This window comes from Budorcas taxicolor, chromosome 9, assembly GCF_023091745.1.
Source record: "Budorcas taxicolor isolate Tak-1 chromosome 9, Takin1.1, whole genome shotgun sequence".
NCBI lineage: Eukaryota > Metazoa > Chordata > Mammalia > Artiodactyla > Bovidae > Budorcas > Budorcas taxicolor.
In genome coordinates this window covers 84,143,685-84,215,773 of record NC_068918.1, presented here as the reverse complement: position 1 = coordinate 84,215,773, position 72,089 = coordinate 84,143,685, and the positions used below count along the sequence as shown (strand labels likewise).

At 41.2% G+C, this 72,089-nt stretch overlaps 1 pseudogene; it reads right to left on the bottom strand.

Moving 5' to 3' along the window:
- Positions 1 to 14,080: 14,080 nt before the first annotated feature.
- Positions 14,081 to 68,728, bottom strand: LOC128053178 (hydroxyacyl-coenzyme A dehydrogenase, mitochondrial-like; annotated as a pseudogene).
- Between the last annotated feature and the right edge of the window lie 3,361 nt (positions 68,729 to 72,089).

The following is a 72,089-nucleotide window of genomic DNA, read 5'->3' as shown; positions in this document are numbered from 1 at the left end:
ATTTGTGACAGTAATTCAGCAAAAACTCATTTTTTTCCATCTCTCTTCTTCAAAAAATGTATTTTCTGGGTTTAAAGCCCCTTCTAGTTTTAATATAGAATAATATTCAGTATCATATGGATATTTAGCTTTGTAAAATCATAGATCTCTTCATATTGAGTGATCTGAATAAATGTTTGTTGAAATGATCTGAATTGGCTTATTCACTCTTTAAATAATAGAACCTATAATTATGGATGCTAAGATTCCTGTCTCAGATATCTATTCAACCTCACTACTCTCATACCCATGAATTTTCCAGAGCTTATTTGCAGAATTAAAATTCTATGGAGATAGCAATATTTCCAGATTGAGTTTAATAATGATATATTGAAAGCAAGATTTTAATAAAATCAGTTAAAGGATCAATTCACTTTCTCTTTGTTCTGTGAATGTTGTTGTTGCTAAGTTGTCTCCAACTCTTTTGTGATCCCATGCTCCTCTGTTCATGGGATTTTCCAGGCAAGACTACTGGAGTGGGTTGCCATTTTCTTCTCTAGGGTATCTTCCTGATCCAGGGATAGAACCCAAGTCTCCTACATTGGCGGGCAGATGCTTTACCACTAAGCCAACCAGGGAAGCCTGTAAGTGTTACTAGTTTCAGCTTAGTCTAGGAGTGGGTTGATCAGACACTCTTGGCATGGTCCTTCCTATGCTAATTTCACTCTTACGTTGGAAGTAGTTGCATTGGAGGCCCGGTCACAATGCCAGCACTGCAGATCATATTGACAAGGGCAGTTTACTTGCTGAATTACTTGCTGAACGACTGAATACAGGGCTTATGAACAGATCTCATTCTCTACTCATTTTCAGTTCTCTCATAATTCCCTTCTTTCAGAGGAAGAAAAACAAATTACAGTATGAAAATTCCCAGTACAGCAAATACAAGTTTCTAATCTTGGTACAGGAAGAAAGAAGTATTTTTAAGTAGATACTGGAGGTATTCTGAATTTTGAATTTGATGACCACCTTCTTCCACTGAGGTTGTATCAAGTAGCATTTAGTGCACTCCTGGAGCAGATCAAAATGCTCTATTTGGTAGAAGAACTTTGCAGGACTGATGCCTTTAAAACACTGTATCCCCTCTCACTGAAATTTGAAATATTCAAAAATATTTCTGTGAGAATTTATACTTAAAATTTTTTAAATGTATTTTTGAAATTAAAAATTACCTGTATCTCTTGCATCTCACTGCATTGGTAGACAGATTTTCTTTTTACTACTAGCGCCACCTGGGAAGCCCTTAAAAAAATTGCTCTTGGGTCATTTTAATTCCTGGCATTGCTTTTTCTTGATTCTTTTATTTTTCTTTGCTACTTCATTATTTTTTGTATAGCTTCTATGCTGATTCTTTTTTTTTTTTTTTATTGTGCCTAACTCTTTGTAAGAAATTATGGTGACTCAGAAATTAAGAATCTGCCTGCAATGCAGGAGACCCAGGTTTGATCCCTGGGTTGGGAAGATACACTGCAGAGGAGAATAGCTACCCACTCCAGTATTCTGGCCTGGAGAATCCCATGGACAGAGGAGCCTGGCTGTCTACAGTCTATGGGATCACAGAGTAAAAGACACGACTAAAGAGGTGAATCAAGTGAAGAGGTCAGAATCATGTTTATTAGGAATTCTCATTTCATAAGGTCGTGTGTGAGAGGAGATTCTTTTACTCCTTACTTCTCTTCAGCTAGCAGAATTTGGTAATCATAAGCCTGTTTACAATCTGACTTTCTCCATCATCGTATCATTTTGACAGATTGCTTCCTGCAAATATGGCTTGTTTGTGTAATTCTTTGTTCAGACTCAGCTATTCTGCACCTGATAGAATGATACTGGAGAGGAAAACTCCAACAACAGGAAGCCAGCATGCAATTGGTGGTGAAGAGGGATGGATTAGAGGGAGGCATTCAAAAATACAGTACTCACATAACTTGGACCTAATTATACTTAGACTCTAAAGATAATTCTCCAAATTAGTTTAAGCAGTATTTCTTAGTTCCCCAATATTGAGACTTCATCAGAGTAGTCACTACATAAAAAAGGGACTGACAGTTCCAGAAATTCCTTTTGTCCTTTCATCACTCACCCTATGAAAACAGAGGTGACATTAGGCAATAAGAAGGCTGCAGGTAAAGGGAAATCAAATGCAAGTCACTAAGTCGTGTCTGACTCTTTGTGACCCCATGGACTGTGGCCTACCAGGCTGCTCTGTCCATGGGATTTCCCAGGCAAGAATACGGGAATGGGTTACCATTCCCTTCTCCAGCGGATCTTCCTGACCCAGGGATCGAACTGGGTCTCCTACATTGCAGGCAGATTCTTTACCATCTGAGCCACCAGGGAACCCCAGGTTAGGGGAAATTGCAAAGTCAATAAACTAAACCCTAGTTGAGTTTTAAAAATGGACAGGTGTTATAGTCAGGAAATTTGAACCAAAAAATATGAGGGCAATTGAGATAATGCGTGAATCTTGGAATTAAAGAGTTGCAGATCATTCTTGTTATTCTGGTCTTAGTTTTGCTGTAGTCTTGAGTAAAAATCTCTTCTTATCCTTCTTAACATATATACCTTGGTTTTTAGAGCCAGATGTTTCCCCCTCTAAAAACAATATATTGCTCTTGGTTCATGTGATAAACATGTAATAAAGTAGTTCTAGAGATTTCAAAAATCGAGAGTCCTAAATATCCATCATAAAATATATATATTGAAAAACTATGTTAGGTAATGATCTCAAATGTTCAGAAAAGAAGAACAGTAGGCAGTGGATGTTCAGAAATCGCAAATAAATTTCCTCAGCCAGGCTTGTTAACTTCCTCCTAGTTTGCTGAGCTCTCTTTTTTTTTTCCCACAGACTGAGAGAGAGAAAGACAAGCAGATAAAATCATTTTGCAATACAGAAGCAATCACACCAACATTGTGCCAGATAATAGCCCTGTTTAAGTCTGCAGGTGGGTCACTTTATTGACTGTAAACTCCTAGAACCTACGCACAAATATTGGCAGGCAGGTAACCAGCTAACAGCTGGAAAAGGTAGGCAAATAGATGAAGTAGAATCAGTCTGAAAAAAAGATCTTCACTGTTACAGCCACGTAAGCGGAGGATATTTTTGCTTATTCCTCTGCTTCGACCTTACTCCTTGGTCATCTTTCTTGAGTGATGACTTCTGGGCACACCTTTGGTCTACACCAGTGGTTTTCAATCCTGGCTGCATGTAAGCCTCACTTCGGAGGTTTTGAAAAATACTGACATTGGGTTGGCACCTTGGTAGAGTCTGACTTCTTTGGTCTGGAGTGGGGCCCAGGACTGGGTGGGTTTTAAAGTTACCCAGGTGATTCTAATGTGTGGTCCATTCTGAGTGGCACTGGTCCCATCTGTTTCCTGGCAGTGTAGCAGTTCTTGGGTCTAGAGAAGTGACTCTTAACCTTGGCTGCAGATTAGAATCACCTGCACCAGCTTCTTAACATGCCAGTGTCTAGGGCATGCCTCTGACCAATTAATTCAGACCCTCTGGAGTTGAAATCCAGGAATCATTATTTTTTAAAACTCCATGATTCAGTTGTGCAGCCAAGGTTAAGAACTGCTGAAGCAGAATGCTGTGGGGGCCACGCAGGAGAGCAGTCCAGGTGTGCGCGTACCTGTTTGTGGAGAGTTGTGCTTTGAGGGGATGACTGGCTCTGTCCGGAGGCAAGGAAAAACCCCCGACACCTAACAGAAAATGGAGAACTGAATTGGCTTCCATAGTCTGTCCTTTAGGAAGCTGGGATTTTAAGGACTTTAAGAGGGCACCTGAGCTCCACGGGGAGGATGATGGAGGAGGACAATGGGGGATGAGGAGAGAGAATCTAGCAGGTGTGGTTTCCCTGGGGGCTGCACCGGAGAGGCTGGGGGAGGCTGGGGGTCTCTGAACCCGAGGGCTGCGAGCATTCATTGCTCCCGCACCCTCACTGCTTCTCATTCCATGCAGCACCCTTCTCCTCATTCCAGATGTATGGCTGCCCCCAATTCCCAAATGACCCTTGTCACAAATGTGTCTCTAGAATACCCAGGTACCTAGATCAAAGCTATGGCAAGCCCTGTAGATGCATATTCATTAAAGAGTAAACAACCACGACCTCTCAACAAAAGAGCTTCCAAAGTCTGTGTGTCAACATAGGAATTCCTCACAAGCTGGTCTGACTTGTGGCTTCCTGGCTGCCCTTCTTGTGGATCCACTCAGCCCATCTGCAAGGGCCCAGGATCTGCGTCTTGCAGTGGGCATCCAGGCTATCCCAATGGCCTCGGTTCTCCAACCTCAAGCAGAGAAAGTGTAGCAGCACCTGTGGGTCTTTGACTTTTAGGGGAAATGGCTGATCACTCACGAAGATCTGCAAGTTGTTCTCTTATACCACATTCAACTTTATTTTTAACATCTAGCTGTTTCTGCAGGACAGGGTTTGAGCCCATATCTGTTGTGTATTTCTATAACATTTGTGGTTGTCTTGAGTCATAAGCTGTGTATCATGTGAGTGTAAAACAAGTCCTTGTCCCCAACCCCCCCCGCCCCCGATTCCTTAATGATGAGCCTCTCTTCAAAAGCATGGTTGGACAAACTGTACAGAGGCCTCACTAAAATTCTTGTGAAACACAAAAGTGGGGCAATAATGTAATTTTCTCAATAGTATGGTTCTCCCATACTATAGATGGATGGTTACATAGCATCACCAACTCAATGGACATGAACTTGAGCAAACTCTGGGATATAGTGGAGGACAGGGAAGCCTAGTGTGCTGCAGCCCATGGGGTCACAAACAGTTGGACACAACTCAAAAAGATCAACAAATGGTTCTCCCAGGCATGGTGAGGGGATGCCTAACAGAACTGACTCCCATGCTGGTCCTTGGACTGACTACCATGAGTGACATCACTGGTCCTTTATGTGTAGATCTCAAAGATGTTTAGGCTTGAGAACATGGGCTGGGCTTTTCTTTGATGCGTGATCTTAGCCCCCTTCAGTCCATGCTAAACTTCTGTATATCTGAGGTTGGGTTTTCTTTAGCATGACTGGGGTCCGAGAAAATTGAGTGAAACTTGAGACTTTTTTTTTTTTACAGTCAAGTATATTAATATGAGGACTCTAAATCAGTATCACCAATTTTGGAGTGCCTGCTTTTTACAGTCAAGTGTATTAGTATGAGGGCTCTAAATCAGTATCACCAATTTTGGAGTGCCTGCTGTTGACCAGCCTTTGTAACAGAGGGATTTCAAGTTCATGTCTTGTCTACTCAACAACTCAGGATTACTCTAGTTTATTCATGAGAAAATGGAAGTGCAAACAGGAAAGTAACCAGTTCAGTGTCAGGTAGATGACAAGTGGTCAAGTCATGATTCAAATCCAGATCTACCTGCACACAAGCCTGTGTTCTCTTTCTACTACCCTGTTTCTCTGCAAACTGCCCTGAATGAATGGAGAGTGGAAGTCTTGTTGTTTTTCAGTCTCTAAGTCTTGTCTGACTCTTTGCGGCCCCATGGGCTGCAGCACACCAAGCTTCCCTGTCCTTCACTATCTCCTGGAGTTTGCTCAAATTCATGTCCATTGAGTCAGTAATGCTATCTAACCATGTAGAATCTGAAGTCTACTCTAGACCGATGGAATTAAAATCTTCATGTTAAAAAGATTCCCATGAAATCTGCACACATGTCAAAGTTTGAGATTTCTTGCTCTTAAGTAACATTTACTGGAAAAAGACTGGAATGTAGAATCAGAAACCTCAGATAGAACAAGAGAGTGGTAGATTTGTCTTAGATATCAGATTGTCCCACAAAACCAAATGAATTTTACGGTGTAAAGCTTAACAATACCAAGGATAGAATTTACCTTCCAGTGAAGTCCCCCTCCTTTCCTCCTCTGCTTCCATCATCCTAATCCATAGGCAGAGACTTTCTGGAATGACCAGATAGGTTGTTGTGATGTGGAACTCAATGTTGCGATATAAGGGTGGCTCAGTGAGGAAGATGAGATGTTTGGGACTGGCTAGGGCAAGGGGTGGAGAAGGCAATGGCAACCCACTTCAGCACTCTTGCCTGGAAAATCCCATGGATGGAGGAACCTGGTAGGCTGCAGTCCATGGGGTTGCTAAGAGTCAGACATGACTGAGCGACTTCACTTTCACTTTTCACTTTCATGCATTGGAGAAAGAAATGGCAACCCACTCCAGTGTTCTTGCCTGGAGAATCTCAGTGACGGGGGAGCCTGGTGGGCTGCCATCTATGGGGTTGCACAGAGTCGGACACGACTAAAGCGACTTAGCAGCAGCAGCAGCAACAGGGCAAGGGAACAGGGTATCACCCTGGCTGTCAGTCACTTTTCAGTGTCTGAACAGCAAACCCAGGTGGAATCTGGTCTGAACCTGCAAAAAGCCTGGCTGCTTTGTTAGCAATAAATCATCACAAAGAAGGCAGGCCCTTAATACCTGCAGCTGAGTGGAACTGAGGCCGGCCAGGCTGACTCTAGTCATTGGTGAGCATTAGTCAAGAGCTCACATGGCTGGTGTGGGAAGAATGAGTCAAACTAGTCGCTGTAACAGACACTCCCTCTTGTCAAGGTTTAAACTAATGGAAGTTTACTTCTTGCTTGGGTCCCAGCCTACCGTGGGTCAGGTGGCTAGCCCAGACTTCACACTGGGGACCAGGACTGTTTCCTCTCTGTGGCTGTGCCATTTCCTGGCTTCAGGCTTCTTGACCTCATTCAGAACTCAAGACAGGATTGTGTGGGATGCTTTCATGAATCAGACCTGAATTGGCATCTGTGGCTGCAACCTACACATCATCCAGTTTGGTCATCTGGTTCTACAAAACTACAGGAGAGCCTGGGGAAATGGCAGAGAGCAACTTGGCTTGGTGGCCATCCAGCAGAAATCTGCCTTTGTCTGAATTCATAGAGGAACCAGGACTGTCTCACTCATCGGGAAAGTGATGAAAAAAGTCCCCTCCTCTCCCTGTGTTTGTTCAGGTGAAACCCATTTGTCTGAGATAATATGTATTTTTCTGCCTGTGTTCTATATAAATTAGTGTGGGGAATACAAATTTGACAGTGTCCTACAACTGATGGATAAAGATTACATCCTGGGAAATTCATCCAAAGACCTGAAGGAAGAGAGAGGGACCCAGTTAGAGTCCTTCATGCCCTTTGACATGTCCTTTAAAATCAAGAGGCCCCACACTGCGTGGGCCTTCTTTAAGAAGATCATCTATGTGTTTCAGTAGTCAGAGGAGGGCAGGAGGCACAGGAGGAAAGGAGGAAGGTGGGGAGGAACGACTTCCAACAAGCTGGCTGGTCCAGCATGCTGCCCAGGAGAATCCCCGTGGCTGAATCAGGCTGGCCAGTCTTTGGCTCCTGGTTCTTTCTGGTTGTCGAGCACGGCCTTGGTCCTGTGCTTGCTGTCTGCCTGTCTGCTGTGTCTCACACAAAGCACCAGACATACTTTCTGCCCCAGCTCTGTACTGCCCTTAGCTCCTTTTCTTCTCCTGGATCTCACCCTGAATTTCTCGTTTTCACACGTGGACTAGTTTAATGGCAGAAAGAAGGAAACCAGTCCTCACTGAGCACCTGTCATGTTCTGGCTCTGTGAAACTGGCATCGTCATACCATCAGTCTTTGACATGGGTGTTAATACTCCCATTCAGAGGAAAATAGGGAAAAAAAACACACCAAAATCCTGACCCAGATGAAGGTTAAATTGTTTTTCTATGTCACCCTTCTAGTGAGGGCTGGAGTTAAACTTTGCGCCAGATGTTTGACTCCAGACACTGCCCTTTTCTATCCCAGTTCGGATCAGCCTGCCATGAACCCTCATTACCCCATCACCCCCACCCTGGAATTTGTCTTTATCAGTATCACCTTTGAAGCTCGGTTTTGATAGCCAGCTTTCTCAGCTGACAACAATAGAGGCAGAGTCTGGCCTAGACCAGGGCAAACACTCTAATGCTGCTGGAGACTCAGAAAAGAAGAGATGAAAAATCAGGCTAGAAGGAAGAGGCCAGAGCCTTTATCTTTTGCTTCTTCTCATCTTCACTTGATTTTCTGTGGGAAGCACTCAATAAATTGTTGTTCAGTGAATGGACCCAAATCCCTGTGATGTTAGCCGTGGGGCTGACCAGAGGTGAATACTGGGATTTCCTGTCTGGGGCTTTGTTAGTGACTGACAACCAGCACTGCAGCTGTGGTGATTGGGGACCCAGAAAATCCTGACAAAGTCATTGCTTTCGGGAAGCCCTTCTGTGTGCTGCCCGGGGCAGCGGAGCCTAGCAGAGGAGCAGCGTGGTGAGAGGAAGCACACGGGTCTGCAGAAAGACAGATGGGTTTGAGTCTCGGCCTGACTCCTTGCTGAAAGTGTGGCTTTGGGTAAGTCACAGAACAGGTGTGAGCCTCTGTTCCCTTATGTTAAAATTTTAATTAAGTAACAACTGTATTGAAAAGGCTATTGTATGGAGTGTGTGTGTGTGTGTTGGCAAACAGCAAGCTCTCAATAAATTGTAGCTATTATCTTTTTTCCAAGCAGATGCAGCCTCTGCCCTGTGGAAGTGTGTTCTCTGAACCAGCTAATATTTATTCTGATTCCTTACTGAAATGATAAATGGCAGTGATCGGGAAAGGTCCACTTTATGTGCAATAGGAGCTGGTGTCATCTAAGGCTTTGCTACTCAAAATTTGGTCCATGGATCAGCAGCAGAAACATCACCCCAGAGCTTGTAAAGGCTTCAGACTCCCAGGCCCCACCCCCGGCCTCTGACCCGGAAGCTGCCTTGTAACAAGAACTGCATGTCATTTATAAACATATTAAAAACCCTGGCAGCATCTGCAGGCTTAGACCCCTATCTTTAAACTGCAGAAAGGACAATGCTTAATTCATAGCACAAGGAAGAAATGTTGGCATTTTTCTTATTTTCTCCTTGGGGCACAGATTTGCTGTGTAGCCGAGCAACATCTGATGGGTTCTCTCCCACCACATGGAAGAGGTATCCACCCTGTGTGCAGTGCTCAATCTCGGTGTGGTAGAGTTACAGGGAAAGAAGCTTCTCGCCTACATTGACTCCGGGCCTCAATCTGACTGATAGCTTTTGGCGGCGCGTGGCTGGGATGCGTGGCCTCCGATGCTGAGTCAGGGCGTGCTGAGGAGGGGAGAAAGGCTTGGGTCTGCTGGTGGTGGCATCTGCAGTGGTGACCCGTGGCCTCCACGGAGCACAGTGCAATGGTTGCCATGGTAATGGCTGTGCATGGCCAGGGGTGACTAACTGAGCCGCAGGAGCTGGACCAATGGCCCCGCTGTCGCTGACACAGCAGTGTGAGTGCGGCTTGGGCTCCGCCCACAGGGGAATTTGACAGAGAGGCACATTGGAGCCTTCTTGTTCCTTGTTTGCTGTATGTCCTTCATTCTGGGGAAAACCCAGAGATCTAAAAAAACTGAAATGAAAACAATATGAAATTGAAAGTATTCTGTGCTAAGCATGATGAACACAGAGCACATAATGGGGGTAGGAACTGAAGGCACAGAGGGAGGGGCAAGCCTGGCACCCCTGCTTCAGAGCTAATCAAGCTGAAAGCTCCCTGGGAGCTACTGGGACCGCCTCCTCACCCCTCATTCTACAGATGACAAGTCTGAAGCCCAGAAAGGGTCAGCGATTTGCTCAACATCACACAGCAGTGGGTAAAATAAATAAAGGCACCTTATGGACGGAGGAGCCTGGTAGGCTGCAGTCCATGGGGTCGCGAAGAGTCAGACACGACTGAGCGACTTCACTTTGACTTTTCACTTTCATGCATTGGAGAAGGAAATGGCAACCCATTCCAGTATTCTTGCCTAAAGAATCCCAGGGATGGGGGTGCCTGGTGGGCTGCCGTCTATGGGGTCGCACAGAGTCGGATACGACTGAAGCGACTTAGCAGCAGCAGCAGCAGCGGCACCATGGTCTTTAGAGGGCTTCCCTGTGGCTCAGCTGGTAAAAAATCCGCCTGCAATGCAGGAGACCTGGGTTTGATCCCTGGGTTGGGAAGATCTCCTGGAGAAGGGAATATTCCAGTATTCTGGCTTAGAGAATTCCATGGACTGTATAGGCCATGGGCTTGCAGAGTTGGACATGACTGAGTGACTTTCACTTTCATGGTCTTTAGAAGCTTTTGGTTTTGAGAAGCTTAAGAGAAGGGCCGATTCTAGAGCTCAGGGGTCCTTACTCCTAGTGCAGTGCTCTTTCCAAGGTAACACACTGCCTTTTTTTATTATGATTTATGTTTTTTGGATCTCAGTGTTTCCCAGGCAGAAAAGAATAATGTCACCTGGATCTGCTTTTTGGTGGTGTGGGCCAGAGGAGTGTAGGCCTGTAGTTGTGCTAACTTGGATTCTAGCCATGGGTGTGTTACCTACTAACAGTGACTTTGAATCAAGTTATCTTCCTCCTCGCGAGTCTTTAGGTATACAGTGGAAATAACCAAAACGAGAACATCTCACTCCTAGGGGTGTGAAGATCATATATGTAAAGTGGCTGACGTAGTCAGTGTTCGGTAAATGTTAGTTTTCATTCCTGACCTAACCTTGAGATGGAAGGGGCTTCCCCTTTGTGTACCTGACCTAATGACTAGGGAAAATTTGCAATATTGAGCGGAGTGCATATTAAATGTGTATCATTAGTGTGTGATTTCAGAAATGATGAAGTGAAAGGCAAACAGTAAATGGGTGATAACCTCTAAACCTACAACAGTCCGTGGTTCCTATGTGACAATAGCTAGTACTTGAAACCACGATGATAAAGCCATACAGAAACTTACCAACAGCTTTCAGAGGTGTGAATAGAGTGTATTGAATTTGAGTCAAAGGGAATTCTTCTACCATTATGTAAAAGGACTAGCGGAGTCTCATTTAGAATATCATTTTCAATTCTTATCACTTTGGTGTAAAAAGGATGTTGTATTGAAGGAGAAGGTGAAGAAAAAGCAATGAAAATGATTCAGGGACAAGAGGAACCTGGTCAGATGGAAAAGTCAGAGAATCCAGGCTTATGTTGAAACTAAGGTGATGTCAGAGAGGTGTAGGCAACCCTTTTGCGATCGTGATGAATCACCAATGCACAGATACTGCATTTGTGCTCCTGAGAGAAGGGATCATGCAGGGGGCAGAAATTAAGTTTTGTGCTACATCTAAGCAAATTCCCAATGATTCTAGGGTTTATATGCATGGTATTAAATGCATTAGTTTCCTAAGGCTGTTTGAACAAAATGCCACAAACGGAAGACTGAAAACAATAGAAATTTATTATCTCATAGTTCTGGAGGCTAGAAGTCCAAAGTCAAGGTGTTGGGAGGACCAAGGTCTTTCTGGAGGATCTAAGAGAGAAACTCCCTTGTCTCTGCCAGCTTCTGGTGGTTGCCGGGAATTCTTGGCGTCCCTGTGCTTGCATCTGCATCCCCCAGTCTTTGCTTCCATCTTCACATGGCCTTCTTCCCTGTGTGTGTCTGTGCGTCTCCTCTTCGTATAAGCATGCCACTCATATAGGCTTAAGGGCCCACTCTATTCCATTATGATTTCTTTTAACTAATTGTATCTCTGATGTCTCTATTTCCAAGTCAGATCACATTCAGAGGTCCCAGGACTTGAACATATATTTTTTGGGGACACAGTTCAACCTGTAATACATAGAGATCATTCACTGAATAGTCCACTGAAAATTACTGTCTGCTCCCATGAAGGTGACCATGGAGATTTCTGAACACAAGATTTTTTTTTTTACTTGAAAAACTTTTTATATTTTAAAAATTGTGGCAGAAAACACAGAACAGAAATTTTACCATCTCAACTGTTTTGAAGTGTACAGTACAGTAGCATTACTACATGTAAGACCACAGGGTGTCTGGGGGCCAAGTGGTGGGCCAATGGGAGAAGACTCTGAGATGTGCCAGAGTCCAGCGCAGAAAGCATGGACAAAAAACCCCACCAACTATAGCACCGGGCAGCGCAACTTCACTTTTGAGTGAAAGTTGCAGAGTGGGCAAGAAAACACACTCATCTGGAGATTAAAAGGAAAGAGCTGGCAAAAACAACAGCTGAAATTCATTGAATGGGGAGTAGAGGTGGGTTGTTCGGCTGTGATCCCAAAGCAGAATGGAAGCTGAGAGCAGCGGGGGCTGGAGTCACTGGTTTCTTGGCTCCAGAAAGTTTCCCTCCCTGGGCATTCCCACATCCAGAGGACGTGTGGCGCGCCACCAAGGAAGACAAGGGGCTTCCCGATGGTAAAGAATCTGCCTGCAATGTGGGAGACCCAGGCTCGATCCCTGGGTAGGGAAGATCCCCTGGAGGAGGAAATGGCCACCCGCTCTAGTATTCTTGCCTGGAGAATTCATGGACAGAGGAGGGCCCTCCATGGGGTCACAGAGAGTCAAACACGACTGAGAAACAGACACACATACACACACACCCAAGGAAGGCAGGGGGAGGGAATGGAATCCTCCAAGATCCATACCAGCTTCTGAACTTCCTGCTGTGGTTTGGTGGGGACGACAGGGAGGAACAGCAGGCAAGGATCCCCCGGCAGAGAAGCCCCTCCTCTCCTTGACTGGAAGTGGGGGGCAGGAGTGAGGACCACAGAGGGCGACCAAGACTAGGACTGCGTCCTCCATCTGCTTGTCCCCGCTCTGCTCTCCTTCCCTCTAAATCAGAAGCCTGCCATCCTTTTCCAGGGAGAGGGGGAGAGAAACAGGAGTCTGTCCCACCACCTCTTTCCCTTCCTTTATTATAACTGGGTTGCAGGAGGCAACCCTCATTATCTCATGAGCTGGCTTGAAGGCTGTCTGAAGAGGAGGCAGGCACTCTGCTGTGTGTTGGAAGGCGAGGGTGCCTAGCACCCCTTCAGAGGGGTGTTAGGGACAGAAGGTGCAGGTCTGAATGGGAGAGGGCCCGGTGCTGGGAGCCCCGAGGGTGTATGTCCATCTGGTGGATGAGGCAGGGGCCCGAGTTGTGAGCAGGAGTACCCAGGTGAAGGAGGAGGCAGGGGTCGTCCCGTGTGAAGGGACAGCGTGTGTGTTCAGTGCGTGGAGTGTGGGGTGTGGGGGCAGTGGGCAGCCCCTGAGGCTGGAGGAGGAGGCCTGGGTGGCATCCGGGTGATGAAGGTCCACTTCTGTCAAGAGGGCAATGGTGAGAGATATCAGATGACTTAGATTACAGGCAAAAAGCAAGACTGTTCCAGTATATTGTCTAATGGCAGGCAAACTCTTAACAGGGTATTATGGACTGAATGTAGTATCCCCTCAAAATTCATATTTTGAAGCCTTAACCTCTGATGTGATGATATTCGGAGATGGGGCCTTTGGGGATAGTTAGGTTTGGATGAGGTGAGGCTGGAGGTCAGTGTTCTAGAAGAAGCACCCTCTCTCTCTCTCCCTCTCTCATATGAGGATAGGGGGAGAGCAGCTGTCTGCAAGCCAGGAGGAGGGCTGTCACCAGGAACCGTGTCTGCCTGCACCTTGACCTTGGACCCCTCAGCCTCCAGCCTGGTGAGAGGTAAATGTCTGTTAACACATTTTGTTACTGATCCCCCGAGTGGTTTGTGAATTGGGTCTAATGCAGAGCTCAGACTGTAATGGAGAATGCCCAGATCTGTCTGAATGGGCAGAGAGAAGAAGCCCCTGGAGTGTCCCCAGTGCTGAAACCCTGTGGCTTTGAACCTCATCTAAACAGTTCCCAGTCGAACTGCCCCCCACCCTGTACTGCGAGCTTCTGCATCTTTGCTCTGTGTGTCCGGAGTCAGACCTGCCTTTCCCGGTCAGCGGGTCGGTAGCATCCGCTCCTCGCCCACCGCGGCCACAGTGCGTGGGAGGCCAGGTCGAGCCTTTAATGCACATGGCGTGGAGCCCTTCCATAGACTCAGATGAGATGGCTCCCTCCCGCTCCTCCTCTCTCTGCCTCTCTCCCTTTTCTTCAGTTCTGCGGTCTCGCTGGTCTGAACTCCTCACTGACCTACCAAGGACACCTCCCTCCCTGCGCTCATCTCGAAGCTTCATGCCCAAGGTGCTGGCACTGCCTTTTCAAACCCTAAGCAGAGAACGGGTGCCGGCCTGGTAAACAAGCCTTTCCTGCAGCGTGGAGGAGAGAGCTCGCCTCGCTTCCAGAGGCAGCCGAAAGCCAGCATCGCTGGGCTGCCCGGAGCCCTGATTTCCTGGTGTGTTGTTGACAGTGAACACATGAGTGCCCAGCGCTTGCTGACATCGGGAGCTGTAAACGTGCCCGGAAAGGGGAGAGGGCAGGCCGGCTGGGGAGCTGGGAGCCGGGCGGATAATACTGCAGCGTCGTGAATTATTTTTACGTGGATAATTAATATTGGAGAAACAATGCGGCGACACAGAGCCTCCCACGAGAGAACACTGTCAGTCTCCGTATTCATTTATTCTTTTCTAACCAAATTGATGGGCCAGTCGACCACCTTTCTAGATCCACGCGGATGATGAAACTGCAAACAAGTTTCATTTAAATAATGGGCAAATCTTCCAATTAGTCAAAGCCTAATCCTCATGCCTTAAAAATGACAAACTGCTCTTACCACGGTTTCTGTTTGTTGAAAAGGTAGAAAAAAAAGGTGTGTGTGTGTGTGTGTGGGGAACCCAAATGAAAACATTGATTGAAAAAAAAATTTAGATGCACAGATTCTATTGCACATTAATCTAGGGGGAGCTTTATAAAGTCAATAATTGTCATAAAGATTCATTGGTCAACATTTAGGGCCTAATTAAAAAATATATATTTTGATGGTTTTATTCCTTGAGCATCTGCCTTTTTTAAACTATTGGGATATTTTAATTTCCTTGTAAAACCATAGAGTTTTCAGTACAGGAGCATGTGTAACTGATATAAATAAGTAGCTTTTAAAAATAAGTACCTTAAAGTGAATTAATTTACTATCTATATGTTGAAAGTTTTCTGCTGCTGATAAAGATAAAATGAATCCTTTACCAGATAACTGCTTCAGTTCTGGTTTAGAAATCATTCCTAAATATATAAGAACAAATACCCTTCAACATGTTCATCACTCCTCATCTACTCAGCAGGCATCTCTGAAACACCTAGTAAGTCACAGGCCCTCCTAAGAAACTTAGCAAAACCAACTGCCTGTCTTCTAGGAGACTGATAGGTAAATAAGCAATTGCTGTACCTTTAAGTTGGCCAGTCCCCTGACTTGTAGTGCTTGGCAAACCTTAATGAGAATAGGGATCACTTGAGGTCTTGTTGAAATGCAGCTTCCAAGGTAGTTGGTCTGGAGTAAGACCCAAGATTCCACACTCCTAACAGAATCCCTGGAGATGCCAGGGACCACTCTTGGAGAACACGGTCCCCAAAGAGGCACAGGGGGTTGTAGGATAATGGAGAGGAGGGCACTTCAGCATGTGGGTTGGGGCTTGGCCATGGCAGTGCTCAGGAAATGGCCTCCTGGAAGAGTATACAAGTGAACTGAGAGGTGAAGGAAGGAGGGGGCAGGCCTAGTTGGGGAGCTCTTGGGAAGAGGGTATGTCCTCACATTCTAGCCTCAGTTTCAGAGGTCAGAAAACCCCTGTGTTTGGAAAATCCCAATTAGCTTGACATGGCTGGAATACAACCGAGTTAACCAGTTGCATCTGCCAAGGAATTCGTATCTCTAAATATATAAGCTTCATCAATATAAATTTGCCCTGGATAGGTTGATTTTCAAAGTGTGACCCTTGGGACTCCCCAAGACTGTTTTGGGAAGTCTGTGGGGTCAAAACTGTTTTCGTAATAACATTAGATATCATTTGCTTTTTCTCACTGTTACAATGTTTGCAATAATGGTGCCAAAGCAATGATGAGACAGACTGTTGGTGCCTAACGGTTGAATCAAGGCAGTGGCCCCAAAGTGTGCTGGTATTCGTCCCATTCCTCACCACCAAACACTCAATGCCAAAAATTAAAAACAAATCTAGAGAACCAAAGAAATCCCAGTTCCATGTGAAAACATCTTGTGGATTCTTTGCCGTCTGAGCCACCAGGGAGGCCACTAATATGGCATTAAAAAATTACTAACTTTATTAAAGTTTGGCCCTCGGTACACATCTCTTTAGTGTTATGTGTGACAAAGCTGGAAGTGCACATAAAGCACTTCCATTACACCGCGGAGCCCCAGGGTTGTCTATAGGAAAAGCAGTTGTGTGATTGAGTTCTGGGCTGAACTAGCTGCTTTGTTCCTGAAACACTGTTACTTGAAAATGTCTGACAGACAAACTGGTTATTCAGACTTGGATATTTGGCAGACGTTTTCTTTCAAAAATGAATGAAGGGAGCCTGTCACTTCTAGGAAAATAACTAACAGTATTTGTTGCCAATGATAAAATCTGAGCTTTCAAGTGAAAATTAGAATTTTGGGAAACTTGAATCTGCCTTCATGAGTTTGACAGCTTCCCGATGCTTATAGACATTTTTGGTGAGGTTCATGGTGATATTAATGAAGTTTTAAAAATATTTATTTATTGAAGTATAGTTGCTATACAATATTATATAAATCCGACTCTTTGCAACCCCATGAACTATAGTCCACCAGGCTCCTCTGTCCCTGGGGATTCTCCAGGCAAGAATACGGGAGTGGGTTACCATGCCCTCCTTGAGGGGAATCTTCCCAACTCAGGGATCAAACCCAGGTCTCCCACATTGCAGGCGGATTCTTTACTGTCTGAGCCACCAGCGAAGCCCATTATTTACAGGTGTACAATATAGTGATTCACAATTTTTAAAGGTTATACTCCATTTTATTTTGTTGTTGTTCAGTTGCTAAAGTCATGTCTGATTCTTTGCAACCCCATGGACTGTAACCCACCAGGCTCCTCTGTCTTCCACTATCTCCCGGGTTTGCTCAAATTCATGTCCATTGAGTGGGTGATGCTATCTAACCATCTCGTCCTCTGCCACCCCCTTCTCCTTTTGTCTTCAATCTTTCCTAGCATCAAGGTCTTTTCCAGTGAGTTGGCTCTTTGAATCAGATGGCCAAAGTATTGGAGCTTCAGCTTCAGCATAGTCTTTCCAATGAATATTCAGGTTTGATTTCCTTTAGGATTGATAGATTTGATCTCCTTGCTGTACAAGGGACTCTCAAGAGCCTTCTCCAACACCACAGTTTGAAAGCATCAATTCTTTGATGCTCAGCCTTCCTGATGGTCCAGCTTTCACATCGGTACATGACTACTGGAAAAGCCATAGCTTTGACTAGATGGATCTTTGTCAGCAAAGTGATGTCTCTGCTTTTTAATACACTATCTAGGTTTGTGATAGCTTTCTTTCCAGGGAGCAAGCATCTTTTAATTTCACTCCATTTATAGTTATTATAAAATATTGGCTACACTCCTCATGGTGTACAGTATATCCTGGTAGCTTATTTCATGTCTGATAGTTTGTACCTCTTAGTCCCCTACCCTATACTACCTCTCCCTCCTTTCATCTCTCCACTGGTAACCACTAGCTTATTATCTCTGTCTGTGAATCTGCTTCTTTTATGTTATAGTCACTAGTTTGTGATATTGATATTTTTATGTTCCACATATAAGTGATATCATACAGTATTTATCTTTCTCTAACTTATTTTACTTAACGCAACGCCCTCCAAGTCCATCCATGTTGCTGCAAATATAACAAAATATCATTGTTATTATGGCTGAGTAATATTCCATTGTGTATATATACACCACGTCTTCTTTATCCATGCATCTGTTGGTAAATACTTAGGTTGCTTCCATATCTTGGCAGTTGTAAATAATGCTGCTGCTATGAACACTGGGGTCCATGTATCTTTTTGAAATAGTGTTTTTGTTTTCAGATATATACCCAGGAGTGGAAATGCTGAGTCACAGGGTAGTTCCATTTTTAGTTTTTTGGGAAACCTCTGTACTGTTTTCCATGGTGGTGGCACCAGTTTACATTCCCACCAACAGTTTGTGAAATTTCCCCTTTCTCCACACCCTTTCCACACATTTGTTATTTGTGTTCTTTTTGAGGATAGTCATCCTAACAGGTGTGAGGTGATATTTCATTGTGGTTTTGATTTGCATTTCCCTACTGATTAGCGGTGTTGAGCACCTTTTCATGTGTTTATGCCTTTTTGATAATATGTAATAACAGAGCTGACAACTGGAAGGTATGCATAAATCAGTAAACTGATCTTTTCCAAATGATCAGTACATGAGTAAAAGATCCATTTGAAGTGTGATGAATGGATTTAATACAAACACACACAGGGAAAAGTTCATCAATATGGTTTTGGATTCCATATCACAACTAACCTTTAAGAAATGACCACTGTTGGGTTTCGGCACAGTATTGAAGAATATCCACAATTATCTGAAATGGCTATAAAATACTCTGCCCTTTTCCAACTGCACATCTTTGTCAGATTGTATTTTCTTCATATGCATCAACCAAAATAAATATCTCAACAGACTAAATGCAGAGAAGAAATGAGAATTCAGCTATGCTCTGTTAAGCCAGATATTAATGAGGTTTGCAAAACTGCAAAGTAATGTCATCCTTGTCACTATTTTCTGTTTAGAAAATAGTTGTTTTCTCATAAAATCAAATAATTTTGGCAGTATGTGATGGACTTATTATTTTTTGAAAAAGTAAACTAATAAATATTTAAAAATTACCAGTTTCAATTTCTATTATGTATTAATCAATATATAAAATCCCTATGAACCAAAATTCTTTGGGGTCCTCAATAAATTTTAAGAATTTTAAAAAGTCCTAAAACTAAAAACTTTGAGAGTAAATGTTTTGAATTACACATTTATAGAGACAGAGATGGGAAAAAGATAGCTATTTTTGCTTTCCCTGTGTTCCACTTGTGAACAAGTATCATCAGCATCTATAGAGTTGCTCAAGCCTCATATCTAGAAATTATTCAGTGGTTAACCCCCACCCTAGTGAACTACCTGGTCCTGTTGGATCCCCTTCTCAGCCCTTGTGCTCACTGGCCTCACCCACAGCCCAGACAAAGCTGAGGAGGTGGCGGGTTTCTTCTCTCATCAGCAGGCAAAGGGGAGAACAGAAAATGGGGGAAAGGAAGGTCCCACTTCCTTCCATGCCCAGGTGATAAAAATTTCAGCGGATCAACAGGTCCTGATGTGTATTATCTATTTAGATTTCTAGCATCATTCCTAGGAATTTGGGTGTCATTAAAACGTTCCCATAATAGCTGTGGACACTGAGCTAATAGGTAACGGGACACCCTCACCCCTTAGGTTTATTGAGAATGGAATGTGTTTTCAGTTCCTAAGTTACTCCATAAGCAGTAGAGCTGAAGTCATGTGATGCCACACTGGGCCACAGATTTGATCAATGTAGTTTAATAACTGCTTCACAAGGGCAGGAGCTTTGTTGTTGTTGTTTAGTTGCTAAGTCATGTCCAGTTCTTTGTGACCCCATGGATTGTAACCCTCCAGGCTCCTCTGTCCATGGGCTTTCCCAGGCAAGAATACTCGAGTGGGTTACCATTTCCTACTCCAGGAGATCTTCCCAACCCAGGGATCGAACCCACATGGCCTGCATTGGCAGGCGGATTCTTTACCATGGAGACACCAGTGAAGCCCTAGGACAGGGGCATCAAGTGTTTAATGGAATTACCTAGTAGTTGAGATGGCAGTTTGGGGGTTATTTAGCAGTTTGGCTGAGAACTGGTAGCTTAGTGAGGACAGCTTCTGAGTCATGTGCTTTATTTATGTAATATGTGTGTGTGTGTGTTTTTTTTTTTGGACTGTTTATCTGATACAGCATCAGGTAAAAGGTGGAAAGGATTTTAATAAAATGCTACAGTAATATAAGAATCTTAACTTCATTAGATGTGTCAGAAGCCATAAGAGTGCAGCAAGTCTGGGGCATCATGAATATTTTGGGCTCCGGATCACCAGAGTGGACACTGTTAATCCTTATGATACCGTGGCTTTGAACCAGTTTCAAAGTTGTGAAAAAGACTGCTTTTGGGTCAACTCAAAAATAAAAGTATACATGCATGTTTAGAATTCAGTTCAGTTCAGTTCACTGGCTCAGTCGTGTCTGACTCTTTGCAACCCCATGAACCACAGCACACTAGGCCTCCCTGTCCATCAACAACTCCTGGAGTTTACCCAAACTCATGTCCATTGAGTCCGTGATGCCATACAACCATCTCATCCTCCATCGTCCCCTTCTCCTCCTGCCCTCAATCTTTCTCAGCATCAGGGTTGTTTCAAGTGAGTCAGCTCTTCGCATCAGGTGGCCAAAGTATTGGAGTTTCAGCTTCAACATCAGTCCTTCCAATGAACACCCAGGACTGATCTCCTTTAGGATGGACTGGTTGGATCTTCTTGCAGTCCAAGGGACTCTTAGAGTCTTCTCCAACACCACAGTTCAAAAGTATCAATTCTTCTGTTCTCAGCTTTCTTTATAGTCCAACTCTCACATCCATACATGACCACTAGAAAAACCATAGCCTTGACTAGACGGACCTTTATTGACAAAGTAATGTCTCTGCTTTTTAATATGCTGTCTAGGTTGGTCATAACTTTCCTTCCAAGGAGTAAGTGTCTTTTAATTTCATGGCTGCAATCACTGTCTGCAGTGATTTTGGAGCCAAAAAAAATAAAGTCAGCCACTGTTTCTACTGTTCCCCATCTATTTGCCATGAAGTGATGGGACCGGATGCCATGATCTTCATCTTCTGAATGTTGACTTTTAAGCTAACTTTTTCACTCTCCTCTTTCACTTTGATCAAGAGGATTTTTAGTTCTTCTTTACTTTCTGCCATAAGGGTGGTGTCATCTGCATATCTGAGGTGATTGATATTTCTCCTGGCAATCTTGATTCCAGCTTGTGCTTCTTCCAGTCCAGCGTTTCTCATGATGTACTCTGCATATAAGTTAAACAAGCAGGGTGACAATATACAGCCTTGACCGACTCCTTTTCCTATTTGGAACCAGTCTGTTGTTCCATGTCCAGTTCTAACTGTTGCTTCCTGACCTGCATACAGGTTTCTCAAGATGCAGGTCAGGTTGTCTGGTATTCCCATCTCTTTCAGAATTTTCCACAGCTTATTGTGATCCACACAGTCAAAGGTTTTGGCATAGTCAATAAAGCAGAAATAGATGTTTTTCTGGAAGTCTTTTGCTTTTTCGATGATCCAGTGGATGTTGGCAATTTGATCTCTGGTTCCTCTGCCTTTTCTAAAACCAGCTTGAACATCTGAAAGTTCACGGTTCATGTATTGCTGAAGCCTGGCTTGGAGAATTTTGAGCATTACTTTACTGGCCTGTGAGAACTGTGCAATTGTACAGTAGTTTGAGCATTCTTTGGCATTGCCTTTCTTTGGGATTGGAATGAAAACTGACCTTTTCCAGTCCTGTGGCCACTGCTGAGTTTTCTAAATTTGCTGACATATTGAGTGCAGCACTTTTACAGCAGCATCTTTTAGGATTTGAAGTAGCTCAACTGGAATTTCATCACCGCCACTAACTTTGTTCGTAGTGGTGCTTCCTAAGGCCCACTTGACTTGACATTCTAGGATGTCTGGCTCTAGGTGAGTGATCACACCATTGTGCTTATTTGGGTCATGAAGATCTTTTTTGTACAGTTCTTCTGTGTCTTCTTGCCACCTCTTCTTAATATCTTCTGCTTCTGTTAGGTCCATACCATTTCTGTCCTTTATTGAGCCCATTTTTGCATGAAATATCTCCTTGTTATCTCTAATTTTCTGAAGAGATCTCTAGTCTTTCCCATTCTACTGTTTTCCTCTATTTCTTTGCATTGATACTCTGTTTCTTTGCATTGATATTTAGAATTACTAAATTGCATATTTGACCTTGGTCAAAATTAACATTACATTTTATACAGCACTCATCATGATGATACATAACAATCACATTTAAACATTATGAAGTATCTTATTACAATTGCTTTGATATTTGATAATTTTTCCAAGTAATTAAATATGTTTCCCTTCCTTTGAATTTTCCTTTTTATTTATATCTAGATGGGCCTCCCAGGTGGCCCAGTGGTAAAGAATCCACCTGCCAGTGCAGGAGACACTGGAGATGGGGGTTTGAACGCTGATGCCGGAAGATCCCCTGGGGTAGGAAATGGCCACCTGCTCCAGCATTCTTGCCTATGCAATTCCATGGACAGAGGAGCCTGGCAGGCTACAGTCTCTGGGGTTGCAAAGAGTCAGACATGACTGAGTGACTGAGCATGCATATTCTATGGATATACAAAGAGTATGACTTGGTTAAATTCCAGATTACTTTTTACTACCTAATTGCTCACAGAATGCTACTTTCAATAGAAGGCACCCTCCCCATATAAGTCTCACCAGACTTTATGGTCAGGGGAAGCTACTGCCATATTTGGAAAGGAATGGGCATTTTGTAGAATTCAGGGATGAGTGAAAATCAGAATAAGTGAAGACATCATGTTAAAAAGAAAGCTCCTTAACATTCCTAGAAAAAAATGAGTGGTTTAAGTTTCAGCTCCTCCGCACACATAATCAAGCATAATAGTAGGAAGAGAAGCATTTCACCAGTGGAACCACAGAGCCTGACACAAGGCAGAATTGCATCATTGTCTCCTCACTTCCTGCTGCTCCTGTTATGACCTCAGACTTGAGAGCATCTGCCTTAACCTCGGCAACGCTTCAGAGGGTTTTAGGTCTGACTCTGCCTCTCACTGCTGTGTATGAGTTGAGGCAAGTCAATTCAGAGCTCTAAAATCTCATTATTATTATTATTTTTCACAAAATGAGGAGCTTGGACTAGTTTAGTAGGCTTCAGACTTAAAGAAATTCTGTAAGGTTGGAGCAGATAATGGTGGGATGGTCTAGCTGAATGAAGGAGGTGAATGGCCCAGAAGCTTCTCTGATGAATGTTTAGAGTTCCAGGGAACGCAGTTTGAAGGTGTGTGGACAAGTCAGGCTCTAGGATCCTAATAACATGCCATTGAAAATAGGCATTGGTGATACGCCTCTATACTACTAGCCAAGTGGTTGGCATATGCAACTAATATTTTTATGGTAACTAACCCTGCCAGCCTAGCTATGTTCTATAATATGCAAGTATTGACCAATATCTCAATTTTTGTACGGCAGAATATATAGATTTGAAACAACTAACAAAAATATTGTCATAATACTTTTGGTGATTTTCTTACAGTAACTAAGAGAAGGATATATTTCTTACACCCATGTCTCTAGGAAAAGTGAACACATGAAAGGTAGATTAAGAGAGTCTGTGTTTCAAGAAAATGAAGATATTCCTATGGGTTTAATGTGCAAGCACACACACCACCACCACCACCACCACCACTAAAAATAACAAGGGAGAGTAGCATGGAAACATAGACATTACCATATGTAAAATAGAGAGCCAGTAGGGATTTGCTGTATGACTCAGGGAGCTCACAACCGTGTTCTGCGACAACCTAGAGGGGTGGGGTGGGGTGGGAGGTGGGAGGGAGGTTCAGAAGGGAGTGGGCATATGTATGCCTATGGCTGATTCATGTCGAAGTGTGGCAGAAACCAACATAATATTGTAAATTATCCTTCAATTTAAAATAAATTATCCTTCAACTTAAAATAAATAAATTAATTTAAAAAACCCCAAAACAAACAAACAGAAAGAACCACAAGAAACCCCACAACCCTTCCCTACGTATTCTTCTCCCTTGGCTACCAGGGAACCACTGGTGACCACCTGCTTTTCCTCGGCTCGCCCCTTTCCAGTAGCTAGCTGTGCTTTCCGAAGCTGCACCTGCTTCCTGTTTCTCTCCTGGCCGGAAAGGCAGCTTCATGTGCTTTGCTGCAACAAGTCCAGACTCCTCCTCTGGCCTCACCCTAGAACCCCACCCTCCAAATCCAGTCCGTGCTTCTCTTCCAGGGGTAATTTTGAGGATTCCCTCTTGTGCTTCTCTTGATCCAAGCAGGCTTATTTCTTCCCCCAAAGACGCAGATGCTCCCAAAGCCACCTTGCTTCCTGCCCAAAGGCCAGACTTCTGTTCTTTCCACTTGACTTGGGGCAGCCCTAAGCTTGTGTTAGGAAGGACTATTGCTACTGGAAACCTCTCATAGCTTAAAAAAAAAAGTAGGATGTCAAAATTTATAATTATTGTAATTTTTACATATGAGGAAATACTAGAAAGAAATATTTTAAAAAATCACATTGGTGATATTAGAAGGTAGAAATCAATCGGAGATTCTCTCTTTTGTTATGTTTCTGTAAGATTCTTATATTGCATTGATAATTACACTGAAACAAAAGACAAGCAATGAGTTTTAACTTTGCATTAAATTCTGGACCAAAAACAGATGTCTAATAGTCCAAATTTAAAATTCTGTGGCTTCGTAAAATGAAGTAAAAATGTCTGAAGAAGATGAAAGGATGAATAAGCCAATAGATTGTTTATAGCCATCTACAAACACAATCTTCATATGTACAACTGTGGGTAATATATATTAATAAAAGATAAAGGTTAAAAATTTTCATCTATTGAATCAAGAACCTGGATGATAAACTATATTTGTTTAAGAAAGATTATTATTTTTTTCAGAAAAAAGTTCTCTGCTTTTTCTTCCCAAGCTTGCTATTAGAGATGAGGTTTTAAGGCTTATCCTTTTCTTTTTTTTTAAACACACAAAGCCAACTTTAAAAAAAGAGGAAAAAGAAAAACCAGCCTCTGATAGATTGCCCAGTAGAGAATTATTTATATGAAAAATCCTGCCTAAGCATAATTTTTTGAGATGACATGTGCTTTGAAAATACAATGTGATTTCATCTTGAATGTAAAAGTAACTTTTTTTTTTTCTGCTGACACCAAAAGACACAAAATCTGCTGATATAACACAGATAGTAGTTGGCTCAATCAATCCTGAAGCCTATAAATCCATGTGATATACAGTATACAAAATGGTATTGAGGAAAATATCATTGATTTATGTAATTGGAAATTTGAGCAATACAATTTTACTTAATTATGTTTGGTTTTCCTCCTTGAGAGCCTGCGTCTCTGATGACAGGGGTTGGCTGTGACTCTTAACAGAGCCTGTTTCTTCCATCCTGGCTCCTCTTTGGCGAGCAGTTTTGGATCTGTCACAGTTGTGTTTGTGGTCCACTGAGTGTGAGAGCATGCAGTGTGCTGCAGAGTAAAGATGGAAGTGAGTTTTAAGGGTTGCTCATGAATAAAACTGCAGCACATGACACTCAGGAAAGGCGCAAAAAAAACCCCCAAAACCACAAACAGATCAAAGCAGACCAGCCAGCTAGTCTCCTGAAAGTGTTCATATCCCGGGCTTCCCAGGTGGCTCAGGGGTAAAAGAATCCACCTGCCAAGCAGGAGACACAGGTTTGATCCCTGGCTCAGGAAGATCCCCTGGAGAAGGAAATGGCAACCCACTCCGCTATTCTTGCCTGGGAAATCCCACAGACAGAGGCAAATCTCAGTCTTACCTGTCTCCCTTAATGGGTATTGTGAGTGTACTTGATTTTTTACTCGAGAAAGTATGTTTGTTGTATATTAGCTCTTCTCACGCCGAGAGAGCAGACTCAACAGGTGTATGTGGAATGAATGAATTCCTCTCCAGTGAAGTCTACATCCCTCTGCCAGAAAAACCGTTCTTAAATGTTGCTTTCATTACTTCATTTCCTGTTTTCAAAACTTCAGAGGCCTCACTTCACCCAGAGCCCACATTTATCTTTCATGGTTCTGTGCAGTTTGGCTTCAACTCTGATTTTCTAGCTTGACCACCTGCTCAACGGCTTCCCTAGGTCTGCCCCCTACTGTGCTAGATGTCCAGCTCCTCACAGACTCCTGGAAGGAAGTGCAGGCCAAGAGCCATTGTTTTCTCACTTGTTCCCGCTTACTGATCTCAGCTGCGCCTCTGCTGGATCCCTCCTGCTTCTAGGGAGCTTGTCCATAAACTTCCAACCCATGAGTGGTGCAACCCACCCGGTAAGTGGTTGCAAACCGCTCCCTTGAAGCTGTGCCAGAGGTACGAGTACTTCTCGGTTGACCCTTACTCTCTTACTTTGCCGTAATATCAGTTGTGCACTTGGCTATGGTTATGCACACGTTTTGTCATGTTCTCAAATATGACAAATGTTATGAGACGGCCTCAAAATATTTTGAATTCCCAACAGAGCCTGGCACAGTGTTATGTACATAGAGTGTTATGAACTGAACTGTGTCTCAGCAAAATTCCTATGCTGAAGTCCTAACATTAAGCACCTCAAACATGACCATGTTTGGAAATAGGGGTATTGCAGGTAAGTAGTATTTGAATCTCAATCAGGGTGACTGATGCTCTTAGAGAAAGGGGAAATTTGGAGACAGACACATACACAGGGAAAATACCATGTGAACATAAAATCAGAGAATGGGAATGTCAAAGATTGCCATTAGACCACTAGAAACTGGGAAGAAGACATGGAACAGTGCCCTCAGAAGGAACCAGCTCTAATAACACTTTGATCTGGACTATCTAGCCTCCAAAACTGAGAGACAATAAATTTCTGCTGTTTAAGACCTAGAAAACCAACTTACGGTTACTGGGGTCAGGGTTGGAGGGATAGTTAGGAACTTTGAGAAGGTCATGTACATACTGCTATATTTAAAATGGATAACCATCAAGACCTATTGTATAGCACATGGAACTCTGCTCAGTGTCATGTGCCATCCAGGAGAGGAGAGGGGTTAGGGGGAGAATGGATACATGTATAGGCTGAGGCTCTTTGCTGTTCACCTGAAACGACCACAGTATTGTTAATTGGCTATATCCCAATACAAAATAAAAAGTTGAAAGCCCCCAAAAGAAAACAACTCTGCTGTTTAAGCCATGCAATTTGTGGAACTTTGTTAAGACAGCTCTAAGAAATTAATACCACATGCTTAATAAGCATTTATTAGATCAAAGTGAAAGAAAGGTCAAGGGCTCATGCTGGGTCCCCCCTTTAAAAAAAAACACACACATTTATTGAAAGAAAATTTGAAAAAGTAGACTATTTTCAGAGCAGTGTTTTGGGCTTCCCAGGTGACTCAGTGGTAAAGAATCCACCTGCCAATGCAAGAGACATGGGTTTGATCCCTGGGTTGAGAAGATCCCCTGGAGAAGGAAATACAGCCCATTCTGTATTCTTGCCTGGGAAATCCCATGGAGAGAAGAGCCTGGCAGGCTACAGTCCATGGGGTTGCAAAAGAGCTGGGCGCAACTTAGCGACTAAAAAACAACAGCAAAGAGCAGTTTTAGGTTCACAGCAAAATCGAGTGGAAAGTTCAGATTTGCCGTTGTTTCTGGTCATGCATGCACACAGCCCTCCCCACTACTGTCATCCTATGCCAAGTGTTCCATTTGTTCCAGCTGGTCAAACGGCACTGATGCAGCATTCTCACCCGAAGTCTGTAGTTTACCTTAGGGTTCTCTCTTGGTGTTGGCAAATGTAGTCACTGTTACAGTATCATACAGAGTATTTTCACTAAAATAAAAATGAAAGCTTTTAGGATTTCACTTACAAATCCTCTGTGCTTTGTCTGCTCATTCATCTCCCAACCCCAGTTCTTACAGCTCCTGATCTTTGCATTATCACCATCATTTTACAGTATGTAGCCTTTCACATTGGCTTCTTTCACTGACCGATAATGTATTCAAGATTTTTCCATGTCTTTTCATGGCTCAATAGTTCATTTCTTTTAGTGCTGAATAATTTTCCATTGTATAAATGTACCAGTTTATTTATCCATTCACCTACCAAAGAACCTCTTGGTTACTTCCAAGTTTTGGTAATTATGAATAAAGCTATGGACATTCATGCACATGTTTTTGTGTGAACCTAATTTTTCAACTTATTTGGTTATATACCAAGAAGTGTGATTGCTGGATTGTGAGGTAAGAGTATATTTAGTTTTGTAAGAAACTGCCAAAGTATTTTTCCAAAATAGCTATATAGTTCAGTTCAGTCACTCAGTTGTGTCCGACTCTTTGTGAACCCATGGACTGCAGCACATCAGGCTTCCCTGTCCATAACCAACTCTTGGAGCTTGCTCAAACTCATGTCCATTGTGTTGGTGATGTCATCCAACCATCTAATCCTCTGTTGTCCCCTTCTCCTCCTGCCTTCAATCTTTCCCAGCATCAGGGTCCTTTCCAATGAGTCAGTTCTTCGTATCAGGTGGCCAAAGTGTTGGAGCTTCAGTTTCAGCATCAGTCCTTCCAATGAATATTCAGGACTGATTTCCTTTAGGATTGATAGGTTTGATCTCCTTGCTGTCCGAGGGCCTCTCAGGAGTCTTCTCTAACACCACAGTTCAAAAGTATTAATTCTTTGTTGCTCAGCTTTCTTTATGGTCCAACTCTCACATCCATACATGACTACTGGAAAAACCATAGCTTTGACTAGATGGGCTGCTGCTGCTAAGTCGTTTCAGTCATGTCTGACTCTGTGCGACCCCATAGATGGCAGCCCACCAGGCTTCCCCGTCCCTGGGATTCTCCAGGCAAGAATACTGGAGTGGGTTGTCATTTCCTTCTCCAATGCATGAAAGTGAAAAGTGAAAGTGAAGTCACTCAGTCGTGTCTGACTCTTTGCAACCCCTTGGACTGTAGCCTACCAGACTCCTCTATTCATGGGATTTTCCAGGCAAGTGTACTGGAGTGGGGTGCCATTGCCTTCTCCGTGATTAGATAGGCCTTTGGCAGTAAAGTAATGTCTCTGCTTTTTAATATGTTGTCTAGGTTTGTCATAGCTTTTCTTCCAAGGAGCAAGCATCTTTTAATTTCATGGCTGTAGTTACCATCTGCAGTGACTTTGGAGCCCAAGAAAATATAGTCTGTCACTGTTTCCATTGTTTCCCCATCTATTTGCCATGAAGTGATGGGATTGGATGCCGTGATTTAGATTTTTGAATGTTGAGTGTTAAGCCAGCTTTTTCACTCTCCTTTTTCACTTTCATCAAGAGCCTCTTTAGTTCCTCTTAGCTCTCTGCCACAAGGGTGGTGTCATCCGCATATCTGAGGTTATTTATATTTCTCCCTGCAATCTTGATTCTAGCTTGTACCATTTTGCATTGCCACCAGCAATGAGTAAGAGTTTTCACTACTCCATCCTTACCAACATTTGGTGGTATTAGGATTTTTGTCATTCTAGTAGATATGTAGTGGTATCTCTGTTGTTTTAAGTTGCATTTCCACAATGATATATGATATTGAGCATTTTTTTCATATGCTTACTTACCATTGGTGTATCTTCTTTTGTGAAACATAAGTTCAGGTGCTTCGCTTATTTTAAAATTGGTTTGTTCATTTTCTGATTTCTGAATTAAAAGTTCTTTCTATATTTTGGATAACAGTCCTTCATCACATATATCGATTGCAAATAGTTTCTCCCAGTCTGTGGCTTGTATTCTCATTCTTTTAGCACAGTCATTTGCAGAGCAGATGTTTTTACTTTGTGAGGTCCAGCTTATCCGTTATTTCTTTTGTAGATCATGCCTTTGGGGTTGTATCTAAAAAGTCACTGGCAAATCCAAAGTTACCTACCTAGATTTTGTCCTCTGTTATACTTTAGCAGTTTCCTAGTTTGGCATTTTACATTTAGATCTATGAACCATTTTGAGTTAATTTTTGTGACGAATGTAAGGTCTGTCTAGAGGGTTTTTTTTTTTTTTTTTGCACTTGAATTTCCAGCTCCTCCAGCACTATTTGTAAAAGACTATCTTTGCTCCATTGTGGTAACATTTCTTTCTTTATTTCTATAACTATATTTAGTTGAATAAATTTTTGTGTGGGTCTGTTACTGGGTTCTCTGATCGGTTTCATTATTTGTCTCTTCTCTTGCTAATACTGTATTGATCAGCGTGGCTTTAATGAAGTGAGTCTTGAAGTTGAGCAGTGTCAGTCCTACAGTTTTCTTCTTCTCCTTCAATATTGTGTTGGCTATTCTGGATCTCTTGCCTTTTCACATACATTTCAGCATCATTTTGTCAATATTTGAAAATAACTTGCTGTGATTTTGATCGGGATTCAGTTCAGTTCAGTAGTTCAGTCATGTCCGACTCTTTGCAACCTCATGGACTGCAGCACACCACGCCTCCCTGTCCATCACCAACTTCTGGGGTTTACCCAAACTCATGTCCATTGAGTCGGTGATGCCATCCAACCATCTCATCCTCTGTCATCCCCTTATCCTCTCGCCTTTAATCTTTTCCAGCATCAGGGTCTTCTCAAATGAGTCAGCCCTTCGCATCAGGTGGCCAGAGTATTGGGGTTTCAGCTTCAACATCAGTTCTTCCAATGAACACTCAGGACTGATCGCCTTTAGGATGGACTGGTTGGATCTCCCTGCAGTCCAAGGGACTCTCAAGAGTCTTCTCCAACACCACAGTTCCAAAGCATCTATTCTTTGGCACTCAGCTTTCTTTATAGTCCAACTCTCACATCCATATATGACTACTGGAAAAATTGCATTGAATCTATAGGTCAAATTAGGAAGAACTGATATTTTGACAATATTGCCTTTCTATCTATTTCTGTGAATGTGGAAATTTTTGTTAGATTATTAAATTTACACCCAAGTATTTCAATTCTGGAGTGCTAATGTAAAACATATTATATTTTAAATGTCAAATTCTACTGGTTCATTGTCAGTATATAGGAAAGCAGTAGACTTTTGTGTATTAACCTTGTATCTTGCAACCTTACTATAATCACTTATTAGCTCCAGGAGTATTTTTTGTCTATTATTAATTTTTAAATTTTCTACATAGACAATCATGTCATCTGTGAACAAAGTTTTATTTCCTCCTTCCTAATCTGTATATTTTTATCTTCCTCTTTTCTCTTATTGCATTAAGCTAGTACTTCCAGGATGGTACTGAAAAGGAGCTGTAGAGGGGACATCCTTGCCTTGTTTCTGAACTTAGTGGGATAATTTTGAGTTTCTCATAATTAAGTCTGATGTTAATTATAGGGTTTTTTGTTTTTAGAAATATCTTTATCAAGTTGAGAAATTTCCCCTCTGTTTCTAGTTTATTGAAAATCTTTATCATGAATGAGTGTTGCATATTGTTCAATGCTTGTTATGAATTTTTTGATCCATTCATGTGATTTTTCCTTTTTGGCCTGTTGATGTTATAGATGACATTAGTTGATAATTGAATGTTGAACCAGCCTTGTATACCTGGAACAAATCCTACTTGGGAATGGTGTATAATCCTTTTTACACATTATTGGATTCAGTTTTCTAGTATTTTTTGATGACTGTACATGGCAGTGTATTGGGGAGGAGGAGCTGTGGCAGATGGACCTTTAGTGATGTGGAGGGGAGGTGTAGGGAGGGCAGGGTTCCGCTGCCCTCTGGTTAGGTTTTAGTCTCTCAGTGAGCCTGTTCCTCTGGGCTGGGAACTTCACAAGTGCTTCTTCATTTCCTACCACTTTTGATGGGATGTGATAGCCTGAATGAGCTAGTACTTCCCTTCCCCCAGGTCACTTAAGCTCTGATCAAACCCCAGTATTTTAGGATCTTTACATAGTTTTCTTTTGAGGAAAGGCTTTGTTAAGAAAGCCAAAATGTTCTAGCATGTTCCTAAACGGTTTCTTCTTCCCTCCACCTCCCAGATACAAGGAATTTTTCCTCTGATAGTCAGAGCCTGGTCCATCTTTTGGAGGTAAAACTCACAAAAATGTGGAGCCCCTCCATGACTGAGCCCCCTTGGAGTTTCTGTCTCTCAGAGTTTTGTTTACAATGAACGTCCAGCAATTTCTCAATGATTAATCAGGTTTTTCTAACCCGGTAATAGTTGCTGTGAAATTTTCTGCTCTGTAAGTTGCGATTTTCAGCATCTTTCCCATTTTTGAGACAGCAGTTTGCACTGTGACCTCAGGTCTCTGACCTCTTATTGGAAGTGACACCTTCCAAGCTCCTTACAAATTAGACTGGAAACCAATAGTCCTGTGGACTTTTTAATTACTTGCTGGAGTCTCACACAGCTACTTTGGCTATGTGTTCAAGGCAAAGATGACTCACTATTGTGAATATGATGCAGTTTTAAAATTATAATCTACTGCGGGAACTTCAGTAGGAGTTCATTAGACACAATATGAGTTTGCATTAAAATACCAATAAAAGCTTTCTCATATAAATTAATTGCTGTAAGAAATAAAATTTAATTCATCAAAACAGAACATTAAAAGCACAAAATTTAGGTAAATTTAATCCTTTATATTTTATTAAGAGCCAATATGTATAGAAATACAAAACATCATTCATTTTGCTTTTTGCTGCTCTAATATGTGACATTAAAAAAACTCCATTCAAAAAAGTGAGAACAATTTGCCATTTCTAGGCTCACATAGTCATCTGATATCAAGAGTCACGTTGGATCATATGCATGCTCAGATCTTCCTCCACCTCCCTTTTTACATTCATAGCTCAATAATCTAATTCTCATTTCACAAGAGTTTCTCTTTAATAAATGGAAGAGAAACATCACTGCACATTTTATAGCAGTTGCATTTTTTTGAACTAGGCTGCTCCAAAAATTAATTGCTTCATTGTGTAGAGCTCCTCATGTGATTTTTTTAAGAAATGGGAGCTATAGCTTGCCTTCTTTGAAGTGTTTCATCATTTTGCTTGTTTTGTTCAGATGTTTTGAAAATCCCTGAAAGATTAAAGAAACTTAAATGTAAAATATCTTTTTTTTCAGTCATGGAAATATTTAATAGTGATATTAAATATGAAATAGACTGGATTCTTTACTGGCTGAACCACCAGGGAAGCCCCCAAAGAACCTAAAGTGTCCCAAATCTATATTGAGTTAACTGGGTGTCTCCAGTGGCTTAGCAGCAAAGAATCTGTTTGCAAGGCAGGAGCCATAGGAGATGCAATTTCTATCCCTGGGTTGGGAAGATCCTCTGGAGATGAGAATGGTAACCCACTCCAGTATTCTTGCCTGGAGAATCCTATGGACCGAGGAGCCTGGTGGGCTACAGTCCATATGGTTGCAAATAGCTGGACATGACCGAAGTGACTTAGCACAAGCATGCAACAACATAACTAGAGGTAAGTGGGTGACATTCATATGTCATGTGATTTCCCACACTGTTCTGGGCATGGTCTGCCTTTAAAGACATATTGTGTATATAATATATATTATACAATTGCAATTATACTATATACAATTATATGTAATATACAATATATTAATTATAATATTAATATATAAATAGTATAATAAAATAATAATTGTATATAATTATTGTATAATTGTATATTGTGTAATTGTACATAATTGTATAATATAATGTAGAATACAACAATATATAATTATGCATATATATGTAGCTAGTTAGGACTTTTATTTATCTTTAATTAATCTTTTGCCCATAGAATAGCTATTGCTGACTCATGGAATGCTCTTTCATCAGTGATTAGGAATCTTCTCCTGGTTTGAGCACCTAGAGGGGTTTATTTGTAATGACATGATTTATTTGCATATTTGAAAAGCTTTACTCAGTTGAAGTACATTTTATATATGTGTGTACAAAATCCATTACTGGGTTAAGCTATGATTTTTGGGGAACAAAGAAATAAATCTCTGCATTGAGTTGTAGTTAAGCTCTGAATTTTCTCAATTTCCTCTCTGACTTGTATCCTAATTTTCCTTCCTCCAGTTTGATAAATAATATTGGCCTCATGGTTACCCATTTATCTGTTATGCCTTTATTTGAAGCTCTTTAGGAGATGCTATGTGTAGAAATACCTGGTCTCTCAGAACTGATGAAGTCTTTCTGTTTGACTTAGTCTAGCTCAGATGTGTTAGTATTCATCACGTTTGTTTTTCAGGGGGTAGTTTGGAAGGTTACCTTATCTCCTCCGTGGAGGCCAGGGTCGAAAGAGACTAGCATGCTGAGTTTCCATTCAGCGTGTGCTCTGCTCCAGCCTTTTCCTCCTCTCTGAGCTGACATGTGTGGGGAGACACAGAGACAAGTTTACAAAAGACTGTAGTCCTGATCTGAGGCCATCAGTTAAACCTTTTCCTCCAGCCCTCAGCACAGCATGGGTTCCAACTTGTCTAGGGCACACATCAGAAGAGGGGCAGGGAGGATGAAAAGGTGAGACGTGTATGGAGCAGAAAGCCATCATGTCCTTGCATGCATCTCTTCCCTTATCCAACTTAACTCCGACAAAAGAATCAGAAGCTCTTGGTGAAGATATATGTCCTAGACTCCTATGAAATAATAATCAATAGAGTAGTGGAATATTTTTTTCTCAGGATGGATGAGGATTAGAGTTGTTGGATGAGATAAATCCTTTTTTTCTATTTTGTTGTTGTTGTTCAGTCGCTAAGTCATGTCCGACTCCTTGGGAGTCTCCAGAAGGCTCCAGAGGAGCCCATCAGGCTCCTCTGTCCATGGGATTTCCCAGGGAAAAGTACTGGAGTGGGTTGCCATTTCATTCTCCAGGGGATCTTCCTAACCCAGGAATCCAACCCATGTCTCCTAGATTGGCTGGCAGATTCTTTACTGCTGAGCCACCAGGGAAGCCCATACCTCTCTCCAACTCTACCACTAGCCTCATAATTTTTAATCTGTGCTGCTGCCTTTACGATCCTGAATATGCATATATTCATATATGACTGTCTGATGTGTGGCCATGACTTGAATAACAGTATCAAGTCACAACTGTCACTCAACTTTGTAGTATTTAGTTGTGTATGTGTGTTAGTTGGAGAAGGCAATGGCACCCCACTCCAGCACTCTTGCCTGGAAAATCCCATGAACGGAGGAGCCTGGTGGGCTGTGGTCCATGGGGTCACTAAGAGTCGGACACGACTGAGCGACTTCACTTTCACTTTTCACTTTCATGCACTGGAGAAGGAAATGGCACCCCACTCCAGTGTTCTTGCCTGGAGAATCCCAGGGACGGGGGAGCCTGGTGGGCTGCCGTCTATGGGGTCGCACAGAGTCGGACACGACTGAAGCGACTTAGCAGCAGCAGCAGCAGTGTGTTAGTTGCTCAGTAGTGTCCAATGCTTTGCGACCCCTTGAACTGTAGCCCGCCAGACTCCTCTGTCCATGGGATTCTCCAGGCAAGAATACTGCAGTGGATTGCCATTCCCTTCTCTAGAGGATATTCCTGACCCAGGGATCCAACCCAGGTCTCCTATGTTGGAGGAAGTTTCTTTACCATCTGAGCCACCGGGGAAGCCCTAGTATTTAATTACATGTGATCAATGAAATTACCCAATCTGACAAAAAGTCTATAGGATAGTTCTTCTAAATGGTAAATATATTGGTATAACATAGAGATTATATGTTATAGAAATAGAAAGGTACACATTTCTATCATTGTGATAGATGCAGTATTCCCAATTCAAATGTTTCTTCAGAGAAAAATATCAAAATAACATTCTCTTCTGCTCACCACCTCTCAATTTCTTTTATTTTTCTGCACCTAAATATATATATACTTTGAGTATGGAAAGATCTATGATTGCTGACATATGAGAAGGAGCTTGTTTTGACAGTCTCCAGATTAGTTCAGTAGAGGAATTTCTTGAGCTTTGGTGAGCAAGATGATTTATAAAAATTCTAGGATTTCAGCAAACTAGTCAGGAAACATTAAAAAAATTTGAGTGTACATCTCCAACGTTAAGTAATTTTTTCTGTCATTCTCCTTTTTCCAAGACATACAAAATCAGGAATAAATAAGTCCCTGAGTAAAAATGCCAGTGGTTTTTGACCTCAAAGTACCAAACGAGTGGAAGTACTGGAATTCAAATACCGCCTTGTCCTTCTTTTCTCTGGGTGCCTTGGCACTTTCCTGATGGTCTTGGCATCCCCACGGTCTAGGGCAGCTTTACTCTGGCTCCTTGCTCTCTGCTTACAATGGGGCAGGCATCTCAGCCTTCCTGTTTCTCTCCTGATCAACTTCCAGGGGCTGGAATAGAGGCTCTTTGAGTACATGCCCCAGTGCCACACACATCTCTCCCCATCAGATAAGACCTCAAGGTCTTCAGCTTATTCTTTCCATTCAGTTCAGTCACTCAGTTGTGTGTGTTACTCTTTGCAAACCCATGGATGGCAGCATGCCAGGCCTCCCTGTCCATCACCAACTCTGGAGTTTACTCAAATTCATGTCCACTGAGTCGGTGATGCCATACAACCATCTCATCCTCTGTTGTCCCCTTCTCCTCCTGCCTTCAATCTTTCCCAGCATCAGGGTCTTTTCCAATGAGTTGGCTCTTTGTATCACATGGCCCAAGTATTGGAGTTTCAGTAAATCAGCGTCAGTCCTTCCAATGAATATTCAGGACTGACTTCCTTTAGGATTGACTGATTTAGTCTCCTTGCAGTCCAAGGGACTTCCAGGAGTCTTCTCCAACACCACAGTTCAAAAACATCAGTTCTTTGGTGCTCAGCTTTCTTTATAGTCCACCTCTCATACCTGTACATGACCACTGGAAAAGATGATAGCTTTGACTAGATGGACATTTGTTGGTAAAGTAATGTCTCTGCTTTTTAATATGTTGTCTAATTTTGTCATAGCTTTTCTTCCAAGGAGCAAGTATCTTTTAATTTCATGGCTGCAGTCACCATCTGCAGTGACTTTGGAGCCCAAGAAAATATAGTCTCTCACTGTTTCCATTGTTTCCCCATCTATTTGCCATGAAGTGATGGGACCAGATGCCATGATCTTAGTTTTTTGAATGTTGAGTTTTAAGCCAACTTTTTTACTTTCTTCTTTCACTTTTCCTTTTTAGTTCCTCTTTGCTTTTTCCCATAAGGGTGATGTCGTCTGTATATCTGAGGTTATTGATATTTCTTCCAGCAATCTTGATTCCAGCTTGTGCTTCATCCAGCCTGGCATTTTGCATGATATTATTTAACTCTGCATAGACGTTAAATAAGCAGAGTGACAATATACAGCCTTTCCCAATTTGGAACCAGTCATTGTTCCTTGTCCAGTTCTAGCTGTTGCTTCTTGACCTGCATACAGATTTCTCAGGAAGCAGGTATGGTGGTCTGGTATATTCCCATCTCTTGAAGAATTTTCCACAGTTTGTTGTGATCCACACAGTCAAAGGCTTTAGTGTAGTCAATGAAGGAGAGGTAGATGCTTTTCTGGAATTCTCTTGCTTTTTCTATGATCCAGTGGAGGTTGGCAATTTGATCTCTGATTTCTCTGCTTTTTCTAAAGCCAGCATGAACATCTGGAAGTTCTTGGTTCACGTACTGTTGAAGCCTGGCTTGGAGAATTTTGAGCATTACTTTGCTAGGATGTAAAATGAGTACAATTGTGTGGTAGTTTGAACATTCTTTGACATTGCCTTTCTTTGGGATTGGAATGAAAACTGACCTTTTCCAGTCCTGTGGCCACTGCTGAGTTTTCCAAATTTGCTGGCATATTGAGTGCAACACTTTCACAGTATCATCTTTCAGGATTTGAAATAGCTCAACTGTAATTCCATCACTTCCACTAACTTTCTTCACAGTGATGCTTCCTAAGGCCCACTTGACTTCATACTCCAGGATGTCTGGCTCTAGATGAGTGATCACATCATCATGGTTATCTGGGTCATTAAGATCTTTTTTGTATAGGTCTTCTGTGTATTCTTGCCACTTCTTCTTAATATCTTCTGCTTCTGTTAGGCCCATACATTTCTGTCCTTTATTGTGCCCATCTTTGCATGAAATGTTCCCTTGATAACTCTAATTTTCTTGAAGAGATCTTATTCCTTAGCAAAAGCAAATTCTCTGTCTCCAATGGACACCTCCCACCAGACTTTGGGGAGCTGCTTACATTATTTTACTGGGAGAGCTAATTCTGGGCTTTAGAGGTTCAATTCTCCATCTGACATTTTTCCAGGATTTCTCCCAAGGTGCTAATGAGTCTTCAGCAATTAAAAAAAATTCAAATATTCAGTTTAGGAGTTTCCTTTTGCTACAGTTGAGGCTGTCCAGTTTATAATTAGTGATTGAGAAGATGCCTGTATGTGTATGGGATAAATAGTCCTACAAAATTCAATGTCAGTCACCTGTTTCCCTAGGATCAATAATGATGTGTGTTTTGTTACCATGTTTCTGAACTATGTCCCGAGGGAACAACATTCAGAAGGAAGATTAGTCTCCTTAAATCATCTGTTCTTGTTTGTAGTAGTTTATACTACTAATACACCTGTAATAGGCATTTAAAAATTCATTTTGCCATCATTTTCTGTTTCAGTGCCACTGAATCATTCTTTTTTTTTTTTCCCCACTTAGTAGCTAGGTGTTGGGCATTTACTCCTTGGAGAAGGAAATGGCAACCCACTCCAGTATTCTTTCCAGAAAAAATCCCATGGACAGAGGAGCCTGACGGACAGAGGAGCCTGACGGACTACAGTCCATGGGGCTGCAGAATCAGACACATCGAAGCAACTGAGCATGCACACACACTGGATGCTTACTACATGATTGCACCGTGATCTGTGCTAGCAAAGAAGATGGACAGGAACTTGACTTCACAATCTTATGGGCTATTGCCTGTTAATCATATAAATAGTTAACATCATCATAACTGCCCATCTCAACTTGGAATAATTCTTTTGTCAAGACCTGGCACTCCAGTTACTTTCAAGGTGAGAGCAAATACCATTTTAAAACACAGAAGTCAAATAATTCAGAAAGGCACTAGTATATATTACATGACCTTCTGAAAAATCTTAATATGCAGTGTGTTTCCATATTTGGCAGTATGTTCTGAGAGTTGTAACGAATAGTATCTGCTTATCAATGCAAAATGGTTAATTGTGAGTATAATATACTTGTTTGTATAAAATGCAAATTAAATATCAAGAATACATTTGATTGTTTTGAGAAGTCAACATAAAATGTAGAATGTTAATGCTGTAGGGACCTGGAGAATGTCTCATCTCATCCCCTTGTTTTATAGAAAGGAAATGAAGAGGCGAGAGAGCGCGCCAGGTCACCCTTACCCCCTGCTTCACACAGAGGGTTTAATTGAGATCAGCTGAGGCCGAATGGCCTTACCACTGACTCCAACTATAAAAAGAGAATTGCAGAGGAAAACAAAAACTTAGAAGGGGAAGCTGGGTTTTCTTCAGGGGATTGGTCTAGCGCAGAGCTTTGTTGTCCAGGACAGCTTAGAGAAGCCTGTTACAGAGATGTTGCTTTAGGAGGTCACTGGCTTGAGGTTTCCAGGAAGAGGAGATGGATGGTTTTGAAATCCTGAAGAATAAGGGGACCAAGGGCTATTCTCAAAATTTCACTCTAAAGGTAGTTAGTTAAAATTCCTTGGGAGTTTTAGCCATTTAAGAATGACTTGCAAAATGTTTTAGAGAGAAAGGATTGGCTAAAATACACTTATTAAAAAGCAGTTATCCATTTCATTAATTATGTCACAATTGACTTAAAATTCTCCATTATTTTATATGCCACTGAGAAGGAAAGAAACACGAAACACTGATGCAATGCTTTCTTACCACTTAGAATTCATTTTATACTCATTTGAAGTCTTTGGACTTAGATATAGGTTTTTTAAAAAATTAATCATTTATCACTCTTTTGCCTACAGAAGGAAGGAAAACAGAAGGGAACTGAGTAATTGTGGTATTCTGATGTTTCTTCCCATCCAGAGGCCAGTTCTTCTGCATCCCTGTTCATTCATCGTCATTAATGTCCTTGTTTGTGTGTATATCAGCCTCTTCCTTTGAAGACATTGTGGGTTGTTGTTTCTTAAAGAATCTGTAAGATAACCCGAAGCCATGGTGCAGGGCCCTTCACCTGGCTTCGACTTCTAGGTCAGGAATGGGGCTCATCATTTAGTTATCACCCCAGACCCAACTCCCTACCAACATTTGATTGTAGGCTCTTTACAAGAGTGCCTTTCTCATTTTCCAGGAATTTTTTTTCCAAGTTGTAAATGTTAGGTCACACCTGGGCAATGAGAACCCTGTCATGATTGCCACAGGTCAGACAGAGATTGTTAGATACCACTTAGAGACATCCTGATTTTGGATTTCAGGGAGTAAAATGTAAAGAAGTGTGACTCTCGGAACTAATGAAAATATGGCACGAAAGGACTCCTCGCCTTTATTGCTTTTCTCCCTTTGGTATTTGACCTATTCTGCAGACAAAGTAAATTAGCTGCTTTGTTTTGTTACTGTGAGTAATTGAGCTTGGGGCTGTGCGTAGTGCCTGCCGCAATTCTCTTGGTCAGCATTTTCTGTATGCCTCTGCAGAATGCAGGGGATCTCCCAGTGGTTAGCAGGTTTCCTATGTGGAAAGAATTCTGTGGTTGCAGAAGTCTGGGAGATGCCACCCACCACCTTTATCTCTTGAAGAAGCACCATTCTAATGAGCAGCAAAGCCTCTGAGTTGTCCTACAGTAAAGAAGCCCACTTAAAATCTCACCTCTGTGTTTTCAAATTTGTGTGACTGTAGAAGTCTTTTTTTTTTTTTTTTGATGGTCAAAGCTTTTTATTGAAATAAGTTAATGTACAATGTTGTGTTAGTTTCAAGGGCACAGCAAAGTAATTCAGTGTTATATGTACATATACATATATATAGTATAGGCATATATAGCAAAGCATTTTGGACTATAATGCAAGATGTATCTGCAAATAGAACTACCTTATGACCCAGCAATCCCACTGCTGGGCATACACACCGAGGAAACCAGAACTGAAAGAGACACATGTACCCCAATGTTCATCGCAGCACTGTTTATAATAGCCAGGACATGGAAACAACCTAGATGTCCATCAGCAGATGAATGGATAAGAAAGCTGTGGTACATATACACAATGGAGTATTACTCAGCCGTTAAAAAGAATTCATTTGATTCAGTTCTGATGAGATGGATGAAACCAGAGCCGATTATACAGAGTGAAGTAAGCCAGAAAGAAAAACACCAATACAGTATACTAACACATATATATGGAATTTAGAAAGATGGCAATGACAACCCTGTATGCAAGACAGGAAAAAAGACACAGCTGTGTATAACGGATTTTTGGACTCAGAGGGAGAGGGAGAGGGTGGGATGATTTGGGAGAATGGCATTCTATCATGTATACTATCATGTAAGAATTGAATCGCCAGCCTATGTCTGACTCAGGATACAGCATGCTTGGGGCTGGTGCATGGGGACGACCCATAGAGATGTTATGGGGAAGGAGGTGGGAGGGGGGTTCATGTTTGGGAACACATGTAAGAATTAATGATTTTAAAATTAAAAAAATAAAAAATAAAAAATAAAATAAATAAAAAAAAAAAAAAAAAAAAAAAAGCAGAGACATTACTTTGCTGACAAATGTCCATCTAGACAAAGCTATGGTTTTTCCAGTAGTCTTTTATGGATGTGAGAGTTGGACTATAAAGAAAGCTCAGTGCTAAAGAATTGATGCTTTTGAATTGAGTTTGAGAAGACTCTTGAGAGTCCCTTGGTCTGCAAAGAGATCAAACCAGTCAATCCTAAAGGAAATCAGTCCTGAATATTTATTGGAAGGACTGATGCTAGAAGAAAAATGCAAAAGTTAAACAAAATGTCCAATATTCTTCTAATGAAACTAGGGCCATTTGGTCTCTTTCAATATATTGTTTTATTCTATTTTTATCCTTATTATTTTTGATCATGAGTATAAAAAGTGTAAATGCTAGAGAAATATTTCACCAACTGTTTTTTTCTACTGTACCATTTTTTTATGAGTGCACTCTAGCAGAGTTTGAAATATTCTCCTCTAGGTCCTTCTTAGCTTGTACCATTCCTCTCATATGACCCGTTCTCACCTATGGGTCAGTACCCTAACACACCATTCCTGGATGGTCTTCTTAATGCCCAAGGCTTCACTGTGTACATCCCATTGAAGATTTTCAAAGCCACTTCACCCTGGACATGATCTGGAGACACTGGCTTGGCAACAGATCATCCCCAGGTCAGAATCTCCCATGCTCTTCCACCTCAATGCGTTCTAAAAGAAATTAATAATATTCATGTGTCCCCAAACCCAGGGTTCTTGGGTTCTCTCTCAACACCCCATCAAGGCACAACCATCCTCTGACTCAGTGCCCCATGGTCAGCCCCCAGGTAGTGTAAGTTCAAATCCTTGAGTCTCCAGCTGGGTCCTTCCCCGTCTGGCCACTGCTGCCTTAATTCAGCCCCTCTTTGACTCCAACTAGAATACTGATGCCCTTGGAGTTCTTTTTGCTGGGATTTATCCTCCTTGTTGGGCTTCCCAGATGATTTAGGGATAAAGAATCCACCTGCCAAGCGGGAGAGGTGGGCTCAAACCCTGGGTTGGGAAGATCCCCTAGAGAAGGAAATGGCAACCCACTCCAGTATTCTTGCCTGGGAAATCCCATGGACAGAGGAACCTGGTGGGCTACATACAGTCCATGTGGTCTTGAAAGAGTTGGCCATGATTTAGCGACTAAACAACAAAAGCAGTTTTTGTTTTAACCAACCCCTCTGGTGGTTTTCAACTTAGTTGTGCTGGACATTCTAATTTAATGGGAACTAGAAGGTTTGTTTTCTTTTTAAGAAGGAGAGTGGCATGATATTACTGTAAGGAAACAATCAGGCAACAAGAAAGATAGTTTTTGTTGTTTAGTCACTGAGTAATGCTGACTCTTTGCGACCCCATGGCCTTCAACCTGCCAGACTTCTCTCTCCATGGAATTCTCCAGGTAAGAATACTAGAGTGGGTAACCATTTCCTTCTCCAGGGGATCTTCCTGACCCAGGAATTGAACCTGCACCTATTACATTGGCAGGCAGGTTCTTTACTGTTGAGCCACCAGGGAAGCCACACCCCCCCAATTACATATGCATTTATGGTAAAATACTATGCAGTCACTTTGAAAGTTGTACTTATTTTTATATTTCTTGATATGGAAGACAGTTTAGGCTATATATTTAAGTGAAAAAAAATCAGATTACAAAATAGTTTGTATCATATATTCCTCACTGCTGCTGCTGCTAAGTCGCTTCAGTTGTGTGCGACCCCATAGATGGCAGCCCACCAGGCTCCCCCGTCCCTGGGATTCTCCAGGCAAGAATACTGGAGTGGGTTGCCATTTCCTTCTCCAATGCATGAAAGTGAAAAGTGAAAGTGAAGTCGCTCAGTCATGTCCGACTCTTAGTGACTCCATGGGCTGCAGCCCACCAGGGTCCTCCGTCCATGGGATTTTCCAGGCAAGAATATTGGAGTGGCTTGCCATTGCCATCTCTGATATTCCTCACTGCTGCTGCTGCTGCTGCTGCTGCTAAGTCGCTTCAGTCGTGTCCGACTCTGCGACCCCATAGATGGCAGCCCACCAGGCTTCCCCACACCTGGGGTTCTCCAGGCAAGAACACTGGAGTGGGTTGCCATTTCCTTCTCCAATTCCTCACTAGGGACACATAAATATTTTCCATATATATATATATATATATATATATATATATATATATATATATATATGGCTTCCCAGGTGGTACTAGTGTAAAGAGCCTGCCTGCCAAGGCAAGAGGCATAAGGGACCCAGGTTCAATCCCTGGGTCAGAAAGATCCCCTGGAGGAGGGAATGGCAACCCACTCCAGTATTCTTTCCTGGAGAATCTTATGGACAGAGGAGCCTGGCTGGCTGCAGTTCATAGGGTCACAAAGAGTGTGACATGACTGAAGCAACGTGCCACGCATACCATATATATGTAAAGATTATGCAAGTATATCAAAATGCTAAAAATCATTTATCTGTTGGCACTGGGTATCACACATGGTTTTAATTTATTTTCCTCTGTTTTGCTTATGTGTTTTGAATTTTTTAATTCTGAAGTGGTATACTTCTAAAATTAAAAAGTTAAAAATTATTTGAAAGATTTGATCCTAAAACACTATTCCCTGAGTAAGTTTCCCTAATGTGACTCTTCCCAGCACTCACCACTCACGTGCTGTGTTGCTCAGACAACAGTCCAGGCTGTGCTCACATCTGTTCCGTGTGCTGGGCTGTGAACTCCTTGAGGACAGAAGCCATGTCTTAATTATCTTGTATCCTGTTATTTAGCCCAGTTTGACCCTCAGTGAGTGCTCAGTAAATATTTAATGAATGATTGAGGCTGGTTTTGTAAAGAAGGCTAGATTTAAGGTTCTTTCTTGCTGGTACGTGTGTGTGTGTGTGTATGTGCCTCTGCTCACTAATGCTGGGCCCTGCTCTAGGCACGTTATATGCATTCCCTATGAGGTAGATAATCCCATCATTACTGCTGTTACACGGAATGTATGAAGGCTTGAAGGTAAGATTGGCCTGTGGATTTGCTGAGTTGCCTATGCCTTACTCGAAAACCTCTGCTTTTAAATGCTATGACACTGTCCCCTAAGGGATTCTCTGGTGGCTCAGTGATTAAAGAATCTACTTGGAGTGCAGGAGCTGCAGGAGATGCGGGGTTCGATCCCTGGGTTGGGAAGATCCCTTGGAGAGGGCATGGCTACTCACTCCAGTATTCTTTCCTGGAGAATCCCATAGACAGAGGAGCCAGGTGGGCTACAATCCATGGGATTGCAAACAGTCAGACACTGCTGAAGCAGCTTAGCTACACTGTCTCCTGGGGCTCCACCATAACCACACAACACTTGGAAATAAATGCACTTCATGCAGCAAAGGCCTGGGATGGTGGTAGGCTCCTGATGAAGGGAAGGGTGATTCTGATCTGAGTGGAGACCTGTTCAGAGCCAACGCTATTTTCCTGCCCCACAGTTCGGCCCAGAGTGGCTCTGTGTGTGGAACCTGATGTGGTGTCAGGTCACCATGCTGACCTGAAGCCACACCTGTGTCTTAAGTTGGCTCTTGAATGTGTGGGCCTGGCATTCATAGTTCCAGAGCCCTGAGGAGAAGAGAAAGCAAAGCAAACACATAAGCCTAGAATCTTCTATTCTGTGTGTGTATTAGTTGTTCTGTTGTGTCCGACTCTTTGAGATCCCATGGACTGTAGCCTGCCAGGTTTCTCTGTCCATAGAATTCTCCAGGCAAGAATACTGGAGTGGGTTACCAGTTCCTTCTCCAGGGTATCTTTCTGACCCAGGGATCAAACCCAGGTCTCCTGCTTTGCAGGCAGATGCTTTACTGTCTGAGCTCTACTATTCTGATCCAATCTAAAATCCTTTGTTGTCCATTCCGTCACTCAGTTGTAGCCAGCTCTTTGTGACTCCATAGACTGCAGCATGCCAGGCTTCCCTGTCCTTCACTGTCTGCTCAAACTCATGTCCTTTGAGTCAGTGATGCTTTTCCCAGCATCACAGTCTTTTCTAATGAGTTGGCTCTTTGCATCAAGTGGCCTAAGTGTTGGAGCTTCAGCTTCAGCATCAGTCCTTCCAATGAATATTCAGTACTGATTTCCTTTGGGCTTTAGGAGTGATTGGTTTGATCTCCTTGCTGTCCAAGGGACTCTCAAGAATCTTCTGCAGCCCCACAGTTTGAAAGCATCAATTCTTTGGCATTCAGGCTTCTTTATGGTCTAACTCTCACATTCATATGTGACTCCTGGAAAAACCATAGCCTTGACCAGATGGGCCTTTGTTGACAAAATGATATCTCTGCTTTTTAATATGCTGTCTAGCTTTGTCATAGCTTTTCTTCCAAGGAGCAAGCATCTTTTAATTTTATGTCTGTAGTCACTGTCCACAGTGATTTTGGAGCCCAAGAAAAAGTCTGCCACTGTTTCCATTCCCCCCACCACCCCGCTGCCATCTATTTGCCACAAAGTGATGGGACTGGATGCCATGATCTTTGTTTTTGAATATTGAATTTTAAGTGAAATTTTTCATTCTCCTCTTTCACCTCAAGACTCTCGTTAGTTCTTCTTTGCTTTCTGCCAATAGGGTGGTGTCATCTGCATATCTAAGGTTACTGATATTTCTCCTGGCAAACTTGATTTCCATTAGAGCTTCATCCAGCTCAGCATTTTGTATGATGTACTCTGCATAGAAGTTAAATAAGCAGGATGACAACATATAGCCTTGACATACCCCTTTTCCAATTTTGAACCAGTTTGTTGTTCCATGTCCAGTTCTAACTGTTTGACTTGCACACAGGTTTCTCAGGAGGCAGGTAAGGTGGTTTGCTATTCCCATCTCTTTAAGAATAAAATCCTTTTATTACCTTGCCCTGAATCAGCAACATGCCTCTGTATATGAAAAAAAGAATATAGTGAGAACATAGAGTTGCTCTTACCTTTCCATGCATCTAGGGTGTTGCCTGGATTCCACAAATCTAAGTATCCTGAGCAGCTCATCAGGAAGAGTCAAGTGGCTCCCAGTTGGTGAGAACTATAATGGCACTGGTATGACTGCCCCTCCCAGCAGCATCTATGCCGTCCCCTCACCTGCTTTCCTATTGGGTGACCAGCCATCCAGGTGTGGTTGGGACCGAGGGCTTTTCTGCAACCAGTTTTTGGTGTGAAAACTGGCATGGTGGGCTGCTCACCACCTCTTCCCTATGTAACCCCATTAGGCAGCTTCTTCTTACCCTTTCCACCACACACACACACACACACACACACACACACAAACACACACTGCAAATACCATTTACTCTTTTTTCTCATTAAAAAATACTGCATTACAAGAGGTTTGGAAAATAAGAAAGGTGTAAAGAAAGACAAAACATGTACCCACAGAATCCTACCATCATCCAGGAATAACTACTATTAGCACTGTGATATATTTCCTTTCAGTTTTTTTTTTTTTTTCCTTTATGGACAACCTTTCTGTGACTTATTTTCACTTTTCAAAGCTGCCTTCAATACTCATTCCAACCAAATTATCTTCATAAAATTATTTGTAGGTGTGAGGACAGCCTTGGATGATTTATTTCATCCCATAGTCCTGAGATATAGTCCTGGACAGATGCCCGAGGTGTAACATGCAAGAACTACCAAGGACTTCAGAACCAAGTAATTAAATTCTTAACAGAGGGTAGCAACCATTTTTGAGGTTGGTAGGTAAAAGAAAGCAAGTTGCAGAGTGTTTAGCAGAGAACCACAACAACCTTGGGAAATTGCATTATGAGATTGCAGAGTTAATTCCATAATTATGATCAGTATGTGAGTATTTCTTATATGAAAGAGAGTGATAAATTATTGCCTGTACCTCTAGTGAACAGTCAGACAGAAAGAAATGAGTCTTGAGCACAGTGTGAAGGATTTAGGCTAGATAATAAGAAAAGTTATTAACTACCTTAGTGGGTTAGAGAGAGTCTAAGAAATCTTCTCTGAGAGTCTTTAAAAATGATAAGAGATTTTCCTATCAAGGAAGGATTAAGTGTGGGCCTGCCTAATGGAGAAGAATAAACAAAATAGCTTTGTCAGAGTCTTAGCCAGCCCTTAGGTTCTATGATTCTATATAGAACAGAGAGCACATAAATTACCTGTAAAATTGATTTTTATTTCACATTTTCCTTTGAGAAACAAAGAAAAATATAGTGATATTTTCAAAGTCTGAGTCGAATTTTCAGATGGTGACAGAGCAACGTGTTGCTTAGGGTTGGATAGTAACAGCAGAGAGGGGCGCTGGGCTGTGATGAAGTTGACTTTCATTATTTTTCCAAATTGCATTCTTGTTGCTTTTCCCTGAAACTTTAAAATAGGTTCACTTAGTTTAGTAAATGTCTTAGCTGAGATTTTAAGCCCTATTTGTGTTTCAGGGGATTAAACAAATCTGCCTGGCTTGCAACACCGTGGGTGACTTCCGGCCTCTGCTTCTTCATGCCTGTTGTGTAGATCCTTCTTAATTGTTCACAATGTTCAGCGCAACACGCTTCATATTTTCTGCTGGTCTTCCCCTCTCCTGCACAGTCATGCGAAGAGTGTATTCATGGTAAATATGGTCCATGGAGAGAGCAACCCTTTCTATGCAAATTGGTTGCTCAGGGAATAGTTGGGAGCTTACAATGTCATTGAAAGTCGCACAAATCAATTGGCAAACATTACTTTCTGTGATTATCTTGTTTTTGCACTTACATTTTTAATTTTGACAGTTTAAGTGTGTTTGGGGTTCATGGTAGTGAAAGGCCAAGTAGAATGTGGGGCAGGTCACTGCTGAGATTCCCGTTGCTTAGCTAATGAGGTTTTCTTTGGACCGTTGGTGTCATTTAATCTCATTAAGATTAAAGAGAGATGCTTTAGAACAAAACAAATGAACAAATATTTATTGGGTGTCTGTGATGTACAAGGGATGTATTAGGTAGAATAGGGCATGCAAATTAGAAGCACTTGCTTTTAAGAGCTTTACTATCTAATTAACAAGAAAACAAACAGGAAAAATAAAAGAATACAGACCACACAGAAAAAGGTGCCACAGAGCAGGACATGATTGAATGTCAGTTGAATTATTCAGGTGAAGATGACTTGATTTTGGAAAGAAAACTGTGTCAGGCTCCTTTCTTCAGGTTATAAGCTACAAGTTGGTCTCAAAAGCCTCGGTTAAACAGCAAAGGGACCTTTCAAGATAGCAAGTTAATGTGTGTGAAGGCTGCCTAGCAGAAAGCAAAAGGTATGTTCAGGAAGCAAAGAAGATATTTTGGTTGGAAAGGAAACTTGGAGCAGGAGAATAGTGGGAATGTTTGGAGAAAGATTCTCAGTTAATACCACATGAATTCATTTTCTATTGCTTTGTAATAAACTTCTGCAAATTTAAAAGCTCATTTATTAGCTCATAATCTTATAGGTGAATCGTCTGTGTAGGTGCAACTAGATTCTCTGCTTAGAGTCTCACAAAATCAAAGTCAAGGGGCCAAGTGGGCTAAACCAGAGATTCTGAAGAGAATGCGTCTGTTGCAGAAGAACGGAGAGAAAGCAGTCATACCCCAGGTCTTGGGTGAGTTCCTGGAACAGGCCACCAAGAGAGTGTCCTTGGCTTCACAAAGGAAGAATTCAAGAGAGCCAGAGTAGAGTGAAAGCAAGTTTATTTAGAGAGATACACCTTCTGTAGGCAGAATGAGGTCTGTCTCAGAAGGGATGTGGGTTAGTTAGTTTTTACGGGACAGGTAATTTCATACGCTAACAAGTGGGAGGATTATTTCAACTATTTGGGGGAAGAGAGGAGAGATTTCCAGGAATCGGGCCACTGCCCACTTTTTGGCCTTTTCGGTCAGCCTTGGAATTTGTCAATGGCACCTATGGGTGTGTCATTCAGCATGCTAATATGTTACAATAAGCGTACAATGAGACTCAAGGTCTGCTGGAACTCGAATCTTCTGCCATCTTGGCCCTTAGTTGGTTTTAACCAGTTTTTATCTCATCCTCAATGGTCATGTCATTCTTTTACCGGTTGTGCCCTGACTCCGTCTCTCCCATCTCACATCCAAACTCATTCAGATTGTTTGCAGGTCAAGTGCTTGCAGGAGTGAAATCCTTGTTTTCTTGCTAATTAAAGAAAGGTACCACCCTCAGCTCTTAGATGGCACACTGATATCCTCACCTCATGGTTCTTTCCATCACAGGGATAGCCAACCTCCCTCACATTGAATCCCTCTCCCTCTCCTCATCTCCCTTACTTCCTTTTCTGCTACAGCTGGACAAAACTGTTTTTTTTTTTTTTTTTGTAAAGGTCTCCTGTGATTAGATGAGGCTCTTGCACATAATCTCCTTTTTTGATTAATTCAAGGTCAACTGCTTATTGACTTTAATTATGTGTGCAAAATCTCTTTTCTCCATGAAATGTAACAATCACATTCACAACACAAGGAGATGAAGATTGTGAGGGGTCAACATAGAGCCCTGCCTCCCACACCCAGCCTCTAACATTCTGCTGCCATGTCCCCTTCTGTTACCTAAGAACTCAGATGCGTGAGGAAAAAGAGCCAAGTTTAAATAGAGACAGAAATATGGTGGAATTTGGCACTTTTGTCAACTCTGTTTTATTTTCAATCAAATATCTTTTTCAAGGAGGGAAAAATGAACATGTAAGGAAAGTTCTTAGATAGCCTCCCATTCATCTTTCAAGGTTATAAGCATGTGAAAGGCTTCCTTATGCCCATAAAGACTTTGGCAGCATTACTGACTTGACCTAGATGGGAAGACATACTTCAAAGAGTAAGAAAAATTCCACTGAGGGTGTGTATACTATTCATAAATCCTCCTTTTTCTTTCCCTGGCCCAAGTATTCTTATATTTGTTACATTTTTAAAGCGTCGTGTCATTCCACAAAAAGTGCAAAATCCTATTTCAAGGGATAGGCAGGAGAACTGGTGTCAGAATTTAGTTAAGAAAAAATAACTCTAGATGTTTATAACTCAAGTTTACCACGCTGATGGCATTCTCTGTTCCAACATGGCTATAACATGTTGAATCATTCAGGGAAGAAACTATTTATATCTCGCTCACTGAGTCACTGCAGTCAGTCTGAATTTGGATAGTCATCGGAGTGGGCAGAGGAAAGGGGAAGGCTGGGTATAGAGTGCAAAGAACAAGGAGATAGTTTCTTGTATGATACCGCTGGACTCAGTTGCCGTGCAGTGTCACCAGCAAGTCGGATAAATATTGCCAGTTAATACGTTCATCGTGCCCCTACTAGTTTTGCAGAGAGCACAGCACAAAGTGTTGCTAGACTTTTTCAAAACTGTTTAAGTCCGTTTAAACTATAAAAGTAGCTCTTTCCCTTCACCGGTTGCTTAACTTCATTTCGGAAGAGTGTTAAGACCTTTCTCATAATCTATGAATCCCATGCTAATGGATGAATGCAAATATTGTTATCACCTTCCATTGACAGAGGACTCCATTATTACAGTGGAGAAAAGTGTTAATCCTTTTGTAATTAATGCCTTATTGGGGTCTGTACAGGTCAAGGATGTAGTTGGATTTTGGTAAATTAACTTTGAAGTCCTATCCTTAAATCCTCATTTTTTCTTTATCTTTAAAAATAACACTGCTATAACTTTGTTCTTTTTCTTTTACCAATGATATAAGATGTAGTTTTATATGCTGAAATGAAACTAAACTGGACAAAAAGTGAATATGAAGGACACATTGTTCTTAATATAACACCTCCTAACAAAACAGGCAGGAAGATTTAATGTAGAGAAAGGACTATGGTGGTGTTATACTCGTGGTAGAGATGAACCACAAGTGTAACAACTTGGTCTTATTATACTGGTCTTTCCAAAAATGATAAGGAAGACTATTTCTCCCAAATATTGTCACTGACAATGTCTTAAACCCAAATGGAAGCTAAAACTCAATATATTAAGTAATGAGCTCATCAGTCCATGAATATTTGTTGAGGATTGTGTGACATAGAAATATGAAATGTATTGATATTTTTCCCTCTTGGTTGCAACATGGAATTGGAGAGACATGAAACCAGTTAAGAGCTTGATGGGGTGTTTGAGTCCAGGGATGCTAAATGTGGCTCAGACATGAGAGGCAGGTGTCCAGGAAGGTGCTCAGGAGGAGTCTCACTCACTGAGGAGTAGGTTCTGGGTTGGTGGGGACAATACAAGGTGAGCTTAGCAGCCCAGAGAAGGGCACGGCCAAAGGCACCATCACAATAGCTTTGTTATAACTGATGACCTTGTATGTATACGTATATGTTGACATACAAAATGGTGATGAGCAGTGTGGACTTTGCACCAAGTCAGAGCTTGATTTCAGTCCAGCACCATCACTTATGAAATGGCCTTGGGCAAGTTATTTAACCACTGGCCTTCAGTTCCCATCTGTAGAATGAAAACGAAAATAATGATTACCTAGAGGTTGTGAAGAGGACTGAATGAGAGGATATCTATTGATAGCAAGCACTTAGAATATATCTGACATGTAGAAATATTCAATATTATTTAGCTTAATATTGTTTGTTTTTTTTTTTTGTAAAAATGGTTATGGGATTGATCAACCAAGAGCTCCTGTTAGCTTGTGAATAGAGTAAAAATATCCAACCACCGTTGTTTCCTGCATGGCAAACATTCTTTGGGAGTACCTGGCACATATTACCTTACGTACTACTCACACCATTGCTCTGCCCGTGTTACCTGTGGGGAAAGCCAAGAAAGAAGTGTAGTAACTTGTGCAAAGTCACAGTGTATAAGAGCTAGGATTTCCACCCAGGCAGTCTGGTGCTGGTATCTGGCTTTTGGTCACCATTCTGTGCCATCCAGGACTCCAACTCCATAACTGAGGCATTTAACCCAATTATGATTCCACTCCATATCAGAGAGGAAGGAGGCTAGCAGTCATCATCTCCTAGTCTATACTGAGTGTCCTGAGCATGCCCCATTATGGGGTACCAGCCTATGGCAGGATGCTCAAAGTTGTTTTTGTTTTTTTTTTTTTAAAAGATGTCTATCCCTTACTAAGAATGCCAGTAAGTTGTAATGGCTTCAAACATCTTTAAGAATTAGGTAGTTCATTCCAGAATAAGAATTTATCTTAGGAGATACAGGATTTTCTTCAATAAACATTTAAAAGATTTTTTCAAAAGAGCAGTAGAGGAAATAGGGTAATATACATTGAATCTACAAAGCTCATAAATCTGAGTAGTCTGTTGTTTTATTGCGGATCTTATTAATGGACATGTATGCTGAGAAGTTACCAAATGCCTGATACTCAGAAAAGCAAGGCAGTCTCCGATTCTTAAGGATGACCCATCTAGTTGAATGCATAGAATGCTAAAAGAGAGCTTGGTGTATGGATTACACCAAGACCCAGAACTGGCTTGCTAGCTGTGTGACCCAGACTTTGAACTTTCTGAGCTTTGGTTTCCTTATTGGTAAAATGGGGATAATGGCACCTACCTCCAGGGTTGTTAGAGCTGAATAAACTAAGGTTATATCTGCAAAGTACCTGGTATGATAGCTGGAAAGTAAAGGGTTCTTCTTAAATGGTATCTATTATGGTTATGATTAATATTATTTTGACATCCATACATAACCAGCCATTACAAATATATGAAACTAGAGGTGCAAACAATAATTTTACTAGGTTCAGAGGGGTGAGGGCAATGGGATGGAGTATTCAGAAGTTATTTTCTGAAAGAAACGGAGTTTGAGTTCATGTTTTCCTGAGTGGTTTCTAAAATAATCCCTCTTTTGTTAGGAGTAAAATGATCCTGGGGCTTCCCTGGTGACTCAGATGGTAAAGCATCTGCTTGCAATGCAGGAGACCCAGTTTCGATCCCTGGGTCGGGGAGATCCGCTGGAGGAGAGAATGGCTACCCACTCCAGTATGCTTGCCTGGAAAATTCCATGGACAGAGGAGCCTGGCGGGATATAGTCCATGGGATTGCAAAGAGTCGGACATAACTGAGCAACTAACACACACAAAATGGTCCTACAGGCAGAGACATTTAGGAATCACTGGCTGCTGCTGCTGCTGCTAAGCCGCTTCAGTTGTGTCCGACTCTGTGCGACCCCATAGACGGAAGCCCACCAGGCTCCCCCATCCCCGGGATTCCACGGGCAAGAACACTGGAGTGGGTTGCCATTTCCTTCTCCAATGCATGAAAGTGAAAAGTGAAAGGGAAGTTGCTCAGTCGTGGCCGATTCTTACCGACCCCATGGACTGCAGCCTACCAGGCTCCTCCATCCATGGGATTTTCCAGGCAAGAGTATTGGAGTGGGGTGCCACTGCCTTCTCCAAATCACTGGCTAGAAAGGTTAAATGAGTTTTTTCACAGCGCTGTTTCTCAGGGTCTTTTTATGATGAACACACAATAACTCTCCAAAAGGAACTCAACGTGCTGTGTTTCTCAAGCATTTTTATCTCTTTGTTCTGTCATGGAGTTCTCACAGGCTGGGTGGCGGAGCAGACTGTGGGAAAAGTGTGGTGGGACCCTGTCTGGAGGATGGACTGGCAGCTTTCTGGAGGGAGATGGGGCAACGGTATGGGAGTAGTGGCTGGGGCAGGGTGCCCCATGGGAGATCAGACTGAAACTTGGGACTTGTGGGCCAAAACAGCAGATAAGGGGAAGGTTTTGTTGTTGTTGATAATTGTTGTTTTGTTTTCAGAAGTTTTCTTTTTTCAGGAGTGTTCCCTGGTGGCTCAGATGGTAAAGCGTCTGTCTGCAATGCGGGAAACCTGGGTTCGATTCCTGGGTTGGGAAGATCTCCTGGAGAAGGAAATGGCAACCCACTCCAGTATTCTTGCCTGGAGAATCCCACGGATGGAGGAGACTGGTGGGCTACAGTCCATGGGGTGGCAAAGAGTCGGACACGACTGAGGTGACTTCACTTTCACTTTTCAATCTGACAGCATGGTCCAGAATGGTCTGGATGGGCCATGTCTGCAGCAGGAAAGCCCATCAGGTTTGGGGTTAGTCTAAGCATCAGATGACTGGGTTTCCCAACCTTGTCTTTCTATTATGAAGTCTCAGCTGATGATGGTGTGATGACTGCTGTGCTTGGATGCATCACTGCCAAGTGTCTGGCTTCATCAAGGGCACCCAGCATTTATACCAGGTCTCCAATTCAGTGCCTTTGTTAGCTCAGGGATATGCCCTCTAACATTTCTGTTGCTCTATGTCTTCTAAAAAGTCTTTTGCTTCGAAATCATTTAAAAAGGACATTTAAACATGTGGAGATATTCACTGTTAGGTACAGTTTCTTTCACAGCTGGCCGATCTAAGACTTGCAGAAACCACAGCCCTTTATGGTACATTTCATATTTGCGTGTCTGTCATTTGAAATGCCTCCCAGAATATATTGGCAGCTCACCAGGATGAGCACATAAATGGGATGGCCTGCCAGCCTTCATGGGCTTTTCCTTTGAATTATCAAAGAAACAAAATCAAGAGGTAGGTTTTTTTGTGTGTGTGTGTATGAAAATTAAAAAGATAACTGGAGAAAGAGCTGGTAGATCACAGTTTATAATTACTGGAAATCCCAGCTAAGAAGGATACAAATACTATGTGATGATCTGCATGGAAAGAAGAAATATTCTTGTTTGTTTGTTTTTTTTTTTGAATCCTCTTTTTCTCTCTGTCTTGATGTTTCTCTGTTCTCTGCATCCTCATATTACTGGGATTGGCAGGTCAATGCTCGTGAGTTCTAGATGCAAAAAGAGTTCCCTGTCTTCTCCCTTACTTCCTGGTTCACTTTGACCTTGACCTGGAAGATACCCTTCCACCAGGCAGGAATCTTCAGCAAAAGTGTTGTGCTTGGCAATGGCAGCAGTTTGGTCACATGGCTATTTGGTATGAATTGCTTTTTAAAAAATATACAGAGGATAATTTATTTATATTTCCTTATTTAAAAAGTGAGGGGTGAAATAAAGGAGGTCTTCATATATAGACACTGAAAAACAAACCAACAAATCCTAACCACCTTACAGCCAACAGCCAACAGCTGCCTGTTGAATGTCATATGCGTGGATAGCAGAAGCGGTCAGTGACAACACAGCAGAAGGCAGTTCAGGTCACAAATCCAGAACAGGAAATATATTTTCATCTTGTTATTTATGACCCAGCCTTAAAGGAAAACAGATGGTAGTACTTTCAGAGCTGTTTTGCTCTTGTTTCAAATGGCTAATTCAAATCAAACATGGGATTCTATTCTTAGTCAAGGCAGCTGCTGCATTGTCTGAACTGGGCTGTTTTTCCCAACCACCCCCCACACCCACCCCGCCTGAACAGAGTAGCCAGACAAGACCATAGTGAAGTTCCCATCACCCAGCAGCCCTAAGAGAACTGCATCTGCCCGCAGCAGAACTGCATCTCCTGGGATGTCACCACTTCCAATAAACTGGCTGCATTTTGAGTATAATCCACAACTTCCACACCCTGCGCTCGTGCAGTTCACCCTGTCAGAAGCATAACTTGCCCTTTGAAGGCAGTGATTTGTTCCAATTTTAGAGCCGAGTGGCCTCTCAGGGACTCCTTTAGGGTGGGGAAGATTGCAGAGATGGGAATAGAAGTCCAAGAGGGCCAGAAGAGGAAATGGAAGATGAGATGTTCCCACAAGTTGAAGGAAGAGGTGAACACTGTGGAAGTGGCTTCACCCTGGGTGGCCATATTGCCCTGTTGATCTCCTTTAGCCAAAGGCTCTTTTATAAGACTCAGTGGCAAGCAGTTGAAAAGTAAATGCTTGAATTAACCACTCTTTTAAAAAATGAATTTTTGAAAACAAAGTAATATATGTACATCATTGAAAAAATAAAGCACCTTCCAGTCTTTGGTTTTCTTTCTTCACTCTCTGAGAGAGTTCCTTAGCTCCAGCCTTCCACAGAAACCTCCTCCCTGCCGTCCCATAGCCCGGAAGCAATCAGTTCAGATACTTCGGCTGTTAACTTCGGGCATTTACATCTGTACTTCTAAGAAGTACACTTACTTTGTTGGTTTTTAAAATTTTAGACACTATTTCTTAATGTTCTCTGGTGATATCTAAGGATTTATCTCCCTAGAATTCCTTTCCCAACTTACCCATTCTCCAAATTGAGCTATAGTACATTTTTTGGTTAATTACCTGACAGTTTGTATATTATTACAAGTAAGTAAATATTTTTCATTGTCAAAATATATGTCACAGTATTATTAGACTTCCTTTCTTGTACAAAATTTTGCTTTTTTGTGCAGTTAATTATTGCTCAGTTTTAAAATTTTCTTTCTTTATGTTCTTTATAAACTTTTCTCCTTTGATATAAAAACTTATCCAACGTATAACTATAATATTTTTCAAATAATCCAGTATGTCCAATAATCTTTTAGCATCCTTCTACTCTCTTATTCCCCCATTCTTCTGGAAACCTTCCTTCTCACTCTTTCTTCTTGCTCTGATCTAGGCTAGGTCTTTTGAACAAGGCTTAATCTAGGACTTTTTGTTATTTTTACTGTGTGTTGGCTCCTTTCCCCAGGATTCCATGTCCTATGATAGCATCTTAAACACAGATGCATGGGAAGTAAAACTTCTGATTCCTTGCATTCCTGAATCTATTGTTATTTTACCCTGACATTATACATATAATAGTTTGACATGGCAGTGGTAATAAACTAAGATTAATGAACTTGAAGTCATACCAATAGAAACCTAAAACTATAAAACTTCTATAAGAAATCTTTATGATCTTGGGGTTAGACAAAGATTGCTGAGATATATCACTAAAAGCATGATCCATTAAAACACTGCATTTTACCAAAATAAAAAACTTTGACTCCTTCATAAGAGTAGGAAAATAAAAGTCACAGACTGGAAGAAAATATTTGCAAACCACATATCTGATAAAGAACTTGTAAGTGGAATATATTGTTAGCTTAATTAAACAAGAAAGCCATTAAGCTGAGTTGGTCTCGATGCCTTAGCAGCCTACATAAGCAAACCAAAACCTAAGCCTATAAATGCCTCAAGGTTAAGAAATCAACACCTAAGAACTACCAGTTACAAACAACCAACTAACCTTTTTCCAAATGAGGCAAAGGCTTAACCATTGTCTCATCAAGTAATTTCATGGCTTAGCTTCTGCTCTTTCTCTATAAGTCTATACCCTTGCTCTTATTGATGGAATATTCCTAAGCACTTCGCATTTGGCATCACCTGATTTAAATAGGTTTTTGCTTAAGTAAACCCTTAAAATGTTTAGTATGCTTTAGTTCATCTTTTCATTGTTCTGGTGCCGTAAGTGGAGAGCCCTGATGGCCTCCAGCAGCAACAAGCATAGAGCAGGCATAAGAAAGTCCCTGCGCTCAACACAGGTTTGTGCCTGATGCGCAGTGAGACCAAAGAAACCAAATGTTAGAATTTGGAGCAGGGAAAGGTTTATTGCAGAGCCGTGAAAGGAGAATGGGTGGCTTGTGCTCAAAACTTCTCAACTCCCCAGTGAGTTTGGAGAAGTTTTTAAAAAAAATCATTTATTTATTTATTTTTGAAGGATAATTGCTTTATAATATTGTGTTGGTTTCTGCTGTATATCAACATGAATCAGCCATGAGTCAATAGGTATACATATGTCTCTTTCCTCTTGAACCTCCCTCCCACCTCCTACTCCATCCCACTCTGCCTCTAGATGGTTACAGAGCCCCAGTTTGAGTTCCCTGAGTCATACAGCAAATTCCCACTGGCTCGCTATTTTTACATATGGTAGTGTATACATTTCTACTCTACTCTCTCCATCTGTCTCACTCTTTCTTCCCCACACCCCACCCCATTTCCATAACTCTGTTCTCTATGTCTGCGTCTCCATTATTGCACTGCAAATGGGTTCATCAGTACCATCTTTCTAGATTCCATGTATATGCCTTAATATATGATATTTGTTTTTCTCTTTCTGACTTACTTCATTTTGTATAATAGGATCTAGGTTCATCCACCTCATTAGCACTGACTCAAATTCATTGCTTTTCATGGCCAAATAATATTCCATTGTATATATGTACCACAGTTTCTTTATCCATACTTCTATCAGTGGACATCTAGGTTGCTTCCATGTCCTAGAGTTGCAATGAACATTGTGGTACATGTGTCTTTTTCAATTATGGTTTCCTCAGGGTATAGGCTCAGCAGTGGGATTGTTGGGTCATATGTTAGTTTTATTCCTAGTTTTTTTAAGGAATCTCCATATTGTCTTCCATAGTGGCTGTATCAATTTACATTCCCACCAACAGTGCAAGAGGGTTCCCTTTTCTGGGGGGGAGAAGTTTTTACAGGCAAAATTTGGGGAGAGGGCTATAAGGTGTGTGACTTTCTTCTCATTGGTTGGAGGTGAGCTAACAGGGTTGTGCTCCAAGAATCTTGCATTCAGCCTGAAGTCACCATCCTTGACCTGGATGGGGGCCTTCGTTCCAACAGAAGAACTCAAAGATATAGTTGTATATATTCCTTGAAGAGAAACCAGGACCCTGTCTCAAGGCTGCACTTTTATTTCTTGGCTGCTCTTCCCTTGTTCCTGCATTCACTCCATTCCTTGATGAGCAGCCTTTTGAATCTGCCCTTTGGAGCTCAGGGAAGAAGGCTGAAATCTTTTCCCTGAAAATAAGAAATGGAGGACACAGAAAGGGTTTGTGCCTAGGAGGGTCCCACAGAGTCATTGGTTTCACTGAGCCCCACAGATTTTGAGCTCTCAGACTTTATATGCACACTTCTTTTTCTGAACAGCATCCAAGATTGAGCTGCATCTAACTTAAAATGTACTTGGTCCAGTGTTAGGCCTCAGGTAATCAAAACTTTGTTTCAAGGGGGGCAAAAAAAAAAAGAGAGAGAGAATATGGGTTCCTATGAGTACAAAGTCTCTGAGACTCCTCCACCTGGGACTCTGGCTAACTATCTGTATAAAAATTATGGCTCCACTTGTGTTTGAACAAGTAGATTAAACTTACTGAAGATAATCTTAATTACAGTAGCCACAGTAGGAAACTTTTAACCTAGATAAGCTTATCAATTTACTTGATGCCCTAGAGAAACAGGGATCTTAGCCAAGAATTCAATGTAAAGGGTAAAGAGAAAAATGTTTTTTTCTCCTCTACAGTTTCTGGTGACCAAGATGGGACCTGCTGAGACATCCCACTTGGTCTGGAGCTTGCAGATGGAATCCGAGGAAAACTGGCAGAAGCTGGTGAAGGGTAAGAGCTTTTATGAAAGTCGGCTGTTTCAAATCTCTGTCTATAGGGCCTGGTTGAGAGAGGAAGGTAAAATTTCATGTTGTCCTTTTCAAATTCAGACTCCTGACACTTGTTTTTGGAGTATCTTTTGGTTATAGGTTCTTTCCCTCCCAAGGAGGGCTATTTTTTCTTCTTTGTATTGTTTGGTGTCCTTAGAACTTGGCTTTCTGCTATTTGTGGTTAGTACCCTGTGAACTGTTGCGCATCTCATGGGAAATGGCTAAATCATGCCTCCTTTTGGTTCTCTTTAGCAGTGGTTCTGGATCTTGGGGAGGCTGCATCTTTTGCACCCTCTTAGGTAATGCCTCTTGTATCCATGGATAAGCCTTACTTGGTTTGGTTTTGGGTCACTTAATAAATATATACCTTTTTTTTTTTAAAAAAAGAAAAAAGTTCAATACTGCCAGGAATATTTACTGTTTGTCCCAAGTAGAACCTGGTAAAAACATATTTGAAAGCTTTTTTAAACATGAATTCTATGGGCAGAAGTTGGGCAAACTGGAAACTGATATTCAAAGTTTGATAGAAAAATTTTAAAGGCCTTTCCCCCTAACTTAGAAAGAAATTACATGCCCACAAGGGGAAAACAAAACAAAACCACTGAAGAAGAATTTACTTTTGAAGCCATTGTGAAACAATTTACTGAAGCATTCCAAAGACACAGAACTCTAAATCTAGAACACAGAAATCTTTTGATTTCCATCTTAGATGGAATTCTTTTACGTTATATATAAGCAAATTGAAGATAATATAGTTCCTTGGGTGGGACAATTCCTTGATATCATCCAGGTTGCAACTCAATTCTCTGAGGAATTATAAACAACTGTACTTGCCTTCCCACTCCAGTACTCTTGCCTGGAAAATCCCATGGATGGAGGAGCCTGGTGGGCTGCAGTCCATGGGGTCGCGAAGAGTCGGACACAACTGAGCGACTTCACTTTCACTTTTCACTTTCATGCATTGGAGAAGGAAATGGCAACCCACTCCAGTGTTCTTGCCTGGAGAATCCCAGGGACGGGGGAGCCTGGTGGGCTGCCGTCTCTGGGGTCGCACAGAGTGGGACGTGACGGAAGCGGCTCAGCAGCAGTAGCAGCAGCAGTACTTGCCTTACAAATGGACTAACTATAGAAGAACAGAATTGTAGCTCTAGGAGCAGTTCAAAGCTCACCTATCCTTTTTACCAATCCCCAAACATCCCCTATTCATCTCAAAGGTCTGCAGATATTGTAAAAAAGGTCTTGACTTAGGAAACAAAAGTCCTTTTGGAGGAACTTACATCCTTTCTCTGTGCCTTTGAGGTGTAAATGTTCTACCAGGTCTTCTCTAAGAACCAAGAGCCATCTCTTTGAAATGCAAACTTCTGTGGGGGTAATTCTTATCAGAAGGAAAAAGGAAGCTATCTGGAAACTAGGTGAATAAAATTGTTAAAAGTCTTCTCCGCAAATATTAGTAGAAAGCTTAAGCCTTTTGAGCAGGAAACTTCAAATTATTTTCATCTTCTTGAAACATAATTCAGATCCAACTGTTCTTTTATAAACTAGTGAGTTTTGCATTATTGTACTTGTCTCATGACTAAAATTTTAAAATGAAATCTGTAGGATCTCTGTTTGAGTCTGTCTATATGTTTATGTATGTCTATATACGTATGTTATAGATGTGATTTTTCTACCCGTTGATAGTGTTTCCAAAATTTGTAAAAGAGCTCTATTTAATTGGCTTAAGGAAAAATAAACATGTATATAAATTAAGTATTCCCTCTGAATTATAGAAAATAACTCAAATGACTTTCAAGTTCTCATGATTTGGAATAATCTTTAGCAAATAAAAACTGGTTTAGGTGTTGCTTTAATTAAAATAGGCATGTCTTCAGAGTTATCAAGATTAAATATAATGCAGACATGAAACTTTTGTTCTACTTGGATTTCCCAAAAGTCAGATAAGCTCATGTTATGTGTTATAAAGTTTGTCAGCAAGAAAAATTACTTATGATGATGGTGGTTTACTGTCTCATGAAATTTTTATGAGTAACCCAAATGTAATTGTTAAGAATAAGAATTTAAATAAGAGTAAATAAAATAAACATTCATTTAAAAACTTTACAATAATAATTATGTTTTATGGTATCTTTACATAAAAACAGTTTCCAAAATCTTTTTGGTAACTTGAAACATTAAAGTTATATTAAGTTAAATAAAGCATATTCATTGGGTATCTAGATTGTTTCCAAAAAAATAAAATACTGAAGCATTAATTACTGAATAAAAGTTAATCTACTTTTGGTATTTTGTTAGAGGAATTTAAGATTTTTTTGTTTCTGACAGCCAAGAATTATAATCAATACATATAATTAAAACTTCTAGAAATAAAAAGGATAAAAGGAAGTAACTGTGTTTGAAAAATACATAAGAAAAGTAGAACACATTTTTTTGGATAAGCCAAGGTATAAACGGCATGTTGTTGTTAAGGTAAAAAATCGTTTTGCCCTAAGTAGGATGACTGGTTGTTCCAGATTAAGAAGGAGGAAAAAATATAGGACAATAACCTGAATAAATATAAAAAGGTTATAGAAGATTTATGGAAAAGGAGTCTTGGAAAAGAAATTTTATGAATGGTCAAGATGGCTAAGATTGGGTTAGATTTGTTTAAGTATTTTAAGAGTGAGTCTTAATATAAAAATATCCTGATACAAAATTAGAATTTGGTTGTCTCTATGTTAAAAGAATAGTTTATTTGGACTATTGGTCTGCTCTTGACAGTGATTCTGAAAGGGTTTTTCTTTACCCTTTGAGTAGTCTGCTTGAAAAGCATAGATTTTGAATGTCTTACCAAAATAACTTTTCTAGGCTTCATACCGTCTTTATCAAGACTTAGATTACTTGGGAGAACTGAGTTTTCTCAATATTAAGAGAAAAAAATTTTTTTTAAACAACCATATAACCTTCTGTATTTGCCTTTAAGATCTTCTACTGTCACTTTTGGAGAAGGCAATGGCACCCCACTCCAGTACTATTGCCTGGAAAATCCTGTGGATGGAGGAGCTTGGTAGGCTGCAGTCCATGGGTTCGCTAAGAGTTGGGCACAACTGAGTGACTTCACTTTCACTTTTCACTTTCATGCACTGGAGAAGGAAATGGCAACCCACTCCAGTGTTCTTGCCTGGAGAATCCCAGGGACGGGGGAGTCTGGTGGGCTGCCGTCTATGGGGTCGCACAGAGTCAGATATGACTGAAGCAACGTAGCAGCAGCAGCAGCAGCACTGTCATTTTGGTTAAATAAATAATTGAGTCTTATTTCATAATTACCTGTGGTTTTACATAATCAAATATAAAAGCCTTTTACCATTTTGACAACTTCCCTAAATCATATTCTAAATGGAATCTTTTTTTGACAATAAACTAACTTTGAGAATTCCTGGGGGGTCCCTGAGGAATCTCAAAGGTTTTGTGTCTTACCTTGTGCAAGACAGATATTGAACTGATTAGGTTTATTTGGTATGTTAATAATTTACCAAAGAGGCATTATCAAATAAGAAGTGATGATAAACCTCAGGTTATATGTGTACAGATATATGTTACTAATATAGATACTCCAGAAATTGCAGTTCATAGAAATTGGTCAATACTCTCATTGGTCAATTGTTATTTTAAACTGTTGTATGCTACAGAAATAACTATAGTTTTATATCAAACTGTCATCATATGTTTAAACATTGCTGTTTTTTTCAAAGTGTTTTGTAGACAGTTATTGTTTTATTTTCATGCTTTTATAGAAGACTTTGTTTTCAGAGAGATTTACTGAAAGGACTCTGCTAAATATCCTAGAATACAGATTTCTGATAACTTTATGATCATATCGCTGAACTGGGTAATAATTTCTAGAACCTTATAGGAAAAACTAGATTCAAGCACAAGAATTAATAACCATGGATTGACTGAACAGATAAGGATGATTGTAAGTTTTCATGAGTTTTTGTTAGAAATATTGCTGTTTCTTTAATGTTTTGGCTTTCTAAGTTTAAGGAAATCTTTTCCTCTTTTCTCTTAATCTATCTATGAATTATAGTAGTTTGGCATATATACTTTTGTTAACAGAATTGAAACATTTATTTTTTTTTCCCAACCTGATCCCTCCTCTATATTTTTTAAAATTTATTTATTTATTTTAATTGGAGGCTAATTGCTTTACAATATTGTAGTGGTTTTTGCCATACACTGACATGAATCAGCCATGGGTGTACATGCGTCCCCCATCCTGAACCCCCTTCCCACCTCCCTCCCCATCCCATCCCTCAGGGTGGTCCCAGTGCACTGGCTTTGAGTGCCCTATTTCATGTATCAAACTTGGACTGGTGATCTGTTTCACATATGGTAATATACATATTTCAATGCTATTCTCTCAAATCATCCCACCCTTGCCTTGTCCCACAGAGTCCAAAAGTCTTCTTTATATCTGTGTCTCTTTAGCTGTCTCGCATATAGGGTCATTGTTACCATCTTTCTAAATCCATATATATGTGTTAATATACTATATTGATGTTTTTCTTTCTGACTTACTTCACTCTGTATAATAGGCTCCAGTTTCATTCACCTCATTAGTACTGATTCAAATGTGTTCTTTTTAATCGCTGAGTAATATTCCATTGTGTATATCTACAAGACCTTTTAGAACTAACACCCAAAAAAGATGTCCTTTTCATTATAGAGGACTGGAAAGCAAAAGTAGGAAGTCAAGAAACACCTTGAGTAACAGGCAAATTTGGCCTTGGAATGTGGAATGAAGCAGGGCAAAGACTAATAGAGTTTTGCGAAGAAAATGCACTGGTCATAGCAAACACCCTCTTCCAACAACACAAGAGAAGACTCTACACATGGACATCACCAGATGGTCAACACCAAAATCAGATTGATTATATTCTTTGCAGCCAAAGATGGAGAAGCTCTATGCAGTGAACAAAAACAAGACCAGGAGCTGATTGTGGCTCAGATCATGAGCTCCTTATTACCCATTTCAGATTTAAATTGAAGAAAGCAGGGAAAACCGCTAGACCATTCAGGTATGACCTAAATCAAATCCCTTATGATTATACAGTGGAAGTGAGAAATAGATTTAAGGGCCTAGATCTGATAGATAGAGTGCCTGATGAACTATGGAATGAGGTTTGTGACATTGTACAGGAGACAGGGATCAAGACCATCCCCAAGGAAAAGAAATGCAGAAAAGCAAAATGGCTGTCTGGGGAGGGCTTACAAATAGCTGTGAAAAGAAGAGAACCGCAAAGCAAAGGAGAAAAGGAAAGATATAAGCATCTGAATGCAGAGTTCCAAAGAATAGCAAGAAGAGATAAGAAAGCCTTCTTCAGTGATCAATGCAAGGAAATAGAGGAAAACAACAGAATGGGAAAGACTATAGATCTCTTCAAGAACATTAGACATACTATTAGGGAACATTTCATGCAAAGATGGGCTCGATAAAGGACAGAAATGGTACGGACCTAACAGAAGCAGAAGAAATTAAGAAGAGGTGGCAAGAATACACAGAAGATCTTCACGACCCGAATAATCACTATGGTGTGATCACTCATCTAGAGCCAGACATCCTGGAATGTGAAGTCCAGTGGGCCTTAGAAAGCATCACTACGAACAAAGCTAGTGGAGGTGATGGCATTCCAGTTGAGCTATTTCAAATCCTGAAAGATGATGCTATGAAAGTGCTGCACTCAATATGACAGCAAATTTGGAAAACTCAGCAGTGGCCACAGGACTGGAAAAAGTCAGTTTTCATTCCAATCCCAAAGAAAGACAATGCCAAAGAATGCTCAAACTACCACACAATTGCACTCATCTCACATGCTAGTAAAGTAATGCTCAAAATTCTCCAAGCCAGGCATCAGCAATATGTGAACCGTGAACTTCCTGATGTTCAAGCTGGTTTTAGAAAAGGCAGAGGAACCAGAGATCAAATTGCCAACATCCCCTGGATCAAGGAAAAAGCAAGAGAGTTCCAGACAAACACCTATTTCTGCTTTATTGACTATGCCAAAGCCTTTGACTGTGTGGATCACAAGAAACTGTGGAAAATTCTGAAAGAGATGGGAATACCAGACCACCTGACCTGCCTCTTGAGAAATCTGTATGCAGGTCAGGAAGCAGCAGTTAGAACTGGACATGGAACAACAGACTGGTTCCAAATATGAAAAGGAGTACATCAAGGCTGTATACTTTCACCCTGCTTATTTAACTTCTATGCAGAGTACATCATGAGAAACGTTGGACTGAAAGAAACACAAGCTGGAATCAAGATTGCCAGAAGAAATATCAACAACCTCAGATATGCAGATGACACCACCATTATGGCAGAAAATGAAGAGGAACTCAAAAGCCTCTTCATGAAAGTGAAAGAGGAGAGTGAAAAAGTTGGCTTAAAGCTCAACATTCAGAAAATGAAGATCATAGCATCTGATCCCATCACTTCATGGCAAATAAATGGGGAAACAGTGGAGACAGTGTCAGACTTTATTTTTTTGGGCTCCAAAATCAATGCAGATGGTGACTGCAGCCATGAAATTAAAGGGCACTTACTCCTTGGAAGAAAACTTGTGACTAACCTAGATAGCATATTCAAAAGCAGAGACATTACTTTGCTGACTAAGGTCAGTCTAGTCAAGGCTATGGTTTTTCCTGTGGTCATGTATGGATGTGAGAGTTGGACTGTGAAGAAGGCTGAGCACCAAAGAATTGATGCTTTTGAACTGTGGTGTTGGAGAAGACTCTTGAGAGTCCCTTGGACTGCAAGGAGATCCAACCAGTCTATTCTGAAGGAGATCAGCCCTGGGATTTCTTTGGAGGGAATGATGCTCAAGCTGAAACTCCAGTACTTTGGCCACCTCATGCGAAGAGTTGACTCATTGGAAGAGACTGTGATGCTGGGAGGAATTGGGGGCAGGAGGAGAAGGGGACGACAGAGGATGAGATGGCTGGAAGTCATCACTGACTTGATGGATGTGAGTCTGAGTGAACTCCAGGAGTTGGTGATGGACAGGGAAGCCTGGTGTGCTGCGATTTATGGGGTCGCAAAGAGTCAGACACGACTGAGTGACTGAACTGAACTGAACTGAATATTCTATTGTGTCTATGTACCACAGCTTTCTTTTCCATTTGCCTTCCAATGGACATCTAGGTTGCTTACATGTCCTGCTATTGTAAATCGTGCTACGGTGAACATTGGGGTACACATGTCTCTTTCAATTCTGGTTTCCTCAGTGTGTATGCCCAGCAGTGGGATTGCTGGGTTGTATGGCTTTGAGTTCCAATTTTTTAAGGAATCTCCACACTGTTCTCCATAGTGGCTGTACTAGTTTGCATTCCCACCAACAGTGTAAGAGGGTTCCCTTTTCTCCACACCCTCTCCAGTATTTACTGTTTGTAGACTTTGCCATTCTGATCAGCGTGAGATGGTACCTTATTGTGGTTTTGATTTGCATTTCTCTGATAATGAGTGATGCTGAGCATCTTTTCATGTGTTTGTTAGCCATCTGCATGTCCTCTTTGGAGAAATGTCTGTTTAGTTCTTTGGCCCATTTTTTGATTGGATCATTTCTTTTTCTGGTATTGAGCTGCATGAGCTGCTTGTATATTTTTGAGATTAATTCTTTGTCAGTTGCTTCATTTGCTATTATTTTCTCCCATTCCGAAGGCTGTCTTTTCACCTTGCTTATAGTTTCCTTCGTTGTGCAAAAGCTTTTAGGTTTAATTAGGCCCCATTTGTTTATTTTTGCTTTTATTTCCTTTACTTTGGGAGGTGGGTCATAGAGGATACTGCTGTGATTTATGTCAGAGAGTGCCTTGCCTATGTTTTCCTCTAGGAGTTTTATAGTTTCTGATCTTATGTTTAATCTTTAATCCATTTTGAGTTTATTTTTGTGTATGGTGTTAGAAAGTGTTCTAGTTTCATTCTTTTACAGTTGGTTGACCAGTTTTCCCAGCACCACTTGTTAAAGAGATTGTCTTTTCTCCATTGTATATTCTTGCCTTCCTTTTCAAAGATAAGGTGTCCATGGGTGCATGGATATATCTCTGGGCTTTCTATTTTGTTCGCTTGATCTATATTTTTGTCTTTGTGCCAGTACCATACTGTCTTGATGACTGTTGCTTTGTAATATAGTCTGAAGTCAGTCAGGTTGATTCCTCCAGTTCCATTCTTCTTCCTCAAGATTGCTTTGGCTTTTAGATGTTTTCTATATTTCTATACAAGTTGTGAAATTATTTGTTCTAGCTCTGTGAAAAATACCGTTGGTAGCTTGATAGGAATCGCATTGAATCTATAGATTGCTTTGGGTAGTATACTCATTTTCACTATATTGATTCTTCCAATCCATGAACATGGTATTTTCTCCATCTATTTGTGTCATCTTTGATTCTTTCATCAGTGTTTTATAGTTTTCTATATATAGGTCTTTTGTTTCTTTAGGTAAATATATTCCTAAGTATTTTATTCTGTTGCAAGCAACAGGATGCTTTCCCAGGGCTTTGCTGAGGTCTAGCAGAGATTCAAAGGTCTTCTGGCTGGTCATTGGTGTTTTAATGACCTCCACAATCTTCATCAAAGGCACTGGGTTGAAGAAATGGAGCCTGGTGAATTGGTCCTGTCTGGTGGTGGAGTTGGCTAGGCTTGTGATCTGCAATGAAGAAGTGTTGCTGGCAAAGACTTGTTTTCCACAGCAAACTTGTCTAGCCTCTTGAAGAGCTCATTCGTCACCTGTAGATTCTCTACAGTGGCCTCTACCAGCAGGTCTGTGCTGTGGACCATGGATGCTGCATCTATGCTGGGCGATATGCTGCTCAGGGTCTTTGCCACAAAAATATCAGCACTCTTGGGGTTTTCTGCAAACTTTTTGGCCACTTTCTGAAGACTTTCCTCAATACCCTTTCTAGATTTTGCCAGGATGTCCTCTATTTGGTCCACCAGCACTACTGTGTGGTCAGTTGCTGCAGCAACCTGGGCAATTCTGGAGCCCATCAGCCCACCATTGATGACCATCACATGCTTGACGAGGATTTTATTTGCTGAGGCTGTGGCAGTGGAGGAGGAGGACATGGAATGCACGAATTGCCTGGTTATGAAAGCCATAGTGCAGATGGTGAAGGCAACAACAGGGACAAGACCTGGCAGAGAATGATTCCTCTTCTCTTAATCTATCTATGAATTATAGTAGTTTGGCATATATATTTTGTTAACAGAATTGAAACATTTATTTTTTCACCTTCCTGATCCCTCTAGAATTCAAGAAATTATTGAATATTCTTATTTTCAGGGTAATATAGTTATTTGCATAAGTTTAATAGGAACTTGTTTTACTTGTAACAGGACACAATTAGAAACACTGATTACATTACTAAGACTTTGACTGGAATGTCTTCTCTGTAAATGATGTGTGTAAAATCACATATGTACAGATAATTTAAAGGAACTAAGGTTAAATTTCTGGAAACAATAAAGACCCTTGGAAAACTAGTTTACAGAATTCCAAGCCTTACAAAGTGAGGAAGAAAGGTCACTTCTTGGAAGCCCTGAAACTCTCAGGATATTTTGGGGACCTTGAGAAAAGTGGAATTAACCCAAATCTCTCTATCTGTATCTCTCTATAGAGATCACAGGCAAAGTCTGATGGTGTTCTGGGCTTGGCTTCTTAGCCTCAAGAGATTTTAAAAGTCCAATTTGAGATTCCTCATGAAAAGTTCCAGCAAAGATGATTTAAACAAAGTCTATAGGGTCAATCACTATTTTTGCTTCACTTATGCAAATAGTCAGGTCAAGTTTAAAACAAATGAGTCTTACTATGATTATCTGATAAAAAAGATGGTGATTGTACAGAAAAGAAAATTAAGTGTCGGTAGGAAACTATAGCACAGTCTTGTGGATATTAAATTCTGGTCCTATCAATTGTTTTGTCATATACCTGTACACCAAACTAGATCCTGAATTATTCTAATTTCCTTAAATATTTGGCTATGACTCTCCAAACTAATGTGTCTGACTTTTCTCCCACCTTTTGATTTGGAATCACTAAGAACAATATTTGCCCTTGAATTTTGTTGGGAAGGGCTGTACCTTGTCCTCCTCACTATTCAGACTGCAGTCAGACTTGAACCTTGTGTCTGCATGGCCCAATTACAAATGGCTTATCCAGATTCTTGGACTTATATACCAGCTAGAGATCTAATATTAAAATTGACTAGAGATGTTATTCCTCAGAGGCAGATGGCATCTTGAGGTAGATAGCTTTCCAAAGATCTCAGAGCAACATTTTCATCTTCAATATGAAACCTTTATTTCTTTTTGCCTTTTCCCAATGTGTGCTTTCTCTTTGTCAATGCTTGGCCAGAAAATATACCTTAACTCTAAATTATCCTTGAATCTATTGCTAAGGCCACATCTGTACAACAGAAGTCACTAGACTTTCTTGCTAAGGTGGTTTTAGATGATCAGATTGCTTTAGATTACTTACTGGCTGAACAAGGAGGAGTCTGTGCTGTGGCAGATATCACCTGCTGTGCCTGCATCAACATCTCTGGTACTGTAGCAAAATACAACAAATTAACAAACACACCATTTGGCTAAATCAAGTTCACACTCCTTCAGGTATATTTCCTGATTTATTTGATAATGAACTGATTTGGTTCATAAGGCCTTCTGGCTAAGAGTAGTAATTCAGTCTGTTGGTTTTATTCTCCTGATAGTCATTATTGTAGTCTCTCTGGTGCATGGTATTCTCTCAAGGGTCTTAAATACCCATTTGCAGCCATCAGCAGTGAATCAGATGATCTCTCTGTGCCTGGACAAACAGAAACAAGATGAACAGCAAAGACAATTTTTCCATGAATCTGACATTATAACCTATGAGTTTCATGATGAGACAAAAACAACCCTGATGGTGAGTGGGGATGTTGCTAATAACAAATTTTTGGTCAATTTCTCATGTATGCAAAGATGTTCAAAATGGGGGAGTTATTAAATAAAGTGAACAAGGAGGCCATTAGATTGAGGTGCTTCTAATACCTTAGCAACCTATGTAAGCAAACCAAAACCTAAGCCTACAAATACCTCAAGGTTAAGAAATAAAAACCTGAGGACTGCCAATCAACACACCTTTTCAGAATAAAGTAAACACTTCAGCTGTGTGTGCATGCGTGCTTGGTCATTTAGTTGTGTCCAACTCTTTGTGATGCTATGGACTACAGCCTCATCAGGCTCCTCTGTCCATGGGATTCGCCAGGCAAGGATACTGGAGTGGCTTGCCATGCCCTCCTCCAGGGGATCTTTGTGACCCAGGGACTGAACCCGTGTCTCCTGAATTGCAGGTGGATTCTTTGCTGCTGAGCCACAGGGAAACCCAACACTTAAGCAATAGCCAATCAAATGATTTCCTACCTTTGATTCTGCATCTTCTCTATGAAAGTCTTTCCTCTTATTTCTGCAGAGGGAGCACTCCTACTTTCAAGTTAAAGTGCTGCCTGATTTGAATTGATTTTTTTCTCAAATAAACTCTTAAAAAATTTTAATATGCCTAAGATTTATCTTTTAACTGAACAGTAAGAAAACAACCCAATTAAAAAATTGTACAAAGATTTGAACAATTTACCAGAGAAGATATATGGATGATCAATAAGCACATGAAAAGATACTCAACAGTAGTCATTAGGGAAATGTAAATCAAAGTCACAGAAAGATAGTACTTCATACCTATTAGAATGAAAAATTAAATAGACTGACCATATCCAGTATTAGCAAGGAAGTAGAAGAACTGGAACTCTCATACACTGCTGGTGGAAATGTGAAATGTCCCAACAACTTTGGAAAGCAGTCTGGCAGTTTGTTAAAAAGTTAAAATTTATACCTATTATGTAATGGTCAGTTCAGTTTAGTCACTCAGTCATGTCCGACTCTTTGTGACCCCATAAATCGCAGCACACCAGGCCTCCCTGTCCATCACCAACTCCCGGAGTTCACTCAGACTCACGTCCATCGAGTCAGTGATGCCATCCAGCCATCTCATCCTCTGTCGTCCCCTTCTCCTCCTGCCCCCAATCCCCCCCAGCATCAAAGTCTTTTCCAATGAGTCAACTCTTCGCATGAGGTGACCAAGTACTGGAGTTTCAGCTTGAGCATCATTCCTTCCAAAGAAATCCCAGGGTTGATCTCCTTCAGAATGGACTGGTTGGATCCTAGCAGTAAAAAGAACTCTCAAGAGTCTTTTCCAACCCCACAGTTCAAAAGCATCAATTCTTCGGCACTCAGCCTTCTTCACAGTCCAGCTCTCATCCATACATGACCACAGGAAAAACAATACCCTTGACTAGACAGACCTTAGTCAGCAAAGTAATGCCTCTGCTTTTGAATATGCTATCTAGGTTGGTCATAAGTTTTCTTCCAAGGAGTAAGCGTCTTTTAATTTCATGGCTGCAGTCACCATCTGCAGTGATTTTGGAGC